We start from the raw sequence: 72,089 nt of genomic DNA, 5'->3' as shown, positions 1-72,089 counted from the left end.
TCTAAGGTAAGCCATGATAGCAAATGAAACAGTGAATAGTAACTGGAGCTGACTCAGCTAGCTAGGACTACTTCAGACCATTGAATGATGATTGCCTGCGAAGCAAACCTCCTTTTATAGCAAAACTCAAGTGGAGGGGAAAGCTTGTGGGTGGAGGGGAGAAGCTTGTGGTTGGAGGGGAAATGTTGTGTCCGTTGGTGTTAACTTAAAAGAACTGTTCTCGGTTCCCAATAATGTACTATAAGGAAGCTTTCTAAGTCCTGTAAGTAGGTCAAGGTCATTTAAAAATATTGCCAAAAGGAGAGATGGAGCAAAAATTGGCTCCATCTCTCCTTTTGTTGTAATAGGGGAACTTAGTGTTTGTTATGTATTTTAAGGGAAGCTTTCTAAGTCCTGTAAGTAGGTCAAGGTCATTTCAAAATAATGCCAAAAGGAGAGATGGAGCAAAAATAAGCTCCATCTCTCCTTTTGTTGTAGTGGGGGAACTTAGTGTTTGTTTTATTTTCGTGTTTGTGTGTAAGTCTGAATTGGCTAAAGACCAATGTATCAGTCTTTTTGATCAGAGGCAGCGCAGCCAAAGGACTGTCCTCATGTTATTGATCAAAGACTCATTAGCAATAGCCGGAGCAGCGCAGTCAACGAACTGTCCCCATAAAAATGTGTGAATGTCATCTATCTCATTTTGTTGTAGTGGGGGAACTTAGTGTTTGTTTTATTTTCATGTTTGTGTGTAAGTCTGAATTGGCTAAAGACCAATGTATCAGTCTTTTTGATCAGAGGCAGCGCAGCCAAAGGACTGTCCTCATGGTATTGATCAAAGACTCATTAGCAATAGCCGGAGCAGCGCAGTCAACGAACTGTCCCCATAAAAATGTGTGTATGTCAAAGAGAACTCTATGTCATGAATTTACTATTGGTTTCATGTTTTTGTTTTGTGTGAACGTTTTCAACTTACTAATGTCACTTAGAACTTTGTAACATACAATGATCAACTCAAATTGAAAATAAAATTACTAATAGGGACTTTATTATTTTGATACCTGAAATAGAACATCACATAATTAAGAAATACAACACCCTTACCAAAGATACAAATACGCAAAACACCCTCTAACTACAAGCCAACAAATACTACAATCAACATGCTTCTAATATAACTACTAAGTGACAAGAACCTTAGGTTAGAGTGGTACCAACTCTAAACTAAGGGTCTCATCTTTAGCCAGTTTGCCCATCCGGTCAGCTTCACCGGTTGTGCAAGACTGACAATCATCCGTCTGCTCGCAGCCCTTTTATACGCTCGGGTTGAGTGGTGGGGGTAGAACAACGCTGCACCTGCTTATGTAAATTAACTAGCGATAGTAGGTCCCTAGCTAGAATATATGCCCGGTCGGATTCAAACATATACAAGATCCATTACTACCGTTTTTATATTTTTTCCAAAATATTTTCAAAGTCCTGTAAGTAGGTCAAGGTCATTTAAAATAATACCAAAAGAAGAGATGGAGCAAACATGCTCTATCTCTCCTTCTGTTGTAGTGAGGAAAGAGTCTGTGTTTAGGTATAACAACAAAAGCTTAAAAGTGTTCATTGTTAGCTGACATAAGTAAACTACCAATGACAACGAAAAGTTTAAAATTTAATTTAACCAAATGCAGAATAGTATGCAGGCCGTTGGACCTCTCAACTAATTACAAAGTGGTCAACTTAAATTTTAAATATAGAATATTTACTGTCACAAGAAAGTTTTCATTGTTAGCTGACATAAGTAAACTACCAATGACAACGAAAAGTTTAAAATTTAATTTAACCAAATGCAGAATAGTATGCAGGCCGTTGGACCTCTCAACTAATTACAAAATGGTCAACTTAAATTTTAAAATATAGAATATTTACAGTCACAAGAAAGTGTTCATTGTTAGCTGACATAAGTAAACTACCAATGACAACAAAGGTTTAAAATTTAATTTAACCAAATGCAGAATAGTATGCAGGCCGTTGGACCTCTCAACTAATTACAAAATGGTCAACTTAAATTTTAAAATATAGAATATTTACAGTCACAAGAAAGTGTTCATTGTTAGCTGACATAAGTAAACTACCAATGACAACGAAAAGTTTAAAATTTAATTTAACCAAATGCAGAATAGTATGCAGGCCGTTGGACCTCTCAACTAATTACAAAATGGTCAACTTAAATTTTAAAATATAGAATATTTACAGTCACAAGAAAGTGTTCATTGTTAGCTGACATAAGTAAACTACCAATGACAACGAAAAGTTTAAAATTTAATTTAACCAAATGCAGAATAGTATGCAGGCCGTTGGACCTCTCAACTAATTACAAAATGGTCAACTTAAATTTTAAAATATAGAATATTTACAGTCACAAGAAAGTGTTCATTGTTAGCTGACATAAGTAAACTACCAATGACAACGAAAAGTTTAAAATTTAATTTAACCAAATGCAGAATAGTATGCAGGCCGTTGGACCTCTCAACTAATTACAAAATGGTCAACTTAAATTTTAAAATATAGAATATTTACAGTCACAAGAAAGTGTTCATTGTTAGCTGACATAAGTAAACTACCAATGACAACAAAGGTTTAAAATTTAATTTAACCAAATGCAGAATAGTATGCAGGCCGTTGGACCTCTCAACTAATTACAAAATGGTCAACTTAAATTTTAAAATATAGAATATTTACAGTCACAAGAAAGTGTTCATTGTTAGCTGACATAAGTAAACTACCAATGACAACGAAAAGTTTAAAATTTAATTTAACCAAATGCAGAATAGTATGCAGGCCGTTGGACCTCTCAACTAATTACAAAATGGTCAACTTAAATTTTAAATATAGAATATTTACAGTCACAAAAGATTGTTCATTTTAATGGGGGACTTCTTTATCCTTTGTTAGCTGAAATATCACATGATTAGAAAAATACAACACTCTGCGCAATTCAAGTACTAAAGACACGATGCACTCCATAAAGTAAAACCATCTAAGATACAAGCTAAAAAAACAACATGCAGCACATGCTATTGACTAAAACATTAAGTTAGATTGGCCAAATCTAACGAAAGGTTTTAATCAAAAGTCAGTCAGTCTACACTCAACCAGTCAGCTGTGCCAGTTGGGTGAGACTGACTACAGTCCGTTCGCTGGCGCTACTTTTATCCGCGAGCCAGTTGGGAGGGGGTCGGTTGGGAGGTTTACCCTGCTTCGCGGGTAAATTTCCCTACTGTCGGGTAATTCTACCTACCAAGTAAGGAAGTCTCCAAACCTCCAACATCACATCATTCAGTGTCGAACCTTCAACGAAGACTGTTCACATATGCTAGCTCTGTTCTGATGTTAACTATGGATAAGCCAAGTACAATCACACAAGATAAACTAAAGAGAATAAAAGAAGATTTAAAGAAATCTACTACTACTAAAACTAGCAATTTTCGCAAGTCAATGTCACTACGTCTAAAGTTTCAGAAGCAAATTAAATTACCACTACATTGGAATGCATCAGGATCAAATTATTCTAATCAATTATCACCCGAAGCCATATGTCAAGAAATGAAGCTTCCTCAACTAGTAAGTCCAATAGAAACAGAAAAAGTAACATTTAAATATGTGTTACAAAACAAACATTATCAATTAGTAGAACAAAGACAAAACGAAAATGGTAAAACGTTTATTTTCTTTTATGACAACAAGTTTTTAGAGGTTTGCTTTCCGACACGATTAAATGTGCCAAAGCCTCCTGACGTTGAAGATGGCAAACTAATTTATTTGATTCGCACAAGTCAGGACACATGGAATTGGGTATAATTCACTTAAAAAAAAAACAGTCTTTCTAAAGACTCCATTATATAAACATATTTTGACCACAAAGTCTGATCTGTCAAACTGTTTAACAAAATATAAACGATATTTAATTTTACTTAATTTTTTACGTCACGGTCTCCAGTACCCGTAATACACCACTACTTAAGGTTTTTTTTAAGACCAACAAATATTTACTAACATGGGGAAAATATATCTACTTTTTGGAACGTATTTCTGTATAAACATCTTTTAACCACAAACAGCTAACCTGCGACTATCTAACATAAGATATAAATTAAAATTGGTTTTTACAATACCTTGTGTTGTTGAGTCAATCGAGGTGTAGTATTACGATGGCATCAACGATGCAAACGATAGACCCAGGACCGTACAACACTCCGCCGCTATGTCCGAAAGCAAACTGTAGAACTGTGGATACAAATCCACATGGAGGTTGAGTAGGGGCATTTGACCTTGTTCCACTGCCCACTCACTTTCCCTTCGCGGCCTCAGCCTAATTCACGGCGGCCGGTGACACAACGACACAACCTTGCACCACGCCGCCGCGGGCACTAGTACAATACTGTAGGCTACTGTTAAATGTTACCGTCGACAATATGATTTTAACTCAATTTATTGTCTACATGTAAGCTGTGTTTTGGTTTAAAACCTTGGTGTAGCTGTTGGTTGATATTCCCAATACATTTAAGACAATTGCAAACGAACAAGTATTAGCTATTTAAACACACTACTGTACAGACAGCTGTTTCATCCCCTATCCATTACCACCAGCTCCTACCACCTGTATCCTGTTACCATTACACATCACCTATGACGTCACAAAGTGACGTAGCACCGGAAGCAACCATTTCCGCCTGATGGGCTTTAAACTCAATTAATTCACCCCACCTGCCCTGACAGGTGGTGCGATAGGAGTGACCTTAGGCTACTACTACTGCACTCCGATTACAAAATGACCCCGCTTTACCATATGTCGGTGGTCGTATATCGATAGCCACAATGCACAATGGGTTTTGTCTACCTTTTTTTGTTTGCGCCATTCTCGTTAGTGTATGCTATTGACACTTTTGCATTGTTTCTTAGCTGAATGGATTGGGTCTTTTATCTCCAGTCTTTACCGGGTCGTCATTACGGCGGTATCGCACGATTTTGCTTTGTGGTTTGCATTGAGGCTTTGTAACGGCGGATCAAAAGTAACATAAAGGATTTGAGCTGTTGATTCTTTTTGTAAAAGTTTGAATGCACCAGACTGCATTACAGTATAAAGTTTCACTTTTACCCATGCTCTTTTTTAATATAAAAATCAATATTTTTCTTACTACTGGTATTGTTTGCCCTCTATTTGAAGTGGCGAAACCATTGTCTTGCTACTATCTTGGGTTTGTTAAATAAAACTTTTGATAAATAGTGAGTGAACTAGTTTCAAAACTTTAATTTACTCAATCAGTTCTATTGGGCTAACCAACCGCTGAAATATCACAATAACTCAGATTGGATACCGCAATAATAACATACTAAGACCAAATCCTTACGTCGTTTCTTTACACGAACGATTATTCTTCGTTACTCCACACGCTTTTTTACTATTTCTCCTTAGCGAGCAGTACAAAACCTGACCCTTCCTAAAGCTTTTAAAATTAAAACCCAGAAACAAAGCCTTCAAGGTTGGATTGTCCCTGCAGTTGTCCCTGTTCCCAGAAGTAACCCTTCCCTGATTGACAGCTCCAGCCCCCCCCCCCCCCCGGGGCAATCGCCCCCACCAAAGTGCTAGAGGGTGCCACGTGCTCAACGATGGTCCATTGGACAGGAATTGTCACCCTATAGATCGCTGGGTGAAATTGCCAGCTGTTTAGTTGAGGCCGATCGATAAACTGCTTTTTCATTGACGTCGATTTTGGGAAATGAGATTATTAAATGAGTGGGTACTGAGATACTTCGAACAGTAGCTATAGCTGGGTAGCATCTTAAATACAGTGTTTCTGAACAAAATATGAACTGTGTAAAATTCCAGTTTATAATTACAGAAATGCAAACCTCTCCATCGATATTTTGCAAAGAATGTACAAACTAGGCCTACAAAGGTTAATAGCTTTGAGTAGATCGATTAATAGTGCAGCATTAAGCGTATTTAACTGAGTCTGATTGGATTTTTCACTATTTATATGAAACATGTGAAAAATACAATCATCATAGCCTCCTTGACCGTAAAAAAACACAACCTATCGATGACTTAAACAAAATACAGCCTACAATTAACTTAACAAGGTTTCCACTACCTTATCCGCCAACTTAAGACAGTTGCAAGTCGTACCTCCTCAACATATTGAAATCCCAATTAAGCGGATCTTATACTTATATCTCCATGCTAATGAGAAGCAGAATTGTTGTAAGGGCTAAACTACCCTTCACTACAACACTATCCTCAGAAACGGTGACTTTGAACTTCATCTTGAGTTTCTCCCTCTTTTGTTTTCCCTTCATTATTGAATCACTTTAGCAGTTCCGCCTTGCCCGCTTTCATGTTCTCTCTTTACCACTGTTTCCATCTTATAATTGGAGGGCGAAGAGAAGAAGGGTGCAAAGGGCTCATTCTTTGTCCCCGCCTCTTTAAACCCTTTTGACGGTGTTTCTTTTCTTGAGGTGTTTCAAATCTTTACATTTTCTTTACACATGTGGAGGCTTCGCTGTTTTCGATCTCTTGTGAGTTTTCTGAATCTTTGACACCTTTAATGTTTTATGTTTGTTTTTATATGATATGTAGTTTTCTACAAACCTGTTCTGTGCAATGCTTCTTTTTGGAATTCTAATCTATTATATCCCTCGGTTCATTTCGGTACGATTTCTTCTGTCTATAATATGATCTCATATTCCACGATTTGCAACCATAATACTTCAACAGCCAACAGAAGCTATATGATTTCCTTAATGATACAACTGGTACATAATCAATTGTTGTTTGATTATCTGTGAGAAAATGTCTCCTGTTTGAACATCTGTGTCATGTAGGAGGATCTTGTACAGTTAAAATAAAATCCTATCATAAATCATAAACAGCTAGTTGTCCATTACTCCAACCCTTAAAACACACTAAATCACTCCCTCGGTTTTGAATTTGAACCGTGATGACGCAGTAACATGAACTCCCGTCTGTCAGCCTAATGGTGCTATCACGCCCTGACTGATTGTTCTATAGATGGACAAGGGGGCATAGTTTTCGGGGGTGAGTTTAAATACTCAGGAGGGTTGTCGACTGATCTCGCTCGCAGCCTCACTATGTCACTGTAGGGGTGGGGGTGGCTGTTCTCATGGCGGGAGGGGAAGAATCGCCTTTGATGCGTGCTGATTTTATTCGGAATCATTCAGGCTGTTTGCACTTGTAAAGCCCTTGATGATCTTTTCGTCGGTTCCCATGAAGATTTTAGCTTGAAAGGTAACGTTTGAAATATGTCTGTTCACATAGGAATGAAAAGCTGATAAACTAATCAATAACATTTCTCAAAACATCACTCTTTATTTTGATTACGTACTTGAAATATATTCGTTCTATTTCCATAGTGGGTCTTTGATCATCCAATGCTAGAATAAACTCATAATTGTATGAATCTGTACTATTTTGATTATATCTTCATGCTGAGAACATATTACCACTTTTCCTAGTGCCGACTGCCAGTGAAATTTTGAATTACACTTCGCCAATGGTTGATTTAGAGCAATCAATTAATCTTCAGCGTCGGCCACGAAAGGGGAGTTCCCCCACTTCACACTTAGTTACCTCTCTAGCGCCTTTATGGGGCTTCTTTCCGTCACCTGTACTGGATACCCCATAGCCCCATCCCACATATTCCTTACTCCACTCCGGTGGATCTACCACAGTCGTCGCGTTATGTTCAAAAGAACGGACGTTTTTACTGATCAGTTACCCAATAGTCCTGCTACCACCAACACAATTCTGAGCCATGAGCTTCAATGGTGTGGTATTAATTTCGTATTTGGTACTGAGAGATTTGTAGGGCGATATACTCTATTTAAGAATAAATATGGGCCTTAATTTTATTGACTTTAAAAAACTGTTTTGTATAAACTATAGAAGCAAGTACAGTCAAAAATCTAGTATCTTTTTAAGGTTTGGTAGACCTTACAACCTAACAAATCTTAGTAGAAATTGAGTTATGAAATAAAATGTTGTGAGAAATTACTGAGGGGAACTATTATCTAAAAGAATATGCATTATAATCAGGGGAATAAAAACACGAAACTACTAAAATAATGAAAACTAATCTCTGTGTTCCCAAAAAAAATAAAAAAAAATGGAGAAATACAATAAATGTTTACCTACTTCTTTAATTATTCATCCAAGACACTCGCCGCTGTCCAGCTTCTTTGAAGCTTTAAGAAACAAGGTCTTAAAGAAAACTAGGCTTTTAGTATCCTCCTCAAGGATTCCCTTTGGGTTTAATATTTAAAACGAAACTTGCAAGTGGAAGCTTACAGAGGGCTGGGCCAAGTAGCAATTTGTAGCTCAAAGAACGTCGTATTGTGAGCTTTTGGGGGACTACTCATTCCAGCGTGTTATTGGCCGTGGTCACGCTTTGTACCGGATTTGCCGCCTGATGGTCAAAACATGTGATTCTCATATAAGTATTGAAGCAATTTATTATGTCCTAAATATATTTTTTTAACAACAATGCATCTGAAGACTTAATTTTCTTTAACTAAATAGATAAGTATATCTGTTTAGGCTATTTATTCTACATGCTGTATAACATCTACTCTTGTTTATATATTTTGTCACTACTCAAATAAATTCAGAAAAATAATTGAATTCAGACCAAAATTTCACTTTCAATGCCCAACTGTGTGTTTACATATGGACTGTCCCATGGGAGGATCTTTCTGGAAATCGGAGGTCAGAAAAAACAAAAACCCCGCCGTCCTGTCGGGCTGGATTTGTTTAGTGTCAAACTGGGGCGGTTTTCGGAGCAATTAGTTTGGGTGGAAGGGACGTAGGCCACCTGGCTTTACTCGGCACCCTCCATTAGTTAGAGATCGATGCATTACTTGGTCTCCATGGCAACCTACACATTGTTGCCATCGGATTTCCATTGTTGGCATTTCATTGAATATCGATGCACTTGTTTTTCATTGCTACCAACGATCACATATAAATGTGATCGTCGATTGCTACCACCCTTCCATATATTTTCCATATTCTTCGACCCATTGCTTGTACATCATTAGAGCTCGGTGCATTTCTTGGTTTCCATGACAACTGTTGTCATCTTTTAATTTTTACATCTCTTATCTACATTCTTTAACCTCACTATCAAACTCTAACGGACAGTTATTTTTTTAATTGTTTGTAACGTTCCACCCTTACCCAATTGTTGTTATACTTAACGTATTCATTGTCTGTTACTATGCACTATAAATTAATCTACTACTCTATTGTTAAAACCTATTCCGTAAAGATCGATGTATTTCCTCGTCGTCATGGAAACCAAAGTAGCATTGTTGCCTCCCCTCTTTCCCTCTACCCCCTCGCACCCAATTGTTGTAATTACATTCACTAAAATACCTCTATTGTCTTCTTCTACCTGCAAAATAATTACGCCATTGTCCTGCTGTCTTTCCGTAGCCGACTGACCATATGCGGCGGGTAATTTGAAAGAAGAATACCCGGGATTGTTTTCACAATTAGGCTCAGATTCAAATGAGAGAATAAATTAGTGCTAAGCGCAGTAATCTTCTTACCGAAAAGCTTTTCTTGAATATGCGCATCACAATTTAAAATGTCGGCTCGCTTTTGCTCTCTGATAGTGTTTTGTATTTTAAAAGCAGTACAAATCCTGTAACGTATCCGGATATAAGTGATGCATTAAAAAAATGTTTATTTATCATGATGGAAATATTTAAAAATTTAAAAAATTCTTTTTTGTTATAGTTATACGCCAAATTTAACGATTATAATGATAGTGTTCTGTAACTATTTGGTGTTTTTGACTTTTATTTTAACGGATTGTTCGGGAATCTGAGTTAAAAATACGTAATTAGTGATCGATCCCTAACTTATTCCCTCTCTACGATAACATACGTATGGTTTCAATTTTCACTTCCAGACATCGTTACAAATTCCTCACCACTCCCTGGTAATAAAATTACGTGCTAAAGCACTGCAGCTCGATACAAAACAAATGTCCTCAGACTGTCACGGCCTGTAATCCAACCCAGCCTCACGACGCGATAAAACTCTGGACCTTGACATTACGACGGTACGTTACGGGAACATTAAAATGTCCGGGATATATCTGGAGTAACCCGATCCTTCCAGACGTTGTCGTTGCTTACCCAGCCGTTGTTTACCTTGTTTACCGATAATGGCCCGTTTATTTCAGGTTGTTTATTGGTTTAGGAAACAATAACATCCGAGCTGTTGGATTAGGGCGGACATGTGTTTCTGTGTCGTACAGATTCCCAGTTTATTGTCCATCGTTTTTGTTAAGGCATGTCAGGGATTTGTTATGTGAACATAAGTGTAGAAATTTTCATATTTTTATATTCGTCTTTGTTTTTATAAATGTTAAATTAGTTAACCAGTCTTTTGGAATCTACCATATTTTCTGACGCCAATGTTTTCTTACAACATGCATTTAAAATAGTATAAAATGAGTGAAAGAGTGCTGTTAAAATTACTTGCTTGGTTTCTGTTGACTAAAACGTCTAGGTCAATACACTCACAAAATATAAAGAACCAGAAAGAAAACAAGCCCTAAAAGACAACCCTGGGGAACTCCCACTCAACTTATTATGTTCCTGTCCTAGTTAAGTTGGTTTGTGTCTAGTCATAATGTTAGTGCCATATAAGTTGTCTGGTATACGAAGAACTTGTTATTGCCTCTGTTTCTGTTATTTTGCACTCACTTCTGTGTTTGTATTAGGTAGGTTAAGTAGCAAATATTCCATAGAAGTCTCCCACTTACAGATCTACAAATATACAGTACTTCTTCCATAGTATCTATATAGGTAATTCAGTATTTAGATTTATGTGATATTTTTCTTGGACCAGATTCAGGCATTCCTTTGTGTTAATCTGTTACTTACTGTCGTCTATACTATGTTTGTGTTTGCGCCAAATGTTTGTGAATTTCATATTGTTTGACTATTTGGTATGTTTAAAATACCTTCCGCAGATGTACTCTTTTTAATCGTATACGTCAAATATGTTGATCATTTAAGTGAAACATTAATTTTGTAACCAGTTATATTTTGATATTCATGGTGTTTACATTTTATTAGAACCAACAACCAAATTTGACATTTACGAGTTAAATATTATACATATGTACAAGACTTGTTGCATTGTATACTTTTAGTATACAATGTAATAACCTTTTTTGTAGGTCAAGATTAACACATATTGTTCTTTTTCCAATTTCCACCGAGTCTGGAAAAATTCATTGTTTATATTTAAATAGCCTAAGACAAAACCAGTTAATGCATTTAATCATACATGTTAGAAGATTGTTCACAACACTATTTTTAAGTATGATATACAAACTTTTATACATCTAAAACATTCTGCGTTTGTTTATATATTTATTTCTATTCAACCATGTTACATTATTTTACAATTACTTAATGTATTGTTGTTCCTCTGTTCTAAAATATCACAATACATCTATGAACGAGATTTATTGAGAATTTTCTATATTAATTTACTTTTTTGGCTTATTAAATAAAACATATCACTACTTGCAATCCTTTGTTATTCCATGAAGCAGGGTAAATTATTTATAGCTGATTTATATTTCGTGATAAGTCAATGTTGTGTTTCTCCCTTTATATTATATACGTTTCGTTGTACATATACTGCTAACTGTATAAATAATAATATAATATTGGATTTATTAAAATATACACTTTTTAATAATACCTTTTGTATATTTTCCCCAAAATCTTGTTATATTAGTGACTTATCATTACTGTAGCTTAAAGTAAGAGTGGAGGTAAGAAGTGTGATCACAGTAATATAATTTCTACGCGTCGTTTAAGTGATAGGTAAATTGACATATTTATCCTACAACATCCTTTGAGTTATTATTTCACATGAAATTTAATGCAACTATTTGATTTTACATAATCTGCCATGATTTTGTAGTTTTAGAAGCTGCATTAGTCAAGTACAAAATTGTGTCCAATACCTTTAAAAAGGTTTATAGAAATAACCAAGTTGACTTGTAAAATGCTAGAGAAATCTGGAAATGTTAGTTTAGTTTGAAGATTACTAACTTCGAACCGAACGTTTGATAAGTTTGAGGTAAAAACAAATCAAGACATCAAGGTAAGCAGTTCCACTGATAATTACAGTTTTTATCCAGTTTAAGTGAAAACGTTATAATCAGTCTTGGGGTGTTTTTCGATTGGAAAAGTTAGACCCATCAATCTTGGCCGAGACTTAGAATATCAATCAAGTTGGATCAAAGTTTACTTGACAACTTGGCACTGACCGATGAGGATAACTTATCTGACTTCTAGCAACAGCGGACTACACCTCATTCAATAGCCTAATCTATACTTACAAAAGTCATATCACTGACTCACTGATCTCTGTATCTTAAAATCTATTAGGCATAAAAACTCAAGAATTGGCATGGAGGTTCCAATCAACCTCTAGGTGTGCAATAAGAAGTATTTTCAAGAAATTCAATCAGGGTTCTGACCCAGTGGATTTTCAAGTTCACATGTTATCCTTATGGAGAAAAGATTTGTTTACATTAGAACACATGAATACGTTTGAATCTGTTCTATTAATTAAGGGAACAGCTTGTTGTATTTTATTAGGTGAATGTAATAGGTATTTACATTATTTTTTGGGCTTGAAAAAGTGTTTTACTGCATACAGGTAACAAATTGTTTAAATGAATGAGATAATCAAGATATCTTTTTGTCACTACTCTATTTGTTTTGTTGGGAATTTTAAGATCTGCGTGTTCTCTATAATTTATTCCATGTGTTCAGAATGTCAATCAATGTCAAAGGAAAAATTATTGGCTAACGAGTTTAACCTTTTATATTTGAAGGGGTGGTCCCTGCCTTCTCCTATCACTTAATAACTATTATTATTTTGTTTGCCTATCAGATTAAACATTTAAATTTTTAATTGAAATTTTTGTTAGTGAAGCCCCGACGGGTTTGCTAGCAGGCTAAAAAATTATAATATTGACGAGTTTGATTTTTAAACATGAAATGGTGCATTATACTTTTTCACACCTTAGTTCCTTAGTAGAACAGTCAAATGAATAAATATACCCCCGTTGCAGCAAACATGCAGTCTACACGAATTTGCCTTAACTGTCAGAATTATTCCCTATTAAAATAACACCAGGGAAATGAGTACTTGGGTTGTTGCTACAGGGAAGTGCGTTTTTATATACGCTATCCTACATTTGAATGAGTGGTGTTTTTGGCCTCCTAGGACATCAAAAAGGAAAAACAGGTGAGTCTCTTGTCCAGGTCTTGATATAAGCATTGACTATGAATCATAGTCAATGATATAAGACTTACGGTAATAGCTTATTCCATATACGGGAGAATTTGCCAAAAGGATGGTAAGTACGTCAAAGTTGCAGTAATTGAAGACAGCGATTTCTATTTTCTAATTTTCGTTTTGTATTTTCTGATAATTCTATTTTCTACCTTCATTGATATAATTCGCATCTTATTAAAAAATTATCGACCAATAAAAAATGTTTTAGTGCTTCACGGAAAAAAAATTGCTTAAATGTATCCTAGCTGATTTCTTAAAACATTTACAATAATTGTATAGATAGTTATAGTTAATCCCGCTTAAGGATTTCACATGGACCATTGATATATAACTTGCTCATGAACAATCAAATGCATGTTGCTTTGGTTGTTAATGGGAATTTGTGTTCACTTTAATTTTCTCACATTTCAGTAAAAGAGCATAAAGTTAGTTGTCCTGTATTGCTCATATAAATTTAAAAGCTAAACACAAATAATTCTATTGAATTTTTCACAGGAAAATGTTGTGGCACAAATGTTACTATAAACGTTAGAATTCGCCCACTAATCCACCCATTTGAACAATGTTTAATTTGCTACCTTTTGCAGCTCTGATAAAACTTGGTAACTGAAACAAAATACGTACAATACATAGCCGACTTGTTGTGAAGTCAAAATTATAAATTGCAACTAATAATATTTTCATTGTGAATCATTGATCCACATTTAAAAACCTAATAAGTAAGTAGCGCATAACTATAGCTTTGTCGTGTTGTATTTTTTACTGTATGTGACAATGTGACATAACTAGTACAAAATAAATATATCTTGTGTAGTTTATACAACACTAACGAAAATGGTATTAAAAGTTATGTTCTATACATTCATTAAGTTTGGTTTTTGGTATTTACAAAGCTTAGTTATTGGAAGCAATAGTTCTTCCTACACTCGATCACAGAAAACATACTGTTTTCTGTGACTCGATTTATTCTTTGGTCGCTGCAAAATCAATTCAACACCAAGCTTTTACCTATACAGTAGTAAAATTAAAATTCGTAAACTAAAATTCGTCAAGTATTGAATATTGAACGGTGCTTGCTCAATGTTAGAAGAATTCCTCTATAGAGCCAGGGTTCTACACAAAAGACAGGACCACATAATACGACCACGCAAGTCACGATGTGGCGGCGAGAATAAACAAATACAATAAATACTGAGTGATGATGACCGTTCGGATTTGAATAGGCGTGTTTATAAAAGAACATAATACACGGGAACGAGGCACGTTTTACAACGCGCTGCTGCCTAGCGGCCAACGCGATAACTAGAACTAATTAATTGCAACTCCTCCCACCAGAGTGTGTCCGCGTCGAATTTAATCAGCTGTTGTTTATTTGCATCAGCTGTTGTTTATTATTTGCTGCACGTGTGAATGCAATTACAGATTTGAGGTTATGTTCGGTTCGTTTGCGATAAATTGAGGAATTATGTTCATTTGAGCACGAACTTGGTGTCGAGTGCTGTGAAATAGTGTATAGGGTATAATTTCAGGTAGTAGTGGTGGGTGAATATGAAGTGTAAATTTCAGTTAATTGTAGGGTGATGATATTTGAAAGTTATTAGTTGCCTTTCTTGTAAAAAATACGGAAATTATTGCGATTATGGGGACCAAGAGTACCATAGTATTTTATATATCATTAGAAACTAGATTTTTACCTGAAAATAATGGTGTAAAAACTTCTGCTGTCTCAAAAACTGAATAAACTACGATTGTTTGAATTTTATTACTGTAATGCCTCTTGTCTGCTGGTCTTTGTCGCCATTACTGTGAATTGACTAACACAAACACGAACGATTGAAAGGATCGTCTAGGGAAGAAGAAGAGCCTAAGAAGATGACAAACATTAAGTTTATACAAAGAGGTAGAGGCATTTGTAAATTCAACTGAACGTTGATTATGAACTACCTAATCAGTTCTTATTTATTTAGACATGTGATGTAGGTAAGTTAGGTGTTATGCGGATTCATGACTGTATTAAGTGTTTTGAAGTTAGGTTAGATTAGGAAGGTAAAGTTTAGGTTATAATGAATCGAGTTGTTGATTTATGTTATATCCAGACTGTTTTTGCACTGTAAAAAGTGCCATTGTTTTCAGGTAAAAATCTAGTTTCTAATGATATATGAATTGCTACTGTATGTTACTCTTGGTCACTATAATCGCAATAAATTACCAAAAATAAAATACAATATATCACGCCCCAACAATCAAAATAGTACGTACTCACCAGTACCTATTTTGAATGTTCCTGATCATGCTTTATGCGTTCGGTGTTCGGTTATAAATATCTGTTTTTTTGTACATGATTTAAGAATATGTTTATGTACACTGGATTGAAATGGATATACATTGTTCTATTGATTTGTTGTTTGTTCACTATAGGTTAGTAGGTTGAAAGTATTTCATACGTATAATAATGACCAATGTTCTTACTGAAACTGAAACCACAGACATCACGTATTCGTATTCTGTATAGTTTATATAAACATTGTTTTCTCAGTATAATAATGCTTGGTTTGAATCCGTAAGTTTATAAGTCAATTATTTACAACCCAAAAAGGCAATAATCAAATTTTAACGTTGTATTATTATATTTTTTTGAAAAGCTACATTATTCTTTGCAATTAATTTTATATTCAGAAGTTATTTTGCTTTTGCTTTTTCACATTCATAGCTTTTTACTAAATACACTATATTATGTGTCTTATTCAAATATTAATATAGGATTACGTAATGCAATTTTTTCAACTTGTTTTTGACATTAAAGCGTAGTTAAACTACGATGTTTAGCAAATTTATTCATGAAACAGACCATTGTATTTGAGTTGGAAAATGATCTGTCGCGATTGTTCTCACTTATTATATCGTCGTAGATGCCCGTAATCATCCAGTTCGCTATCGTTTGAACATTTATATAGTTTACAGCATGCAAAGTAGTAGCTTAACTTTAACCATCAAAGTAAGTAATTTCCTAGTTTTACGGTAAATATTCTCATACAACAGTAGGCAATACGAAGTCTCTGTTGTTCTGTAAATCACGAACGCTCTGAGAGACGTCTTGGCACATCTTAATAAAGAGACTCACCCTCTAAGTCAACAACCGCCCCTATCTACTGGGGCTGCCACTGGGAAATTGACGCAGAACTGTCGCTGAAATGACTTTCTCACCCTGCAAAACATCCCGTTTCTGCGACAAAATTGGAAATCTGGCAGAAATCAGTTTGTGCGAATTTACATCGTACTGTGCAACTCTAGGTTTATAACTTCCTTCATAAATTGAACAATTAATCATCATACATTAGGCTGCTTTGTAAACTTCTGCAAATAGCGAGCACAGAATATAGCTTACATTGGTAAGGAAATATAAGTTTAACACATAATACCTTGTATTCAACATATGCAAAGGAAAATAAAATATAATACACTGTACGTAGTGACCTAGAATTAAACCACTAACACTGCTATTTTATCGCGAAACTAATAAGTTATTATATTGCCAAAGCCAAAGCTGTATCTATCTCAACTTAAAGACAGAAGATTAGCATGTATGTGACTCGCATCACAGAAAACATACTACTATTACATATAGGTTTAGTAATATAAACTTTAGAGTAATATATATAGTAATATATAAGCCTAACTATAAACATGGTAGGTTTAGTAGTATGTTTTCTGTGCTCGCATTCAGATCTAGTCAAGAATCGCAAAATCTATTTGGAAAGCGTATATTCAAGTGATATATATTCATATACAATGAATATTCATGACAAATATTCATATACAACACAAAAATATTTAAAAGTAGTATTATGAGTAACACGCTATAAAATGTAATATTATTTCTATCTTTCATAGACAATATGGAATTTTCCTTCTTTTCGTAGAGATAACCACATTTTCTGAGCAGTTCGGAGGGAATAGAGGAAGTGAGAGGGGAGGGGAGGTAATGTACTTGTCCACCATCCCCAAACGGCAATCATCTGAAAAATCAGATCATACAGAAACTCTTGCTCCGAGCTATTGCCAATTTTCAACCCGAAGTGGAATGAAAGTGGGCCAAATTGGATTCCCTATCGGCCTCTTGATGGTACAAAATGGCAGCAAAACTTAGATGTTGGTTGAAAACAGCGCGAGTTTATTAATTAGATTGTCATCGATTATCATAGATCGATGCTTAACTTGATAGCGAGAACATAAGTTTAAAAGGCTGGCTTTTCAGAGGAAGGAGATTTTATTTGTAATTGATTCCCGTGATACAACAATGTCCATCTTTGAACGAATCAGTGATACATACAGTATTTAATATAAAAGTAGGTAACTTATACTGGTTGAGGAAATATAGACACAATATCGCAACGGTTTTGGTAAATCCGAGTCATTGTTACCCTCGATTTGCACCGAAATTGTAGTACGAAACTGTAAATTGGGATACAAATAACAATTAGCTACATTATTAAAAGAATAAAGTTCCTTGCATACATTTGTCGGCTATATGATACACTGCGTAACAGCGATATGGGACGCGGTAAGATTTGTTTGTCCTTTGTATCAGATTTTCCTATAGAAGACCCGTGTAATTTGGCTGGTTGATAAATTATTTTATACACTTATGCATGGGTATTAAAACTACTATATATAACCTCTTGACCAGCATCGTACGTTTTATTAAATTACCTGAAAGCACAAAAATACGTCAAATAGCACTTGTAATAATACGCTTTGATTTTGAAAAAAATGTTAAATTTCCCTGTTTTTTAGTAGTGATTTCTATATACTGTACTATTTCTGTATTTACACTTATGCTGTTTACTCACAATATGGTAAATACATATAAAAGATTGTAAGTGGTGATCGATTTCGATTGGACACTCCAATCATCATCAGTTCCTATAGGCGAATCTTATAGGTACGTAACAATATAAATGACTATTCAACCTTCTTGTGAAGCAAAAAAATAATAAACCCTCTTATAATAATGACTTCCTATATTAAAGTACCCACAAACCGGACGTTGGCTCTTGGCTGTGATGTCGTTTCCACGTATTCTATTTATCTGGCGTCCCATATCGATACTGGGACTGAAGGTTCTGTGTTCTCAATCATCTCGAGGTTATCGTAATGGTCTTTACTGCAGACCAAGTCATAACTCTGATCAACACTGGTGCTTTCAGAGATTCCCAGAATGTCAACGAACTGAAATCAAGAGCGTCTGTTAGAGTGTTGTAATTATTTCAAAGTCTTAAAAAATACACACGTAACGAGGAAAATTAGAGATGCTATGTCTGAGCGAGGAAATATTTGAATCTGAATTATGTTGATGTATAATGCACTTTGAATCTTTTCGGGAAACAAATTTTGAATAGTATAATGCTTCTTTACACTTTTCACTTAAATTCTGTCACAAACTGAATATAACATTAAATACATTTAATTTGTTGGGTAAACTAATGCTAATGTAGTATTTAAGATTAATGCTAACATTTAAGAGAAATGTTGTACTGTATTGTCCTTTTAGCAATTAATATATTAAATTAAATTTAGTTATAACAAACGAGCACTAATTTACTTCAAATTGCTATTGACATTTCATCCCCTTAGCATTTTCCTTATTCACCAAACCACTCTTAAAACAATGCAGATGATCTTACTCTATACATTTATGGGCTTATGAGAGCGAGTAATAGGCCTACTCTAGTATTTACTTGCCATGCCATTCCTACACCAAGCAATGGAATTCTAAGTTGCTAATGCAAATAGAATCCGGGAAGCTTCCCTTCGCGATGCTTAAAAACTCGCTGATATGTTGATGTTCGTTAATTCCATTGAGTCTTTTCGATTCCCCTGAAAGTGTCAGAAAAGGATAATGACTGACTATATATGCGATTCATAATTTTTAGCCCAGTGCGAAAGCGATTGAGCAAACCCCGTTTCTTCGGAGAAAGGCTCGTTCCTTCTACTCCTGACGTTCCATCTACACAGAATTTTTGGAGCCAGGAAATATCGTTAGGACTAAGTTGTAGGAAAAGTCAGTCTCAAAAGCAGATGAGGCGTGGTGGTGGTTTGCGGGACTACAAAACTGCAAACGAAATCTGAGGAGCGGATAGGATGTTACCAGAGAGCACCAAATATTAATATTTACTCTCTGGATATTACATACTCCTTCAGTAAGATAACTACAGCTGAGGGAGGAGTGAGGACTACAGGCATTCTAAATACGCCAACGCAGCGTCGCAATCGCAGCTACTTGAGCGGATATTTACCTTTGTGGCACAAATTGGCGTGACGGTACGTGCGTAGTACCGCAGCAACGCAAGCAGCAGCACGTTCGTCGGTTATTGCTTCTATTCGCGGACTGTAAAATGGAATTGACATCAATAAACTGGCGACACAACAATCGTGAGTCATTTGGTCTCCAGACTCTGGACGAAGGTCAAGGAGGGTCAGGCAGGAAGTGGGGAAGTTATTGGAGTTGCCTAAGGGTGTGGTCTGGGGCTGATTTTGTTTCGAAATCGAATATTGCAAAATTTATAGAAAATCGACAAAAATTGTTGAAAACTGGTGGCCATTTACGCGCTGTACTTTTTACATATTTGTTTATCACTGGGGTATTTAAAGGGGGGTTTTATAACGCTTTTAAAGAAAACGGTGATCTAAGTTATTAAGTAGTTTTCATAACATATGCTTTACTGTATCTAAAGTACTAAATATTTTTATGAGATCACTATTTATACGCACAACTCCTCATGCAAGATATTCCTAGCTAGCTCCTAGCTCACAACAACATGTTCTCCCATTAATCGTAGGATAACTTATTGTTTGAATGATGAATTTCGTACCAACATTTGTGCATTCACACAATAATTGTGCATTGCCCTACTAATGTAACTATAACAAGTCTCAAGTGAAGAGTTTTGGAGGGCCGTTGATCGTTTGATCACTGAGTGCTAAGGAGGTTTCTATAAAACTGTACTAAGGCTAATACATCACTTTATTTTGTGATATGAAAGGGTTTATATTGTGATTATTTCTGGTGTAGTTATTTGGAAGCAGAATATTGTGCTCCAGTAGAAACAGTGATCAGTGTATACAGGGTGTTCACCCATGTAGCACAGATGGTTGGGCCAACGTTGGTAAATTGTGGAGCCACACAGTTGGCCAACGGTAGAAATGTCACCTCTTTAAACTGTTTTCCAGCCAACCTTTGTCCAACAATGGCCCAACCAAAATTATTTCACACAAAATAATAAAGATTTAGTACGAAAAGCATAATTATTAGTTGAGTAAATTGATTAAATAGTTCATAAAAACAAATTTTGAAAAAAAGCTGGAACAAAATTTTTTGGCCCAGACGGGTCTCGAACCCGGGTCCTTCGACTTATGAGCCTCTTACCTTACCACTGAGCTATCTGTGATTGTTGTTACAGAGAGTTTTCAAGTGGTGAAAGAGTAGCCGACAGTTGCAATGGTCGCAATACTTCAAACATTTTTGATACTACACAGTATAATATGATTCTGTTAATCTGTTAAGGCATCATAAGTAGTTTTTTTTTTTGAGTTAGAGAGGATACTGGTATTTGAATATAGATTAATTAATTACCGTTGGATTATTAATGCTATTATAATTGACTGTTATATGATTAATTACTCTTTCCCCTTAAATTGTTGCAAATAAGTTAAAGAATATTAATTTAAAAAATATTTGCATTATTATAATTATTAAAATTCATTGTTGTAGCCCCGGAACTGTAATATATAAAATATCTGGTTTTACAATACCTTTATCAGTTCCAAAAACTTTTGGAAACTTTTGGAACTGATAAAGGTATTGTAAAACCAGATATTTTATTATAATTATGTTGTGAAAGCTAGACCCAGAGAATGAAAGTCGTGTAAACTCAACTATGGACCATTGTTGGTCCAACAAAAGTATCTTTTGTTGGTCCAACGGAGTGAAAAACGGTTGGACAACGGTTGGCTTGATGTATGATACCCAACAATGCATATTAATGTATTTCATTAACAATGAACCGATGTTGGTCCACAGTTGTAAATATTGGTTGGCCCAACTACGAGATATACAGTTGGACAACGGTTGGTTGGTTGTGGAAGCTCCAACCAACCATCGACCAACTGTCCCACAGTTGGCCAACGTTGGCCCAACCATCTGTGCTACATGGGCACAAAAGGTAGGGACATAATTTACTTAGTGATTTATTGGGACAGAATAAAGAGAAGAACAAGAATAAAACTGGTAAAAATCACTTCGTAAATCAGATATCCACCACTTTGTATTTTTACATGCAGTACACATTTTTATCTTTGGACTGTTACAACCGACCTTTATGAAACTTGGTAAAATGTTGTGGTAAAAGTGGGTAGAAATTTTTTTTTCTAATTTAAAACTTAATTAAAATCTAAATTAAAATTTTGTATGGAGGTTGTTTAAAAAAGGTATCAGCCAATTTTCGTAATTTGAAATTTTGATTTGGATCAAGATATTTTTTACCACATGGGTCGCTTCTGCCTAAAAATACATTCCAATTTTCATAAATATTGGTTGGAACAATTCAAAGATAAATGTTTTATGGAAAAATACAAAATAGCGGAGTCCAGACTTTCCGCCAGCTTGTAAACTCATTACAATATATTTATTTTCACTATACTGCTATGAGTTAAGCTGTTTTCGTTATGTGTTTACAACCTGCGAAACGTCATATTTTCAACAGCAGCTATCTATTGTTTGCTACCAAAAGTAACATTGTTTACAACTAAAAATTTTCCACTGTCAACAACTTCAAATACCTATTTATTATTGTTTTATGAACTGTTTCAATTTTTAACAACTAAAATAAATATTAACTTTAAATTGAATGCATAACCTAAAAAATTCTATGAGTTTTGTAATGAAAAAAATAATTATTCTTTGTGGTGTAACGAAAAGTAACGTTCAAAACACGAGTGAAAGTAGGTTTATACATATTCTCTACCATTTAAAGTGCTCGATACATCTCGCTCTCGACTTCAAACATGGTCTCAAATTAATGACTCTCTATACTCTTATTATAAAATATAATAATGTATTGTTATTCTTATGTACCTTGAAAATGCCTATTCCTTCTGTAGGCATACATGGTCAATGGCAATAAAATATTCTTATTCTTATTATTACCTATGCAATATTAACAATCCACTTGAAACACAATAACAACGTTAGTACTATTTTGTGTTCATTGGTATTACTGAAAATAAGAACATGTTCAAAAGCATGTTTATACATTGAAATAAATACGATAATCTATATTACAGTAATAGGCAAGCTTGTTTCTTAAAAAACACCTTTTTTCTCAGCTCGTGTGCATCGCAGGGAAAATATACGCATACTGTTAGAGACATATTTTCTTGTAGGCCTATATGTGCAGAATCCCTTTTTTTAAATTAAAATGGGCTCAAAATAAGCACAGAAATGAATTCAACCTTAAAATAACTAACATTTTGCCTTATGGGGTGACGAAATAACAACGATATTTAAACGTAAAATAAAAAAAACTGTAAGACTGCTACACGATTATCACACACATGTTTTATTTACAGCGACGGGTAAAAATACATACAAGTCCGTGCATTACCATAGATAAAACATTCGGCTACCTAGTCTATGACATTACATTATTTTTGGTCGAGTACAGGTAATTTCTACCACTGGACGACCTAATAGTTTTCATCAAACCAAATTAGGGCTTTCGTTTCTTATACATTCACTAAGAAAAGGGGTGTGCATCTACTAACTTAATCCAATTCACTTTATCTCTCTACAAAGAAGCTAAAGAGTAAGCATTACTCTTATTTCATAAAATGCTCTACTACATCATCAGCTTCTTGCTTGCTTTTCAGCAGGCTTGGCTAAACAAATTTCATATAACCTACCACTTTCCCAAAACAATTCATAGGTATTTGACTCTAATTATTTTACTTTATTCGTGAAAGAATAATTCAGTATCCAGAAGTCAATGCTGGAGTTATATTTGCGGCTCTGTTTCCAGTAATGTAGACAGGCGTACAGCACACAATTTTAGATGTAAAAATTTACTGACTGAAATAAATAGTAGGAGATTTAAAATGGTTTACAATACCTGCATATAGTAATCCTTTGTTGCTGATTTAGGCAACTAGTTTCGGTTCTGGTTTTGAACCATCTTCAGGCCTCAAGGTGTCAAGTGATCACTTCATTCGAAGGTCGTTAACAGAGTTCAATAAATAAAACATATACAAAACACGATACACGGAACGGACACACATTACAAAAAACACGAAAAACACGAAGGGACATTGACAAACGATCGTGACCGGGCTGAGGATTACTATATGCAGGTATTGTAAACCATTTTAAGTATAATACAGTAGTCCGGAGGCTAAACAACTATTTTTAAAATGAAGTAGGAGATTGATGACCAAAGTGCCTTTAGTGCCTATTTAGACTAGAGCACTGAGAATCTAAAAGCAAAATTGTATTTATCTGCAGTGCATGCACGACCAAGGAAGTCACCACGTCTGCCTCGTGGTCTCAATTTGAATGTTTCAACTGTCAATTACAGTAGTTCCTTCAACATGGACACATAATCAAAGATCAAATACAATTTATTATTCCTGTCTATGAAGAAGAGCGGATTAAAAAAATTGTTTTGACAGCGCAACACAAAAATAAAAATAATAGGACCAGTCTTTTCCTATTATTAAACATTTTTGAATGGAGGTGTAAAGTTCATTTACGCTCGCCCTTCGGTCCTTGGGGGTAGTGTGTGGGACTCGCACTAACCATCCAGCCAGACGACCCACTAAAAGCACATTCCTCTCCACTTATAGTAACGGCAAGACGATCACAGTGTTTGGACAGAAATCCTCCGCATCTGCTGGAATGATATTTGTACTGTGACAATCAATTTAAGAACATAGCGGCTGATTTTCCAGTCTCAGTTCTGGGTTAGTACCTTGTTAAGGATAGGATGTTGGACTAAGGCCTGATCATTCAGTTCGGTACCCAGGTCGTTACTAGACTTGACCTCACCTCACGTAGGCTAAGAAGCTCAGTTGGATCAAGCATCTCATAATCCTCATTACTCAGTATAAATGACGCAAAGTCAAGTAGTCAGTCAGTCGGTCAGAAACCCAACTGCACAGCGTGTATCGTATATCCAAATCGACCAAATACAACTCTGCATACAGCTCCCTTTTTAGCTATAATATGTCACTGTAAGCTCTTTACTTTTGTGTAATACAAACCAGGGGACAAACAGTCGTTTACAAGCAGATTTTATGTTTTAAACCATGTATTTAGGTGAAATATTGTAAAAAAGAATATTAAACACCATTAAACTACACTTACAGGACAGAAAAGTTCCTTAAAATTAATTTTTAAACTGATCATTAAGGCAATATAAGCAATATATAAGAGAATATATATTCAATCGCTCTTAGGTGTGAACACTCTCTCTATGAAAAGTAATGAGGCAATGTTGATCTTAGGTGAAAAACAAACTCTTACATAACATTATATGATTAAAATCACTTCTTACTTATACTACTTACTTACTTACTTTCTTATATATGCAGTAAAGCTTCATGGAGAGACCTCTTGGCACGGCCATTAAAGTTGTTGAAAAAAAAGGATAGCGCTGGGTTCACAACGATATGGTAGGCATACGGTTAAGTATCGATCGTCGTAGTATGAAAACAGCTACTATCGAATATCGTAAATCGATTGGCTTCCATAGCGCCAACCAACCAACCAAAACGTAAACAAACCAGTTTAGCTGCTAACTCGGCATGTTTTCCAATTTTTATTTTATTAATAAAAATGTCATCATATTTAATTATTAATTGTTTAATGTAAAACAGATTGTAAATAAACTTTGTTAAAAAAAAACCAAACCAACCAACACCGACACTCGACAGACAGAAGAGAGAAGACAAGAGATTACAAAAACTACTAGCACTAGCCTAAAAGGAGAGGAAAATATTTGATTAAATTTATTCCAACATTGTTCCTTTTGATCAGTTTCATGGTGCATAGTGCATTATTATGGAGGAAATATGCAAAGGTCATCTAAACGCTTTTAAAAGTAAGGGGGTGGTAATTTATCTGGCGTTAATTGCGCAAGTTACTGGAATATTAATTTTAAAATTCCTCCGTAATTTAAGTTCTTATATATTTATCATGCTGGTTATCAGCCTTACTGTAATTGGATAATAAACATTTTCATTGGCAAATTTTATGCCAGGTTCAGATATTATGTTGTACTTATTTATTTGCATTCACTCTCACTGTAATATTGTGAATAAAATTATGGCCTTCCGTCGTCAAGGCCACATTATGACGTTTGACGACAGACATAGGAGCTATAGGAGCAGCTGCAGCAGAAGGCACCAAGGCAATAGTTTACTATTACCAAAGATTACATATGCTAACGCAAAGTTATTTTGCGTTAGCATATGTAATCTTTGCTATTACTATTCCACCATGAGTATGAGACAGCCGGTGCGGTGAGCCAGAGAGCCGATGCCGATACTAAAAGTCGATGTCTGTCATCCGGTAGAAAACAAGCTCGATATTTAACCGAATGCCTACCATATCGTTGTGAACCCAGCGCTATCCGAAAAAAAATAGTACATTGTTTCTTTTTGTTCTTCTCTAATCTGTCTGTCCAGTGTCACTGTCAGTACTCAGTAGTGTCAGTTGCGTTGCAGGTTCTCATTGTCAATGATGTCATGTCAAAAACAAAACCATCATGAGATTTTGATATAGATATAAGTTAAACTATTCAAAATCGTTACGAAACAAAGTGTTATTGTTTTTGACATCAAATAAAAAAATCTAGAACACAACGAATTTTTGTGAATTCTTGAGGTCTTCTCTTCTACTTCATTTTTATTTTTGTTGGCTGTTAGTAGTATACGTTTCTAAAGGGATAAGGGATTTTAGGTTAGGGTTAGAAGAGTAACTAAGTAACTTGCCCCATAAGTAAAGTAGGCTACATTTGCAGGCATCCTGCATGGCCTTGAAAGAAGTTCTTATTTTGTGCAAGACCAAGAAGGTATTTTTTTAATTATCAAGCAGTTTGTTGTTATTAGCAGCATATTATTAGAAGAAATTTGAAACTATGATTAACTGAATAGGTAACTTAGGCCTACTGTTAAGAAATCAGTTGATTAACGAAATAGGCTACCTTATCTAACTAACTTATCTTAAGTTCCTAGTTTGTGTTTTGTTAAGATTGGCCTAGGCTGATTCCTAACCTCAGTTGATGAATAGCCTATAAGGGTAAGTTACACTTTCTTAACTAGGCTATGCTAATATCGATTGAAACTATCGATTCAATTAGTGAACCTTACTTAGATTTTTTAGTTATCAGCAAGTTTGGTTAAATAGGTTAGGTTATTTCAGTTTCATTTTATAATTGATATAGTTAAGTTAAAAATTATTGATTATTAATCAATATTTTCAATTCTATTTTCAATCGATATTACTTAAGTAAGCATAGCCCAGTTAAGAAACTGTACCCGAACATTATGTTTATGCTAGGCTACGCCGTCAGCTGAAAAATCTGATAATTGTGCCCCCATTACATGTATGGTCACGGACCTTTTTGTTTAGGCATCTGGGCCTTAACATAAATGCAAGCCAACTCGACATTCTTCCCATTAAATTTTGCAAATCACTACTAATAGCTCTCTAATCGGCTTTCCTTCTATCCCCCAACCCGTTATATGGTCACAGACTTTTTTATTTAGTAATTTTGTCTGGGCCTTAACATAAAATGTGTAATTAAAGCTGGTAACAATCATCTACACAATTTGTGGGTTAAATTTAAGTACCTAGAGGGTAAGTTGGTGTTTTCAGTGTAAAGAGTGTTAAGATTTTATCTAATGCCAATAATTAGGCTAGGCCTATTCCTCTTTGTTTTAGGATACATTATGAGTTTTGTAATATCTTTGTGCCACTTCTGCGACCAACATGGACCCAGTGTCCTTCAGACTTGTTATTCCTCAAGTCAAGACGAGGAACTTGTAAATTCAAATGAATCATCGTGTCAGGTAAGTTAATACTTCTTTATAGTAAATTGACTTCTGCTTATCAGTTGCAAGTCCTATTTTGCTTGGAGCGATTGCAGCGATAGTAACTGGGCACTGTTCTAACGGAGTTTGCGTTGTCCTGTTTTGCTTAGAGCGACTGTCGCAAGAGTCGCTAGCTACAGTCGCGGACCACTGCTCTGGGTACCAGTCTTGCGATAATCGCGCCACGACTGATTCGCAGCGACACATGCGCAGAACCTCAAAACAGTCCAGTTCACTCAGTAGGCACATTAATATGGATTAAAATAGCCATAATTTACTTTTTTGTTCACTTTAATTTTTCTATTCTTGTGCTGTTACGATTGTACTGTTTTGGTTATACCTTCCTTACACATTCATTTAATTTTTTACATTAAATTGTAGGAGAAACAGGCGACTCTTTATTTCCAGCAAACTTTGCATTGTCATTGCTCAAATGGTTGTGTTTACATGTAGGCTAATCCTCGTCTATTCGAATTGAAATATAAAATGCTTGCCTGTTCCAAGTTAACTATACGTGTTTTTTAGTTGTGGGTGTTAAACTGTTAAGTTCTTACTGTATCAGTTTTTGTATGAATAAATATTTTTTATTTAGACTCCAGGTTTTATTTTCCGACATTCATGTAGTCTTATTGATATCACTAACTATTTTTTTTTCATTGATAGGCTATAAATATATATATTTTTAATTGATATCACTACAGTTTTCTATTTATATCCTATCTAGTGACGTCTAGTGATACATATCCGTCCCAAATCCTATGTATCACTATGTATTTTCTATCGATCGTCCACTGATACTTCCACTAGGGTCAAGTAAAGCCTCGTCTTCTAACTCCTCACTGAGGAGATACTTTAAAAAATTACAACACGCACTCATGACTTAACCATTGTGAGTGCTGGTATTCAACTAACTATGAAAAATCGCGCGGCGACCGAAAATCAATCACTCTAAGCAAAACGGCCGCCGTAACAGCGATAGTTGTATAGAGCAATAATCGCCGTGCGACTATCGCTACAGTCGCTCCAAGCAAAATATGCCTTAAACCCAGAACTCACTGAGTCAAAAAAGAAACGTTACATTTGAATCTAAGTTAAGTTACTTACTAAGTTAGTGTCTATACCAGAAACTAAGGGCATGCTAGTTGTCCACGGCTTTTGGACTAGGCTAGTCGTTGAGTAGAGGTGGGCGTTATTTAACTTAATGGGGTAAATAATAATATTACAGAAGAATGATATATTACAGCTTGTGACATCTCAGCTGGCACATAGCCTAGCGTGAGCAGTGTAGATGGGAGGAGGGTGGAGGTAGGGAGATGTCATTTTCGCCGAGTGTAGTCCGGTTAAAATGTGTCGGGATAAGAGGGAGACTTCTAACTGTAGTTTGAAACTTAAAATCATATTATTTTTGTAACGGTGTCTGAACTGTTAGCACGAGCGAGTAAAGTAACGCTGACCCTGTAATCCTTTTAATTAATAGTGATCCATATATATTTGATAATAGTAAACCCTTAATACTGATATATTTACAGTACCTACCATACCTGTAGCCAAATGTTAGACTAAGCTAGACTTAAAAGTTAGTGGCAGAAATATAAAATGTTTTGAGTGCCCAAAGATATGGAAACATCAGTTTCTAGAGTAGGTCTAATACCTTTACCAATATTTGCCTGCTTCACATTCTGTGCACTCTATTAATTATTTATCTGTTGTAAGTGTGTTCAGTAATATTTATTATATTAGCTTAACTTTCAGAAAAAAGAAAGTAACTTAGCCTAAATAGTTAATGCCTTATCTTAAGTTAACCTAATTTATCTATTTAGGCATGCTGCATGGGTGAGAGGTACATCAGTACAGACAGAATGACTGGCACTCGATATGTCAGTTGTAGACTACCAGCTCAGCGTCAATCTCTGGTGTCGTGGCTCAGTCATGTGTGTGTCCGGAGCCTCAGCTGTGAGGTGAGCTCTGCTATAGCCTCTGTTGGTAGAAACATTGTTATTCTATGGAGTAGGGCCTACAAACTTGAAGGTTGTAGGCCTAGGCCCAGGACTAGTTGAGGAGACGTGCTGTTTAAATTGCTGGGAAATATAGCCTACTTTGAAAGGGTGTAATCAGTAGTAGGCAAGGCCAATATTTATAACCATTCCTTAATTAATCATTCCAGCACTTTCAGCTACTAAATCTGACTGAAATAAATCCCCATAGACCTAAATAGGTTGATGTTTCACTAAGAAGTAATGAGTCCAAATTTCTATTTCTACAGTAGTTTAATTTCTTACTGTTATGGAGCTATTTAAGCTATATGAGCTATATTTAAGCTATTTGTTGGATTTTCTCGGTTTTGTGTTGAGAACAAATCCAACCATACCTACTGGTACCCAAAAATTATGCATTTGCATTTAAGGGATATAGAAGTAAGTATTAAGGTTGACAGTTAATCCGAGAGTAGTGTTAGAGAGTAAGGACAGTCAAGCTGATACAACTCTTTTATGGGAATCCAGTATTTTGAAACCATTTCATCAACTATTTCTTTTAACAAGAAGACATTATTTTCAATAAGTTGTAGAGTATTTGCAGGAAGAACAACGATCTTTGTTGATGCAGCATGATTAAAAAATAACCAAACAATGGTACATTCTCCAAAGAAACAGAATTAGACTGAAATCTGATTAAGCAATAACATCCATACACTTAATAATCTAGCTGAACATGGTTTATCAGTTTGATCCTAAGAAAGGTTTGACGGTGCAATTTTGTCCTCGTACAAAATTGTAGTCTACTGTTGGCCTCGGATAGCTAATCTAATTGAGTAAGTCCAGGGTTTGTAGTAATACTAATAGTATTTAGTTTAAATGGCTCAGATATGGTCCTTAAGCATCAGCTTTCAGTAAATTGACACATTCATCACTGCCCAAGTTAAGCTTTAATAAAAAAAAAAAAAAAAAATAGTAAATTTAGAATAGGTAATTGGTGTAAATTCCGTGAGTGAAATACTGGTCGTAACTAAATGAAATTGTTAACTTCGAAAATAAAACAAATCTTTACTTAATGGATACCGTGTTTCACTTTTAGAATTAAAACCAATGACGCTTAAAAAAAAAACCGAATCGATTAAATCGTGGGTCCACGGCCTATTTGCCCTGGCCTAACACCTAGTATTCGACGATGCCAGAGTTATTTCACCACTGGTTCATTCACCGGGCTATTCCACCCTCGACCTATGGTTTCGCGATGTATACGGATCCAAGAGCTATTCCGCCCTTGGCCTAACACCTAGTGTTCAACGCTACCAGAGTTATTCCACCACTGGTTCAATTACCGGGCTATTCCGCCCTTGCCCTATTGTTTCGCGATGCACTCCACTCCCCTTACCAGGGAGAGATGTAGCTAGCTATTCGCCCAGCGTTCGACTGACTGTCCCATGTCCTGCGTGGCTTTTATAGGGGTCGTGACGCTAGCTCAGTGCGTGGCCGCTTGGAGAACTAATGACCCCGCGCGGGACATTTGAAATTGTATGAACGCTAGTTTTCTGATCTCGTTATATTTGTACCATTACAAAGGTTAGTAGCTTTTTGATGGTTCCAAACTGTCCTTGATCATTGGGCTTTTAATAAATGTTTAGGCTAATGAAAAAGTTAGGTCTTAAAGCTCAGTAAAGCTACACAAGTTGTCTCATGTCATTCTACACTCATCCTTAAATCCTATTTAGGTTACAATTTGCAACTATGTTAGGTTAGGTTAGGTGTGGTTATAATAATAAAAAGAATCAAAATGAAAAGCCACAGATACAATGCTTTATTAATTTTCATTGAAATGCCGACCATTCAAAGTAGGTATTTTAAGCGAAGTATGAATGGAGATCAGTTTAGAATGAGTGGCACGATCTTGTAGTCTTGTTAGTGAATAAGGCTGACATATTCTTAGACACAGCTGTTAATTAATCATACAGTTAATGGCAACTAAGGGACCTACAGTTTATAGTTGAATCCAAACCAGATTTTTGCCTTGGTATTAACAAATTGGTCTAATTATAACCTTATAATATATAAGTATAGTACTACGGATAGTCGTAGTACTCTCACTAGTGCGGACGTTAATCTACACCAGGGAGTATTGCATCCACAGTGCATGCCTATAAATATCCACAATTCGTGACATCCTAGTAGCTGGATTACAGGACAACGCCATCGTCCCAGTCAATGTGTTTTAACACCAGTAAATCATAGAAAATGATGGTTAGCAGTTTAAACATGCAAACTAAAACTAGTTATGGGTGAAAATGTTAGCTATTGGGTGAATGTAGTAAGTTAGGTCTACCATGGCTCATAAAAAAGGGCACGAGGTACTTGATTGTGTGGACTACTTAAGTATGATGTCATCTGTCATCAATCATCAACAGCATAATCAATCATCTACCCCCTCAAGGTTTATGGTTTATGAGGTTTACCAGAATATGATTTTTGCAGGTAAACCCTTGTGTATTCTGTGAACCGCCCAACTGTGCCCTGTCAATCTCATTCAGCGTACGTGACGCCCAGGCCCGAGGCTTCTATCACTGGCTCAGCATTGTGATAAGCTCGCGTGACCTTACCTTCCTCGCCAGCTGTTGGCCCTTCCTCAGCAAGCAGGTGCAGCACATCGTCACTTGGCTGCAGGACAGAGCAGTGCAGGTAAATGCTAGTAGAAACTAAGTTGAAGATTTATTTATTTCAACCGCAACCACCACTTTGCAAAAAAGATATATAAGAAACTACATACATGCAACAAGAAGCAGAATAAATCATAATATGGATGTGTGCAGCTGACATGATGATGGAATTACAATGATAGTGAGAGAGAGATAGAGATTTGCATATGTTGTGAATGACATAAGGTATAAAATGATAACAATATAAATAACGACAGTACATACCTATTAATATAAATTAACAATAGTGCAGAAAACAGCAATACAAATTGACAACAATAAAATTTGGTAATAAGGTTAAAACCACTAATTGTCCAAAGTTTTTCCAGGTGGATTGTGTACATTTCGGTGCAAGCGCCATTGTTGGTTTCGTATAATTAATAACTAAACTTTCTTGAAGAGGTGCGTAGAAAGTTCACAACACAAAAATACATGAACACTGGTCAACCATTATTTAACATTGTTTTTACTTTTTGCTTCACGTGCACGGGCAGGATATGGAGGCACGCCAGACGTGTGTTGAGACTCGACTGAAGATGGGAGTTAGTTGGTCGTGATCTGACCTTTGTCTCGGTAACATGGCTAGTGCAGCATTGTTTCTTCTATTGTTTAGTTATATTATGGTTTCGAAAAGAATGATGGAATGCAGGGTGTTTTTGTCAATTAACACGTTCAATTGATATAGTCGCGTCACTCCCACCACATTAGTTCAGTATGAGCTCAGCTATTGCCGGGGAACGTTATAATCGTTGCCAGCCTGAAACTTAGAATGTGAGCTTTATTCTGGTGTAGATTGGTCCTAAAATTTCCCGTAAAATCCCGTCTGGCAATGCTTTTGTTCCGGTTTTGGGGGTTTTCTCTCTTCGAGCCACATTACAAAGACCCTACAGATCCAGGCAGTGCTGCTACCTTTGAGTGTTTCAGTGAACTATGTCCACTCTCGGAGTAATGCAGCACAATCACCCTTATTGCAAAAGAAATAATAGTGCTGCACCCTGTTGGTAATCCTTGTAACTTTAATGCTATTGAACATCATAGAACAGAACCAACTTGTTTAATTGAAACAGCTGTTAAGATTCATTAATTCCATTTCTCATAAGGTTAACATGGGAAACTCCAGAGCCACTGGGGCGGAGCCGATTGGACGGATCACGAAATTGATGGTGTATAAACCTATTCCATGAAATTCTATACGTATGTACCAAGTTTCGTGGCAATCAGTTCAGCGGTGTCTGAGTTTATCACTGCCATATATATATATACAAACATCCTCTTTTATACTTATAGAAGATATATTTAATCCTTACCGTCCTCGCAATCAGCAGTGATACTCCACTACGGCCGTTTTCACACAATTTGTCACACCCACGAATCATTTATTAATGTCTATCAATCAACTTACCTAATCAAATTAGCTTAATTCCATCATCCGAACATAACTTGGTAAATGATTGTGAAATAAAAACTTTTCTAACCTGCTAATGATTCATTGTGATTTACAGGTGTACAATGTTGAACGGCCATTCAGAGACAGCAAGCCGTCCCAGTCTCGGCCCCTGCCTCAGCTAGTCAAATACAAGGCTGTCTATGCTAGGTATGTGTTACTAAGAGTTAAATAGCCTATTATTCAAATAAAAACTGGTGTTCATAATTTAAGAGTGAAAACTGTTAAAACTAGTATAATGTAATGATGTTTATAGGCTTTTAAATTAAAATCAAACTTTTCCGAGTATTCTATACCCCCCAAGGAGACCAAAGGGATGCCAAATAACATAAACTCTGAGTGCTAACACAAATACTTTGAGCTCAACTGTGTCAAAGTATGTTTCAAAAGCCGTTTAGTCTCCGTGACAGTAAAAAAAAAAAAAAATAATGTAAAAAAAAAATACTGTAAACCAATGTAGTTTTTGATTTTTGTCTAAAATACAGTTATTATAGCATAACCTTGACTCTTTGGGTGACTTGGAATGGCTAATGGCTATCGTTATAATACAGTTGTTGTGTTTTAATAAAAGAATAGATAATTTAAGTAACTCATTTTATTAAAGGTGTAAACAGAAAACTAAACTGTAAAATCAAAACATAAACAATCATAATAAAATAATGATCAGCTGGTATAGCAATCCTCCCCCTTTATTTTTCTTCATATATTTACAATCTTCTTATTTGGTCCACATGTCTTTTCCACACAATTCCGTCTTCCATTCTAACAAGATAAATAACATTTCCTATTGGTTTCTCAATTTTTCCAACTGTCCATTTGTCATTTGAATTAAGGGAGTAGTTCCTCACCAGCACCCCCTCTCCTATATTAAAGTGTCGCTTTGTTACTTGCATCTCTGTCTCTTTCAAATTAGGCTTCTCTACTAATAGATCCAGTTCTGTTCTTATATTCCTCCCAAACATGAGGCTATAGGGAGACTTCCCAGTCGTGGAATGCTGTGTTTTTCTCAACTGTTTTAGTATAGTGTTAATCTTGCTCTCGACACATCCATTTGCAATTATAAGGCTCTTCACAGTTTGGACCACCCTTTCAGCTTGTCCATTTGATTTGGGACAAAAGGGAGCGATGGTTTTTTGTAGTATTCCATACCTCATGAGAAAATCTTTGAAGGGTTTTGAAGTTAGCTGAGTTCTATTGTCTGATACCAGAACATGAGGAAGCCCGAAGGTTGTAAATAACCTATCTAATTGTTTAACACACCAAGCTGTAGTTGTAGACTTTGTAGGTATAATTTCTACCCACTTACTGTAGGCGTCAACGACGATTAAGTACCACCAACCCCGCAGTGGACCAGCAAAATCAATATGTATGCGTTCCCAAGGTCCGTTTGGGAGCTCCCATGGGTGAGTTGTCTCCTTAGGTGGATTTTTCAATTTTTGTTGACATGAATGACAATGTTTCACCATAGCTTCAATTTCTTGATCCATATTTCTCCAATAACAGTAGCTTCTTGCTAGCAATTTCATTTTTGTCATGCCCATATAACCAGCATGTAATTCTTCCAAGACTTGTTTGTGTAAAGTGGAAGTACACAAATTCTATGACCTCTGAATATACAACCATCTTGTAAGCAAAACTCATTATCGTTCAAACCAATTTCTTTTAAGCTTTTACCTGATATAAGATGTTCGTATACCTTTTTGAGTTCCTCATCCTTTTGGGTTTCTTCTTCAATTAGTCTTCTTGATACAGGCATCATCTCTACTTGATTCATTAGATACTGCTCATGATCGTCACATACATTTGATACTTCTGTAACAGGAAATCTTGATAAATAATCCACATTAGCATGTTGTGTCGTACTTCGGTATTCAATCGTATAGTCAAAACCCAATAAGAAATGAGCATAGTTAAAAATCCTCGATGCAGTCATAGATGGTAAGGTCTTTGTTGGGTTAAAGATGGATACAAGGGGTTTGTGGTCTGTTATTAAGACAAACTTCCTTCCATAACAGTATGCAAAGAATTTCTTTAAGCCCCAGTAAATTCCTACAGCTTCTTTATCTATCTGACTGTACTTGCGTTCTGTTCTTGTAAGCGATCATGATGCAAACGCAATGGGCCTCTCAGATCCATCTTTGTACCTATGTGATAAGCAAGCTCCTAGCCCTGTGGGACTTGCATCTGTTGCTAAGATTAATGTTTCATTTGGGTCATAGTGAGCTAGGGTTTGATCACTCGTTATTTCTGCTTTTACTTTCAAAAATGCATCTTCACAATCTTGAGTCCAAATGAATTTCTTTCCTTGCCGTAACAAACCATTCAGTGGTTCCAGTAAACTGGACATGTTTGGTACAAAACGTGTGTAATGGTTGGCTAGACCTAAAAATACTCTTAGCTGATGTACATCATCTGGTCGTTTGGCTTTAGTTATAGCTTCGACATTATCAGCAGATTTGTGTAAGCCATTTTCGTCTATGACGTGTCCTAAATACTTTACACTCTTCTGGAAAAATTTACATTTGTCACGATTCAAGCGCAAATTAAACTGTTTGATTCTTCCAAAAACTTTCTGTAGGCGATCTAATGTCTCTGAAATAGTGCTCCCCTGTATCAAAATATCTTAAAAAAAACAAACTGTAGGCCTACCTTCCATACCGTGGAGAACCTTATCCATAAACCGTTGCCAAATACTTGGTGCAACTTTTATGCCAAACATCATTCGATTTACTCTATAAAGTCCCAGATGTGTACTTATGGTCTGTATTTCTCTAGACTCTTCGTCCATCGGAAGGTGTAGATAAGCATTACTTATGTCTAATGTGCAGAAATGTCGACCTTTATTCATGTTAGAAAAAATATCTTCAATTCGCGGGATTGGGTATTTGTCGTCACATATAAGTTTGTTTGCGGCCACTTTGTAGTCAGCACAAATCCTTACGGTTCCATTTGCCTTTCTTACTGGAACTATAGGAGTTCCCCATTTTGAATTTTCAACTTTTGATAGTATTCCATTACTCTCCAGTCTATTTAGTTCTTCTTCAACTGATTTCTTCAATGCGCAAGGAACTTGTCGAGGTTTGATAAAAATAGGTCTAGCTCCTTCTTTTAACTCTATGTGACCTTGTTCTGATGTAATTTTCCCGATTCCAGGTGTGAAAATTTCTTGAAACTCTGTCAGTAGTTTGTCCAATTTTTCTGAACAATCACTTTCAACCACTTTGATATCTGCCATCTGCCCAATCCATGTTTACTTCTCTCAGCCACTCTCTTCCAAATATTGGCTCAACCTTTTGTCTCAGGACATACAACTTTCCGTAGAAATTAAAATCTCTGTATTTACAATCGACAAAACAAACTCCAAGAGGCTTGATGATTTCACCAGTATATGTTTTCATTTCAACAGCGGTTTTGAAAAGACGTTTATTTACATGTAGTGATTGAAAATCGCTGTAAGATATTGAGTTTAACGCTGCTCCTGTATCAAGTTCCATTTTCAGCTTCTTCCCCTCAATGTCCACATCTATTAAAAACTTATCACTTCCAGATGAAGTTGATCCCATTGTATAAACCTCGTGGATCGACGAATGGTCGTTCTCAATATCAATTAAGTTCGATTTTAATTCCTTGCTCTTCCCAGCTTTTACATCAGTTCCACTTCTAGATAAGCAAACCCTAGAAATATGTCCAATCTTATTACATTTCCTACAGAATTCGTTCTTAAATCTGCATAAATTAGCCTTGTGCTGTTCACTGCCACACCTGTAACACTTGCCTTTCAAATCTTCAAATGAAACGATAGTTTTGTTTCCCTTAAATTGACTTAGTTTGGCTTTGTATCCAGATTGTAGGTGGTTAATGTTTGCAGTTTCTTTTAGAATTGAATTTCCATTTTTTAAGTTGATTTCATAACTTTCCGATTTAGATTGTTCTATGGAAATCGCAGTTTGTACCACTTTGTTGTAACAAATTTTACCATCTTTTTCTTGAAGAAGTCTAATTCTAATTTCATTGTCTTTTAACCCCCGTATGAACTGCATTTTTAAGAACATATCACTTACCGTACTTTCACAGTTATAACAATAAAAATCACAGTCCGTTGCTAAACGTTTAAGTTCTCTAGCATATACTGCTATGTTTTCTCCAGGTTCTTGAACCTTGCACACAAATTTATGTTGATTAGCTAGTATGCTAGGTGAAGGCTCAAGACAATTTTTCAAAGATTCTGTCAGTTCATTGAAGTTTTTGTCACCTGGTAACTCAGGAGCTATTGTATCACACAATGTTTGGTGCATCTCTGGAGAAAGTGTACTGACAAACAAACATGTCTTGGTCTTTTCATCTGTAATTTTCTTTAACTGAAAATAGTTTTCAAGTCTCATCAAGAAGTTTTTAAATGTTTCGTTCTCTGTGTAAGGTGTAAAGTTAATGTTAGGTACATGACTATCGTGTTCAACTGATATAGAAGTTGTGTGTTCATCTGTAGATTTGTTCGGTATAAAGAATGGCTGTAACAATGCTCTTATCTCTAAATATACCTCTTCTACATCAGCCCTGTAATCTTCTTCTTGTTCAAAATCATCTTCATCTTCTATTTGTAAAATATCTTCGTGTAGTGAGATGAATTTATGCCATGCTTCCTCTGCTACAGTTAATCTGCCAGGAGCATCATAGAGTGATGAACCCTTACTTTTTAATAGGTGTAAAGTTCTTGTAATCTGGCATTTTAGTGCTCCTCTTTCATGTTTCAGTCTTCTGATATCATTTCTTTCATCACTCGTCGCCATTTGTAGTGTTTTAATAAAAGAATAGATAATTTAAGTAACTCATTTTATTAAAGGTGTAAACAGAAAACTAAACTGTAAAATCAAAACATAAACAATCATAATAAAATAATGATCAGCTGGTATAGCAACAGTGGAACCTCGATTAACCAGGTAATCAGGGGGGAGAGGGGGGCACGGATAACTGAAAACCACGGTTAATCCAAATGAGAAAGAGAATACAAAACGATTTGCACAAAAACCCCCTTATTTATTTATTTACATAGTTACAAATTTAGAGTTATTTAATTTTTTGCCAAAGCCCAGAAAAACATATTAGATGGTCTAACTAAGTATTGTAATTCAGACTGGAGAAAAGAAGTCCAACATTGCGTCTTGCTTAGGCGTTCTTTCTGAGCAAAATTGGAGTGTAACTTCCGCAATACTAGTTTGTCAGATATCATGCTGCTGCCTTGTCCCTCCAAATATTCCATTAAACAATTGGGATGATTGTGTGTGGCGCGGGAAAAGTCTACGGTTCCTCTTTCTCCCTCTCCTCCTTCGACATCGTCTTCCTCTCCTCTCGCACAATTTACAATCTCTTGGTGTATCGCAATTTCAAATGCTGGCAACTCACTATCACATCAAAATCATTCCTGAATATTTTCTTCATCGATATTTTCACCTCCTGGGACATTTTCATTTTGGCCATCTGTGCGGCTGACAGAATCCAGTCGTTGTCAGTAAATCAAATCAAATCAAATCAAATCATCTTTATTCCATAGACACAAATTGTGAAAAGTACAATAGTGTATAGGCTGCGTCAACAATATAATACAACTTAAAACTAATCTAAGGTTGAGGCAAAATAATCTTCTATTTTATAAAAACAGTTTTTTAGAAGAATTCTCTTGATGGCTACTTTAAAAACATTTAATGGTAACTTTTTAACTTTAACTGGTAACTTGTTGTACAATTTGGTAGCGGTATATTTGAAGCTAGCTTGAGTGGTGGCATAAAGGCACTGATCTATTCTTAAATTATTACAATTCCTTGTGGCATACTTGTGCACATCCTTATTACAAAGTAAAATATCACAGTTGTTTTTAACATATAACAGACATTGAAAAATATAAATACAGGTTAAGGGCATCACAGACAATTTCTTAAATATAGGCTTACAATGACTACGTGGGGGAGCATTACTTAACAGTCTAATGGCTCTTTTTTGTAAAACAAACAAGATGTTGGCATGGCTACAATTAGCCCAGAGAATGGCACTATATACTAAATGACAATGAACATAACTAAAATACACAGTTAACAATACATCTGGAGAAACAATTGATTTTAAATTTCTTAAAATAAAAATTCCTTTGGAGAGTTTTGGAGCGATAAAATCTATATGGGAAAACCATTTTAGGTTGCTCTGTATCATCACACCTAAGAATTTGACTGGAGTTTGAGAATTCTTAGAGTTACCATAGGTCATTTCCAGATTTTGAGTTTTGTTTACGTTAAGAGACAGCTTATTGGCCTTACACCAGTCGGACATTGTTTTAACAGACTCAGAAATTACACTGTCCTGCATACACTTAGTAGACTTGATATTCAAACACACGTCGTCTGCATACATAAAACATGAAACATCATTACTTTGGACATTAAAAGGTAAGTCATTAACATAAATAATGAAGAGTAGGGGGCCTAAAATGGACCCTTGTGGCACTCCGTGGGGAGTGTGTTTAAGCTCTGACAGTGAATCCTGGAAATAAACAGCCTGGAATCTGTTGCTCAGATATGACTCAATCAAAGACACGGCATTATCACAAAAACCAAATGACTTTAGTTTGCCTAGTAAAACACTGTGAGACACAGTGTCGAAGGCCCTTGAGAGATCAAAAAATTTTGAGCAAACACCTTGTTTTCTTTCCATGGCCTCTAGAGTGTCCTGAATGTAATTTAAGACCGCCTCCGTAGTGGATCGGTGCTTGCGGAAACCAAATTGCGCACACGAAAGCAAACCGTTTGAATCCATAAAGTTAACTATTTGCCATGAAAGCACCCTCTCAATGACCTTCGACAGAGTGGGCACCAAGGCCACAGGCCTATAATTGCTAACATCCAATCTATTACCTTTTTTAAATATTGGCACTATCTTAGAAATTTTAAGTTTGTCTGGGAAAGTTTTTCCCGTAATACAGGAGTTAATGATGTGTGCAATGACTTCACATAAATAATCACTACCAAACTTTAGAATCTGAGAACTTAAACCAAAAATATCAAGACTGCTGCTGCTGCTTAAAGACAAAATAGCTTTATGTACACATTCTACTGATACCTCACAAAATTCAAATTTAACATTACACAAAGGAACACTAGACATATACTCATCGGCACTGGTTAAACTAACAGGAATGTTATCAACAATATCATCAATACTACTTACAAAAAAAGAGTTAAAATTTTCTGAGTTTAAAGGTGAATCAACATCTGGTAATATAACAACTGGGCGCTCATTTGTTGAGATATTTTTTCTAATGATATTCCACATTACCCTGGGCTTGTTGCAGGCATTAGAAATACATGAGTTATTGAACAATAACTTAGCTTCCTTTACTTTCTTATTATAGATCTTAGTTAATAACTTGTACCTAACCTTAAAAGCTTCACAACCAGTATCTTTACTTAGATAAAAATAATTCAAACATTCTTCTTTTAACTTCCTAAGTTCACCAGTATACCAATTACCAATGTGTTTGCGTGGTTTAGCAGATCTTGGCCTAACGTAAGGAAAACAACAATTTACAAAAATAATGACTAGATTAAGAAATAACAATATCTTAGTATTTACATCATCTACGCTGTAGATTTCATTCCAGTTTGTATCCTTGATATGATTACAAAAAACACCAGCGTTATTGTCTGACACCCTGCGCCTGGACTGTGACGCACCCATGGACCTCGGAGGATGTGACTGTGTGGAAGCAGGAGCCAAGTCCAAACACATAGATGAACTTACGATGTAGTGATCAGACGCCGTAGTCGGAATAACAGTAGCCTTCCACCTCGAGGGATGCAAATTGGTTACATAATTGTCAATGCACGAACCATCAAGCATATTTAAAAGGCTGGGTCGAGTTACTTCGTCTCTTAGCATAATGTTGAGCCCAAAACTTGTAATTAAGTTACAAAAATCTTGACAGACGTGAGACACGTTATCTTTAACATCGATGTTGAAGTCACCAGCTATAAGAACATCACATTCCAAGGATGCTGTTACAGTTAAAAGTTCTTCGAATTTGAGCAAGAATAACTCAGTATTGTCTTTGTCTGGAATTCGATAAATGCACACCAATAAAATCTTCGGATTGTCTAGGAAGAGAGCACTAATTTCAAAGACATTTACCAAGGCTAAACTGGTAATAATAGGCGCAGGAGACCAATTAATAGCTTTGTTGTCCCTAATAAATATTGCTGAACCTCCTCTTTCTAACCGAGGCCTACTAAAGCTTGAACATAGTGTAAAGTTTTCTAGATGTAATGATTTTATGTCAGAATCCAAAAGCCAATGTTCAGTAATAAAAACAACATCACTGTTTTCGTCATTAGCAAATATTTCAACGAAGTTGACCTTGTCACAAAGATTACGGCAGTTCCATAGCAAGGTATTGAAGTTAAAATTGTTTAGGCCTAGGCCTACGTCAATTATATGTGCACAAGGGTTGGCTACGTCAGTGCTTACCTGGTTTTCAAAGTCAGTCACATTGGAGGTACAACTCGTTTGTCCTGTAAGTTTAAAGATTTCTTGACAACAAACCTGTTCACAAACACTCCCTTCGGCCAGAAGTCAGGTTTATACACTACTTCGTCAATCCTGGAAGGAATGGTGACTTTAAATGAACAGTATTCCTCCGGGTACTTAGAATTTAGTGATTCTACTTTAAACGATTCATTGCTAAATTTTTCTAATAGGAAAGATTCCAAATCCTTAGAGTCAGTGTCCGGTGATAGCCTAGATACAAACAGGAACGACTTCTTTTCGGCAGTTTTAAGCCTATCGCCATCAGCTGCACTTGAACTTCCAGTAATAAATTTAGGTTTGTTATTGTTTTGATTTTGTCTGTAACTGACATTCCCAACGCCACGGCCTCCATTATTCTGACTCTTCTGTTGATGTTGTTGAAAGTCACGACGCATATTTCGCTTCCGATAGGAGACTGTCTGGAACGAATCGGATTCAGCTGCCATCTCACTCCTATTTGACTCCGCTGCTGCAGATTCAGACTTGGATGTAGCCGGTCGGCCTTCTGGGTTTCGAAGCAACGAGCTCGTCATAGTCGACTCTTTTACTCTATGACCACTAACAACAGATTTGTCACTAGCTGTCTGTTCAACGTTGTTGTTGTTGTTGTTGTTGACATTTTCATTACTGTCAAGCATACTAGGGTTAGGTTTAAGAATATCCTTATCGATAAGATTACAATTTAAGGAAGTTAGATTTTGAATACTACCTTCACCTCTCTTTAAATTCTGTGATTTTAGTTTGCTAGCATACGTGTTATTAGTAGACTTGTCAAAAACGATATCACCAATGATTTCAGACTGGTGTTTCAGTCCGTTCTTCAGCTTGTCATTTTCACTGAGTAAAAACATAATTTGCTCACTCATCTTATTTTGCGTGATAATTAAATTGCACACTTTATCCGAGAGAGATTGAAATGAGTCATCAGAATATGGTACATCACATTCATCGTCATTTTTCACAGAACTTGCTGAGCAGGGAGCAGACGACGGCGGCGGCATCGTTGCGGATGACGACCGGCACGTTTCACACTTGAAAAAAGCCTTATCTCCTAACTCCTTAAAAATATTTAACTCTTCGTTTGATATATTCGGTTGTAAAACTGTGGAAGCCTTCATCTTCACTGATGACTGGAAATATTTTTCCCCACGACCTGATAAGATTTTTTACTATTTCCCACTCCAAACAAGACTCATAAACAGCCTCAAGTAGAGTCAATGTCAAAAATGTCCTCAGATTGTCTTCTTCCTCCCCAAACCTTTTGAGCTCTGCGGCTCTTTACAGCCTTTTGAGGCTCGCAATTATCCCCTGGTCCATTGGCTGTATCAAAGCGGCTAAAATTTGGTGGTAAATACTTAACCAAGGTGTTGCCATCATCAGCCTTGAGTGTTAGTTTGGGGGGGGGGGGGGGTTCAGTGAGCCCTTTTGACTTGTCCTGCACTTGTGGTACCATCTTTTTGTTGAACCATTCTTTGAACATGGCCTGGTTCATTCAGCCTTTTACTGGATTAAATTAATTAACTGGCAAGTTTTTTTGCTTCCGTTCCTTTAAACTATTGCGGGTTTTTAGATTTTCCGATGACGACGGGTTGCACCATCTTTATCTCCACCTAAAGCCTCGCCTTGAATTTCCAACTCCCGGATGCCATGTCTCTGCTTGAAACGATAGAGCCAACCACCAGATAATGCCCAAAACTCTCCTTTGATACCCATAGCTTCAAAAAAGAATTTTACCTTTTCAGTACAAACTACAACGTTTATGGGCTACCCTAAAGCACTTAGCTGTGGAAACAAATCGAGCATGGCTTTGTCTAAGTCATCGTAAGTCGATTTCTTAGTTTTTCAATTTTTTCCAAGCAGAAGCTGAGTCTGCTGAACTTGCAAATTTCAACAGTTCTGCCCTCTTTTTTTATGATGTCCCGAACAACGTTTTTGTACCCCAACGTTGTACTCATCAGAAAATGATTTCACTGTCTTACCCTTTTCAAATTTTTCAATCTTTCCCAGTTTTTGTTGAATTGATAGCACTGCACGTTTACTCTACTTGCCCGACATTTCACTGTCACTGTACACATCCTTGGTCCTTACAGTTACAACGGAGCTGACAGACAAACGGTTAAATTTAAATTGCAACTCAAAATCATCACAATGACGGTATACTAGGAGCGTAACTGTACTAAGGTGAGAAAATGAAAGCTGTGGTGTGCACGGGTTAAAAAGCTACGTGACAAAAGAGATCTACCAAAATGGAGGTAAAGAAATAGGAATAGAATCATAAGAAGGATAGACAATTAATTATTTGTGCCAAGATTATAGAAGAAAGGGATTAAAGAGTGTGCTGTTTAATTAATAAGACAAAACTAAGGAAATGTGTGGAAAAAAGCATACAAAATGAACAATTTGTTTTTTAAATACCAATAATTAATTATTTATTTCTTAATTCCAGTACAAGTTAGGCCTAGACTAAAATATTTTGTAATTCACACAGCAGACAGCTTGGCGTCTGTGATGACTCGTCGATTTAGTTTTCTCGTCATTCAAGGTTGCAAAGTCATTCTCTCTTCCCATTTTTTGCTTTTTCCCTGCCTACATGTGGGGCAGTGGCGAGTGCGCACTATCCGTGCCATGGCAACCGTGTGACGTCATAGGAACGGGCGAATCAAGCATTGCGTTGTCACAGATATTTGGCGCTTGCCTATATCGCCCTTTCGTTGAATTATTTATTGGGTCTTGACCAAGTTAAGGTTAGTGATTATCAACTGTCTAATGTCACAAAACTGGAAATATATTATCTACAACACGTATTGAAATAATGTCTTGATGGTTTAAAAATTGATTTACGTTATTATAATGCACTTAAATATCTTTTATTCATTTATTTAAGTAATAGTTTTACTCTGAATTCAAAATTAAAAAGCATGTTTCAAAATATTTATTTTTTGCCAGTTTTGAACCGGTTTTAGGCCAATAGTAAAATTTGTTAACATGTTAATAACATTTATAAAATCAGGAATCAAAATAGTTGCTGAGTAGTTGTGAGTTATCTTCTTACTGTAGTGTTTGATCTGTGCAGGCTGCATTGTTGGTTTGCCTGGATGATTCATGCCTGCAACTCTCGCTTATCAGAAGCAATTCCTCGCTCTCCATACTATCGGTTACAAGCTCAACATGTCTTTGGTGAGTTACTCTAATGGTTTTGAACACTTTCACGTTTCCAATGATAAAATATTATTAACACGTTCGCTACTGCAATAGTACGAATTTTTTCATTCACATGGACCAGCGACGCACATATGCGACGGCCGGTTTTCACCCATAGACTGCCGTCGCATATATGCGACGTCTGGTCACATTAAAACAGACTGCCAACGCATGTTTGCGTCGGGGTTCTAATGTTATTAAAATGCTTATATCTTTGTAGTAGTCTATTTGAAGGCACTGAATTCCCAGCAGTGGTCTACAGAGATGTCTGACGCACAACTGCGTCGCTTGGTCTGTGGATGTGATGATTGGTGACGTCATATAATAGTTGGAAAAACTGGTATTTACTTCTCTGCATCACTGTATGTATTTATGCAGTATGTATGCTGCATTATCCTATGTAGCTTTTATATTTGTTCAGTTATAAACTGTTCTTGAATAATCTGTTTATTTTTTTACTCACTTTCACTTTAAAACACAAAAAATAAACTGTCTCACATATGCAATGTTTAGTCTATTTCAATAAAACTATGATAATTTTCACTATTGTCTTCGCTGTAGACTGGGCGTCGCAAATATGCGACATTACAAAAGATTATAAAAAATACAAAAAAAAAGAATAATTTATTTACAAACACAATTGTAGCGTATTACAATGTAAATGACCACTGTTTTACAGGTTTTTGCCCGTGGTCTGTGTGTACTGTTATCCAAGTGACAGCCGGTCTGTGTGTAAGATTCAAACGTATACCTTGGTCTGTGGCAATGACCATGCGACGCTCAGTAGCGAACGTGTTAAGATATCAAACAAGACGCAAATAGATGAAGGTATATCACCTTACCTTGCACTCTAAGAATATGAAGTTTTTGGTCGAGATTGCTTTAGACCAGTGTTTTCAAGGATTTTGTAATGGATAGGTTTAACATCAGGCTTACCTTAATGACAAAAACAGAGGGTATTTTCACAATGTTAAATTATTGTTGTTTGGGTGTTTTTGCTTTATCATGATAACTGATGTCCAATAATTGTGTCGTGTTGTAGAGGAAGGCAGTCTCAAATCCCTGAGAGTGTTCCTGGGAGCTCAGGTGTTTGACTTGGCAGCTCTCCATATCATAGAAGGTCGTCAGGTTATTGTGCGGGGTGATATACCCGACCTTGTCAAAGCCACAGTTACTACATTCAAGGTAATAACAACATAGTATTTTGCCTGTTTTTGTTCTAGGCTTAGCTAATGATAGTCAATATTTGTTTTATAAGCTTTCTAGATGTTTGAATTAGTTTGACCATAGCCTTCTCTAGTACACAAGGCCGCAGTGAGCGGAAACTGGCAACGTCGCATCTGAGTCTTGGTGCACGATCGTTTTACCATTACAGTGAATGGAGGAGTCGTGTACTTATTCGCACTTCTACTACCTTTAATCATTAGTAATGATATTGAACTTGTTACTACAGCATGCCAGATATATGTGTTGTGCCTGGGTGCAAGAGTAATTACAAAAGCTCAATTAAAACTTAAGGATACAAACAATGTTTTAATATTCCACATTAGCAACAATAGCTTTCTGCTATTCCTCGGTCAGATTGGATACCGTCAAACAATTCTGTTGTTAGCGTGAAGCATTTCCACGAAGATGACCTTATTTTTGTAGGAAAAGTATAAGAATAAAAGACAGTGATTGGTGTAAATATAGACTAGAGAAGCGCGACTAAAGGCTGCTGTTAATTGAACAAAATAACTTACTTAACTAGGTTTTCTAATAAATAAACCAGTGTTTCTGTTAAGTAGTCCTACTAGTAAAAAATATGTACTACACCATCTTACAATGCAATCATCAGAGTCCACTCCAGTCTGAATGTTGATTTGATACAACAACTCAATAAATATTGTGGAAAGACTGGAAAGCCATATGAATGCCTAGCTTCTGAAATTGTTTACAAAATGGCAAATATTTTGCTTAATAATTATTTAAAGAAAATAATCATTCAGTCAGTATGCCTTCAAACATGAAAATAAAACTTCAAATTTTGTTGTATAGCTAGCTACAACAAAATTTGCTACTTCCTCAGGTAGGCTAAAACATAATACTCCTATCTTATATATTAAAAAAATTTGGTTTTTCTTTTCCGAGTTCGTTAGGCTCTTCTACCCGACCGATTTTCATGATTGAGGTCTCGAATTGAAGGTATGCACGCACAGATTTGCCATCAAGCATTGGCTAAATGTATCTATAATCCCTCTTGGCATATACGTAAACGAAATTTGCTTCCCATGTATTTCTTATGGGAGTTAAATTTGGTTTTTCTTTGCCGAGTTCGTTTGGCTCTTCTATCAGACCGATTTTCATGATTGAGGTCTCGAATTGAAGGTATGCACGTACAGATATAATACTCCTATTACAAATTAAAAATAGTTTTATTTGAAAAATTGTTGTCTCTAAAATCCATTTACAGAGATTTTATTCAAAATTATCAAATTAACAAAGAAAATATGCAAAGTTTCCAGTTTCCACATTTCCACATTCATTGTACTTACAATACAATAAATACAACCAAATAAAAACATTATGTTTGTATTTTAAAACGTTTTTAGTTTTAGACATATTGTTCTATGTTGTATTTCTTCACCAAATAAATAAGCTACCTTGATTCTAATTGTAGACAATTACTAAAATTTTACCATACCCTAAAATTCATTAATTTATGTACCTAATTTACATACTTTCATTCATTCATTCAGCAGCGAAAACAGCAATACTCTCATTGATGTTAAATAGCCTAGCGTGTGTGCCGGACCCAGGTGGGGGGTGATTGCAACGTTGCCAGTTTGAAAGTTGGGCCTTGTGTATTAGAGTGGCTATGGTTTGACACACATTTCAACATTTGCGCTACCATGGTCAAACTATGCTTTGGTCAAACTGTTTGACTATAACCTTGCACTGCAATTTTTGAACCTGATAGGAGCTACTGTCAAGTGATTGGTGCAGAACATTGCCTGACTGTGATAAGTACCTAGAGCCAGGGGAGTGTGGCTTGCTAGGTGTCAGCACTCAAGTAGCTGTCTTATGTTTGAACTTTGCAGGAACTACTGCCAAGTGATTGGTGCAGAACATTGCCTGACTGTGATAAGTACCTAGAGCCAGGGGAGTGTGGCTTGCTAGGTGTCAGCACTCAAGTAGCTGTCTTATATTTGAACTTTGCAGGAGCTACTGCCAAGTGATTGGTGCAGAACATTGCCTGACTGTGATAAGTACCTAGAGCCAGGAGAGTGTGGCTTGCTAGGTGTCAGCACTCAAGTAGCTGTCTTATGTTTGAACTTTGCAGGAGCTACTGCCAAGTGATTGGTGCAGAACATTGCCTGACTGTGATGAGTACCTAGAGCCAGGGGAGTGTGGCTTGCTAGGTGTCAGCACTCAAGTAGCTGTCTTATATTTGAACGTTGCAGGAGCTACTGCCAAGTGATTGGTGCAGAACATTGCCTGACTGTGATGAGTACCTAGAGCCAGGGGAGTGTGGCTTGCTAGGTGTCAGCACTCAAGTAGCAGTACCTTGTCCTTGCCACAACATTGTGAGGGTAGACATGGTGCAGGGATGTGTGTCTGCCAAGACTACTGCCATCATGCCAGCCAAATGTAAGTATATCACATGTGAATAATACTTGTTATAACATTATATAATTTGTACGCTTTGTGTTTCACTGAGTAGTATTTGTTTGGTAAATAAGTTAAAGTTTATTTTGAAATTACTTATTTTTGAAAATACAGGGTGGGGCAGGGAAATATCCCTACTTTTAAGATGGCACTGTGAGTAGTGGGGGTGTGCAGGAGGAATGGGGTTAGGCTCAAATGAAGCTTTTGTTTTGGGAATTTCTAAGAATATCACTTTCAGTAGTAGACATGGCTTGTTCGAGTGAGCAAAGTGCTTTTGCACTCGAGATGTATTTTTTTCAAAAATCTTTCTATTGTTGCTGTGCAGCTACCGTTGGCTGCAAACTTATTATCGGGTGGCCTGTCGCAAAGCTGTTACAATTTGGTTTGGGTGAATTACTTTAGTGTATTTGGTGGTGTATTGCGAAGGATATTTAGAGCTCAAAGAACCGTCCGGGGTCCTGAAAACATTGACCTTGTCAGAAGATCGATTTAGCAGTCTCCTTAAAGTTCTGCTTGTAAGCATGCATCCCTGCTGGCGTTTTCTAGTCATACTGTGCCTCGTATTCTCCATGAGGACCTACACATCCATCTATACATGAGGGTAGTTGCTCATGAACTCACACAACGGGACTGGCAACAAACGAATGCAGGCATGTGAAATCTTAATTGCGGGACTACCTCATGCTGCTCGGGTTTTGTTTAGTGACGAGGCACACTTCCATATTTCTGGAGCGGTAAATAAGCATAATGTGCTCTATTGGAGTGATGCTAAGCCTAGGGTAGTTCAAGGGAAGACCCTAGATGCCTTAAAGGATGCAATTCACCTTGAATTTTGCCGCATTCCACAACAAATGCTTCACAAAGTTATTATGAGCTCCAGAACCAGAATACAGCAATGCATTTAAGATTAGGGACAACACTTGCAGGATATGCTGTTTAAAACCAAGTTAAGTTATATTAAAATAAACTCCCAGACGTGACCTTTTAATCTCAATAAAAAGTTTGGTCCCTACATTTTTGGTTGTCTTTAAATGCACCTTCAAAATTAGGGATACTTCCCTGCCCCACCCTGTATCACCACAGGTCTTGCAAACAAGCTCAACCCTTTTGCTTTAGAATATCGTTTCCTCTCTAAGCACATTTCTATAAATTTTGTTTCAAAATTCTTTTCCTACAGTTACCTTACAAAGCGGGCGTTCTTGTACTGATTATAACATGCAAAGTAGCTAATTGCTGTATTTACTTACCTTTGCCACATTCATTTTACTTTTGCCGCACTCCAGTATTCCAAAAAAAAACACAAAACAGGATGCTTTTTATTAGGCATGTAATACGTAATACGCTAATATGTAATACGCTTGACAATAATTTGACAACACTTAAATATACTATGACTACGATCTTTTGGTACAGCGTATCCCTCTTCGTTTAACACTTGTGTTTAACCTATCCTAAAAAATTGTTGTATAGTGTTTGAAAGACTAATTATTTATTTGTGATTTATATACTGTAGGAAAAATATAATGTATAACGTGAGTGCAAAGTGCTTTTGCTTCACTTGAGAAACTTTCCACACTAACCTGCGGCTCGTGCATATACGATTCTCTCATGTGCAGCAAAGTGCTACTTCCCAGACTAGTTACACAAATGACTATTTAATTTTCATCTTATTTTTCTTTGATCTGAATATTCTAAATTTTTACAGATCCAACTTTACTAAGCAAGATTTTGAAAGCCTTGGCTTGTGAACTGTTAAGAGGAAAAGCTTTGACTTATCACCTGCAAAGCTACAGACAAGAGTGGATGCAGTACGTACAATAATATATCCCATAATACACCTAAGATTGACTAGAGGCAGCTATCAAACATTGAAATATATTCAATACTAACCATAAGATTGATTTTTATCGTGATATTTTGGAAACATTAAAACTCCCATTTATTATGAATGGGCACCACAGAAGATTTTCAAGCTTTAAAATATACGTTGGTGTATTGCAGGTTAAATTTTGTGTTAAAGAGAGTCTCATGAGTCTCATTAGAGGCAGTAACCAAGCTAGAGAACATTTGCATGCAGATCAAAATCTGACCGAATTAGAAATTGCTGAACTGATTGGGGATGTAAAAGGACAATGGTAAATCCTAGTGATCATAAACTCTCCGATCGGCAAGTCAAGTTTCCTTAACTTGAACCAATGTTCCGATGGATAATGATCACCCCTTGCTGGCCTTGTTGTGCAAATTTGTACAGCCTTCTGCTAAATTCTGAGACATTTATGCTCATTTAATGCATCTTAAAACTTTCTGCTACTCATCTGTAACGGATTTCAATAGAGGCTGATGCCTTAGACCACAGAAATCTAATCAAAGAACGTGACTCGTACTTGGCAGGAGCATCAATTTTTTGATAAAGTTTTTGGCTAATATTACAAGACTTATCGTCACATTAAAACCAGCTGGAATAGTAGTGGATAAAGTGATGAACATGGCGTTGGATTCAATTTTGATCTAGCTTCTCCTCAAAGGCAGCTCAATGGAGATCTTTATATGGACATCATTTGAACGTGAACAAATAACAATGCTTAATATAAAAAAGGTTAAAAAGATTTAATGTCTAGAGTTCATGTATATCAGAATAAACTTGTGCCATCTCTTCCAGTTTAGTTCTGAAATTTACATTCTTAATCATTTTATCACTGGTTCACATTGATTTTTTTCCAGCATTGCCAAGCTGGTACACCTGACACGGATGGAAAATGCTGCTTCGCTGTTGGTAGCTCTGGGAGTAAAACCACAAGATCATCAGCTGGTGTCCTACTGGTCCAATAATCTGTGTAAATCCTGACCTTCAGGATAAACCTTTGACGTGTTGTATTGAAACAGCCGAGAAGAGTCTGAATATAACTATAATGTAAAGAAGACAGACTTACCACGAGGAGAATGGTTTATCTGTTGATGTTTACTTGCCCAGGTGGCGTTGGTAAAGCGCTGATGTAATTCTACAACTTTTACACAATTGTGATTCAAATGGAATGTTACTATCAAGATCGAGGTCACCCTGTACCTGGACTGCTTGCAGGTTTTGGAGGGCAGGGCATACGCATAAATGCATTATGTGTGTAATATACTAGTGTAGTGTGTGTATGAAAGTGTTTTTGTCGGTTGCTATCTGGTTGGACTGGATATAGCTAAGACTCATCCCTTTGAGTGATCACATAATATGTCTTAATATGTTATAATATGTCATCCAAATCTGGCTCACTCTGGGCTTTAGCGGTGTCAAACTAATGAAAGTGGTAGATTGTTGAATGTCTTCTAAAAAGTTATTGCAAAAGTAGCGGAAGTACTGATTAATACAGCTTGAAATATCTTTTAGTTACCAGACTTAATAAGTTTACTGGACAAGCCATTATTCTGTGTTTCATAATGATTTCTCTTATTTAATTTTTGACATAAATGGTAAAAGTAAAACTTTCAACTAGAAAACAGGCTTACATTACAGTTCCCTTAACTTATTTCTACCTATTTGTCACATTTTTCATTGGAACACTTACGTTTTACAGTGTAAACAGATGAATCAGACCACCTGTGCACAATGGTTTGGACCAACAAGCGTAAAAAAAACAACCTTTTTGATTGAAATCCGCCATTTAAAAATTTTCTAGTGGGCTACAAATTTAAAATGTTACTTTAGCACTTTTCTTCCAATTTTGGGATCATTAAAAGTACAAATAGAAGGCCAAAAAGTAATTTAAAAAATTAAAAACTCACTTCAAAAATCCAAGACATTTTACAAATTTTAGTAGTAGGGCGTTTTTTGAAGGTAAAGGAGTGTCTTGTAAAAAATTTTTTATTTGCCATCAAAAAACGCAAAATTTAATTCCTGACCATTTACATTTTTTCAAATCTTTGCTAGCTCTTACCGTTTAAACTTGTTTTTCTCAAAAAAGAGGGATTTAAGGGATTTATTTTTGGGTTTTGGACCGAGACGGACCTCCACAAAAAATTTCAGATCCATAGCTATTCTAGAAGAGGGCAAAACAAGAATTTTTCTTCATGATCAGTGAGTCAGTGAGTTACACAAGCGGCTGTATATCCCGTTAAAGTATGTGCACAGGTGGTCCGATTCTGACAGTAATCTTTGCTCAATGTCAGTAGCTTTGTTGTTCAAACAAGTGCCTTTTAATAATATAAGTTATTGTGGTACTAAGCATCTAAAGAGAATCACAACAATGAAGAACGTAATTCATACAGATTCTACTCTTTGATGAGATAAAGATCATATTTTGGAAATGAAAACAAAACACATCATTCACTTAATTTTTTGTATACTCTATCTTTTTCTGTATACTTTGAATGTTATGTTTTTCATTTAATTGATAAGAACATACTTGTAACATTCATAAAGTTTTCCCTGCCTGTCATCATCAAGTTTACAATAAAATTGTGCTTTTTTGAGGATATTTTCTATTTTTTGTTACACAAAATATGCCTGTATCATTTTGAGTTTCTTACTGTTTGGTTTTAGTTTAATATATTTGAATTTTCAACTAGTACCAGGATTTCCAAAGATAGCTTATCTTATCTGACCTACTTTTCCAGTCTGCACTGTCCACTCTTGCCTTAGTTAACCCAGAGTCAACATGTACTCCTTGCTCATTCTCTTGTATATAGTAGATTAGATTTTGACTGTTTTAAAGTGAACTAATAACGTTTAACATGTAATTATTAAAGTATGTGTTTTATAATATCTCCCCCTTCTAAATGTCAGAGAGTGCCATTTAATTTGTAAAAATACCAAAGTGTTGTGACGGGAAGACCTCTAAATGATTTTGTGACCTTCTACCTTCTACGGATTCTACGGCTACGCGGAATCCCCTCATCTACCCGCTCCTGGAGAAGATTCACCCATTCAAAGACTGTCCGCCCCTGGTGATCTTCGCTCCCCGCTTCAGTCTACCGTCAGGCATCTCTACCAAACCCAAGGACTCAAATCTCAAGTAACTGTTTACATACTCATTTAATTAATTGGTATTACTCTGACATGTTCCCATATGTAAAATATATTTTGTAAATTAAAGTTTGAATTTCTCTTTCACTACTCAGTAAAAATTTTCTCATTCTCTCCTTTGAACCCGCCCCCAACAAAATGGTCCTTCGAGCCGGATTCTGAATTTCTAGTAATTTATAAAGTTAGACCAAAGGAGAGAAGTAAAAGTAAAGTTTTACAGTATTTAGGTTTTTTTTGTAGCATTCCTATCTTAAACCTTAGCCCTTATATTTCCTTCACCAGCTAAAATGGCAGCTTTAAAGAAAGCCGAAATCGACTCTCTAGTCAAAAAGAGAGAAAAGTATTATGCAAGGTTACAAGCTCTCTATGACGTTGGTAAAAAATGTATCCAGCTTGCTCAGCAAAAACAATCCTTTAATACAGAGTTTGATTCTTTTGTATCACGTTATCAAAGATTAGAGGATGATTATTCTGTGTTTGAACAAACAAGTGACAGTATTAGTTTGTTAAACTCTCAAGTAGATGAAGGAGATAGAGTAGAGGTTCATAGTGCATCAATGTCCTATGATGATTTGTATTTTAATGTTAAAACCATTGGGCGAAAGTTGAATGTAGATAAGCATTTGCAGCAAACAAAGACTGACTTATCTGCTGATAAGCAATCTCCTGTCCATAGTCCCCAGGTAGCTCGCCTTCCTAAATTGGAAATTGAACCATTTGATGGAACCTTATCAGCTTGGCCTAATTTTTATGCTTTATTCACTTCTTTGATTCATAAAAATCAATCCTTATCTAAAAGTGAAAAACTCACTTATCTACGCAGTCTATTGAAATCACATGCGCTTTCACTCATTGAAACCTTGGTAATATGTGATGAGAATTATGATATTGCAATGAGAACTCTCACTGATCGTTATCAGAATAAACGTCTCTTGGCATCAAACTATCTCGATAAGATTTTATCCTTCCGCCCTCTCACTGAAGATTCTACTGTTACCTTATCAAACTTTTTGGAAATTTTTAGCGCAAATCTGTGCGCCCTAAAGGCTCTTGGATTGTCAAATTTATTTGATTTTACAATGTTACACATTGGTTTACATTCACTAACATCGTCATCCCGCAAAGAATTTGAAAATGAATATTCTGATAAAGATGTACCAGAATTTGAGGATCTAATTTCGTTTGTACAGCAACAACTCAAAATCCTAGAAATTACTACATCCAAGGGAAAGCTAAAGCAAAATAGACTTAATACATCTCCTAAGCCAAGTAGTTCTAAAAGTTTCATGCTGTCAACTGTTGATGAAAAAGGTTTAACTGGAACTGCAAAGCGCCACGTATGTCCCTGTTGCCAAGAACCCAACCATAAGATCTATGTGTGTTCTAAGTTTAAGAAACTAAGTTTATCTGACAGAAATGATTTTGTTAAAAAGCATTTCTTGTGCTTTTCTTGTCTTGGTTTTCACACAATATCCGAGTGTAAATCAACCTCCAAATGTTTTAAATGCAATGGCAAGCATCACACCCTTTTGCATCGTCCAGCTACTAATGCAACTGCAGGCCCCTATCTCTCAAGAGAAAAGAGCTTAGAAACCAAACCCAATGACATGAAAGAAATACATAATCCTTCCTCATCCAAAACTTGTAATTTTGCTGATGCAAATTCCACCTCAAACATGATGTTAAGCACAGCCATTATCGGCATAAGGGATAAAAATAACAAACTGACACCAGTCCGAGCCATTATTGATGGTGGTTCCCAAACTAGCTTAATTACTCAAGAATGTGTTCTCAAGTTAGGTCTCACCAAACATCAAAATAAAATAACCATCAAAGGTATTGCAGACACCCAGGTCCCAGTGAACAAAGGTTCAGTAACATGTAACATAAGCCCTCTTAAGAACTCTCATATATCTTTGAGTACTGAAGCAGTTGTAGTCCCAAAGATATCATCCGATCAGCCAAACATTGATATTGACCCTACAATCATCTCAAGATTTGATAATCTACAGCTCGCTGACCCCACGTTCTATGAAAGCTCGCCTGTTGAATTTCTAATAGGAGCAGATTTGTATTTCGATATAATAAAAGAGTCGCATAATATCATAAAAGGTGAACCCTCTGCAATGAACACTATTTTTGGATGGATAGTTGGTGGTAGAGTGGCCACTTCCTCCTGTCAAAGTGAATGTTCTTATTTTTTAAACTGTTGTGAATCAGTTGATAAGACTCTCAAAAGGTTCTGGGAGGTAGAAGCTGTTCAAAATGTGAAGTATCCTAGTCCAGATGATATTGCAGTTGAATCACATTTCACAGAAACACATATCAGAGATAAAACAGGCCGCTATGTCGTATCGTTACCAATGAAACCTGATGCACCCAACCTACCGAACACAAGAGATAAGGCAGAGAAACGACTTATCAGCCTAGAGAACAGATTAAAAAGCAAACCAGAAACCTATCTGGAGTATAGAGAGTTTATGGATGATTACCTAGCTCAAGGTCATATGAGTATCACCAGCAACCCCTCACCTTATATCATTCCCCACCATTGTGTAAAAAATGAGAACAGTAGTACAACAAAGTTGAGAACAGTGTTTAATGCGTCTTTTAAGCCCTATGCAAATTCCTCTTCCCTCAATGATATCCTGTATAGTGGACCAAAGCTGCAAAGAGACATAGGAGAGATAATAACTAATTTTCGCCTACATGAAATTGTTGTGTGTGCCGATATAAAACAAATGTATAGGCAAATCGTTGTGAATCCCACAGACCGAGCATTTCAGCACATATTCTACCGCACAAATCCCAATGGAGATATAGATGAGTACGAGCTGAACGTATTGACATATGGTGTAACATCTAGTGCTTATTTGGCACAAAGAGTATTACTGCAACTGGTTGAAGATGAAGGCAAAAGATACCCACTCGCCTCTCAAGCTATCACTCATCAAACGTTTGTGGATGATATTTGTACCAGTGTTGATTCTCCTCAAGAAGCACTTCAGTAACAGCAAGAACTAATTACACTTCTGGGATTGGGAGGATTCACCCTAAGAAAATGGGCCAGTAATTGCCACCAAATATTAGACAGCGTCCCGCTTGATTGTAGAGAAAATCCCCTCGCCCTACGCTCCGAAGACGACTCTGCTGTTAAAGTACTTGGATTACAGTTTGATCCCGCTGAAGATGTATTTTTCTATGTAATTAAACTTAACCCTGTAGTTTGTACCAAGCGCTCAATGCTTTCTGAGATTGCTAAAATTTATGATATTTTAGGATGGATAACACCCACTACGTTTTATGCCAAACATATCATGCAGAGCACATGGTTATGTGGACTAGAGTGGGATGACCCCCTACCAGATGAACTTCGCAGTAAATGGACAACATTTATTTCAACCCTTTCAAGTCTTTCAACCCTAAAGATACCTAGATTCATCCCTACAACTCCTCACAGCACAAATCAGATAATAGGATTCTGTGACGCATCTGAAAAGGGCTACGCAGCAAATATCTATATACGAACTGAAACCTCGGAAAACATATCAGTACATCTTATCAAAGCGAAAAGTAAAGTTGCCCCACTCAAAACAATGAGCATTCCTAGATTAGAACTTTCTGCTGCTCAACTACTAACAGAAGTTGTATTATCTAGTACGCATCTAACCCAGACTGTTGACCCCCAGAATATCATATTGTTTTCTGACTCAGCCGTTGTTCTTATGTGGTTAAAAACTCCTCCTTACAAGTTAAAAACATTTGTTGCAAACAGGGTTGTAAATATACTTGAGTCAACTAATCCAAAACAGTGGCACCATGTATCATCTAAAGAAAATCCTTGCGATTGCGCATCCCGCGGCTTGACACCTGAAGAGCTTGTAAATTTTGACTTGTGGTGGAAAGGACCTCAATTTCTGTACACTCCCTTTGATTTGTGGTCATTACACCGTTCATCTGAAGAAGAAGTAGAGAAGTTGCCAGAGATTAGAAAAGAATGTTTATCTACAACAGTTGATAACCAAAACAGCATTGTATTAGAAATGCTTGAAAAATATTCTAGCCTGAGTAAAGCTAAATTTTTAATTTCTTATGTATTAAGGTTCATCAATAACGTCAAAAGTAACGCCAAAGGTATAGCTAAGAAACAAGGACCAATATCACCTCAGGAATTGGAACACACATTATCTCTCTGTGTAAAGACTACACAACAACGCTATCTCTCAAAAGATATTTCTGATATGAAAAATAATAAACCATGTTCTAAGAAATATCGCTCTTTAGCTTTATTCATTGATGAAAATGATTTCGTCAGGGTGGGCGGTCGTTTGAAAAACGCTAACTTAACTTACTCCAGGAAACACCCCTTTCTGATACCCCGTTCATCACGCCTTGCGACACTCATTTGTGATTATTATCACTCATTAGCTTTACACTCAGGACCCCGCTTGACACAGTCTCTCATTCAAGAAAAGTTTTGGATTGTAGGAGTACGGCAGTTATTGAGGGAGCGTATATTTAAATGCCAAAGATGCTATATGTTCCAAGCAAAACCTTTAATGCCTAAAATGGCGGATCTACCATCACTCAGATTTGAAAGCACACGTGCGTTTCTAAATGTTGGACTAGACTACGCCGGACCGTTTGAATTTAAGGAAAGTAATAGAAGAAAATCCCCCCGCCAAAAGGGATATATTGTAATTTTTGTTTGTTTTTCGACAAAAGCTGTACACATTGAGTTTGCAACGAGTTTATCAACACCTTCATTCCTTGCTGCATTGGATCGTTTTGTTGCCAGAAGAGGTCTCTGCCAATCAATAACAAGTGACTGCGGAACCAATTTCCAAGGAGCCGCGAACTATTTTTCTCACATTCAGAAATTTCTAAAAGACAATAATCAAGACATAGCACATCACCTAGCTTCAAAAGAAATTAAATGGAATTTTATCCCCCCGGCAGCACCCCATTTTGGAGGCCTTTGGGAGGCTGCAGTCAAATCAGCAAAACGTCACCTCATCCGAGCTATCGGTACCCTGATATTAACATATGAAGAAATGTACACCTTACTGACAAGAATTGAAGCCATTCTAAATAGTCGCCCAATAGGAGCAATGACCACTGACCCAAATGATGGAGACTACCTAAGCCCTGGACACTTCATTGTAGGAACGCCGTTGTTATCACCACCTGAAGAGGACTTCACGGAAACTAAGATGAATCGTTTGGAAAGATATCAACTCCTACAACAAGCTGCACAATCGTTTTGGAAGCAATGGTCTCAAGACTACCTACAAACATTGATACCCAGGAATAAATGGACTACATCACAGCCAAATCTTCAAGTCGGAGATGTTATATACCTTCAAAACAAGGACAGCAGCCCTCTGGAATGGCCTATTGGAAGAGTGATTGAGACATACCCTGGACCAGATGCTACAGTTAGAGCCGCAAAGGTTAAGACACCTCACGGAATATATGTGAGACCTGTCCATAAGCTGGTACCCTTACCTCCTTCCGATACCCATTCCTAGCTTAACGTTTGAATAATTAGGTTTTTACGATCAATTTTTATTGTGTGATTTGCCTCTTAGTGTACGATTTTGTAAATATGCATTTAGGTGGGCGGTATGTTTGGTTTTAGTTTAATATATTTGAATTTTCAACTAGTACCAGGATTTCCAAAGATAGCTTATCTTATCTGACCTACTTTTCCAGTCTGCACTGTCCACTCTTGCCTTAGTTAACCCAGAGTCAACATGTACTCCTTGCTCATTCTCTTGTATATAGTAGATTAGATTTTGACTGTTTTAAAGTGAACTAATAACGTTTAACATGTAATTATTAAAGTATGTGTTTTATAATATCTCCCCCTTCTAAATGTCAGAGAGTGCCATTTAATTTGTAAAAATACCAAAGTGTTGTGACGGGAAGACCTCTAAATGATTTTGTGACCTTCTACCTTCTACGGATTCTACGGCTACGCGGAATCCCCTCATCTACCCGCTCCTGGAGAAGATTCACCCATTCAAAGACTGTCCGCCCCTGGTGATCTTCGCTCCCCGCTTCAGTCTACCGTCAGGCATCTCTACCAAACCCAAGGACTCAAATCTCAAGTAACTGTTTACATACTCATTTAATTAATTGGTATTACTCTGACATGTTCCCATATGTAAAATATATTTTGTAAATTAAAGTTTGAATTTCTCTTTCACTACTCAGTAAAAATTTTCTCATTCTCTCCTTTGAACCCGCCCCCAACACTTACCTTAACTTTTTTTAACAGTTAAAATCCTGTTAAACATAGAATTGGTTTTGTTGACTTACCTAGTTTCTGTATTTAAGACTTTTTGAAGCTTACTATGTCAGATGTAATTTTATTTTTTGGTTTACCATCAATACTATCTTATGATATTACTATACAAAAACTATCCTTTTATTTTCAAGAGTAATTAAATTGAAGATCACTATTTTTTTTAATACATATTTAAAGACCCTAGCCATGGAATGTTGGTAAAATATTGATATTTTAAAGGTAAACAATTTAAAAAGCGAAGCTAACTTATGCTTACTTAACGGTACCACATAGACTTTCAACTGTAAACAAGTCTATAAGGTTTTGCTTTAAAAAACAAGTGTAGTTTGGATATAAAAATCTAAGTAATTTAACTTCAAGTAAAATGACTCTGAGGAAATGAGATTCATGTAATCAGAAACCTTAGACATAAGACGTCTAAAAATAAAACTGAATGGGAACTAATCTCAGAGAGTGGTACATAAACTTGACATAAGTTGCTTAACTTGAATCATGTTTCCTACCTTCAAGGAAATCACATATTACATTTGCAAACAGTACTAAATCTTTCTTAACAATTTTAAATATTTTGTGTAGTTATGTTTTTTATTTCTTGATAAAATAAAAAAGAATGAAAAAATCAAATAAACCTTTATGTACGCTGTGTTCTTAATGCATCTATCTATCTATATATTAATACTGTACTTAATAGGCAAGCACGTTTCTTTAAAACCTGCTTTCTCAGCTTGTGTGCATCGCAGGGAAAATTACTCATACTGTTAGAAAGATATTTTCCTGTAGAAGTGCAGAATCCTTTTAAAAATTAAAATAGGCTCAAAAATAAGCACAAAAATGATTTTTAAATAAAAAAAATTTAACGTGGGCCTTATGGGTTGCCATGCTGGTGTTGAAACAACAATGAATCATAAACATAAAATCAAAACAAATGTAAGGAATTCCAATCACGTTTTATTTACAGTTTGGGGTGAAAAGTCTGTACAGTGCAATTGGATTTTTTTTAGCTAGAAGCGGTTAAGCTGTGGTGGAATATCTTTGAAGATGAACCTTTATAGTGCGATCATGTGTTCATATGTGTCAAGTTTTGAGGTTAAATTAAAACAAACAAACTGGCATAATACTCGACAATAGTTAAGTATACTTACTTTACTTTATGAAAATCACTTGGTCATTAGAGAATGTTTACTGTGAAATAAAAACGTGATCTCTAATTCCAGTTCAACTAATAAATAAATTGTTAGGCCTATTTAATTATTGAGATAATTTAGTCAGGCATCTTTACATGTAGCTCATTTCATAGTAACCAAAAATAAAGTAATAAAAACTGTTGTTACTTTTCGTTTATAAAACAAATATCTATTTTTATTAACAAAGATACAAAATCAATGTAAAATGTTTTGTAATATCTACCCATGTTGAACAAAACGATATTTGTGCCATAGGTTTGCATGTTCGGTTGGCATCAGATCATTCATGTTCTGTCAGATTTTGATGCATTATCCAGCATTACTGGTGGTGATGTATTAGAACAGAATGTCTTAACATACATTTTCCATATCTAATTCATCAGCACATTAGAAACATACTTAATATAAGTTTAAGGGTAAAACTAATAAACAGAATGTTATCCTCGAGATTCAAAATAGTTCATTACAAATAAATAAAGCAGATTTAAATATAGGCCTTAGCAGTATTTGTATTTTACCTTTTAGCCATGAAATAGTATTTTGCCATTTGTCAAGATTAGAATTTACAAATCCAGTAAAATATATAAAAAATAAACTAGCATTGAAATAAAAATGTTTTATTATGTTGAAACCAGTTACTGCTTATTGCTATAGTAATGACTAAACTAACTAACATAAAATACTGTTAAGGTTTTCATCCTTCAAAATTCAATCAAAAGATAACCTACACAATTACAACATTTTGATACAATATAAAAAACAAAAAATATATAAAATACAATTTTACCAGTTAAATGATTTAAAAAAATGACTATTAGTTTCATGTTTTATTTTGTTGATCACAAGTAAAAAATATGTATTTTTTCCAAAACTCGTATAAAGGTCCTACCGATAAACATTTAAGATTTGGAATCATAGTTGAAAATAGTTTACAAATTCAAGTAGGGTACTGTACTGTGTTGTCATAACCAAAGATAATCATTAATATATTTCCATTACGAATTACAGCTAGAAATTCACTGTTAAAGATCCTCTTCTTAATCTTAGCAATGTCAATATTATTAGTAAGTTATCTTTATGGATTGCTTTACCTTTTTATTGAAACAGTAATTGCATGGAAATGGATTAAAATAGTAAAAGCAAATATTACTGCACTTACAACTCTTTTGACAGATATAATTTTTCAAAGCCATCTCGAGCCATGAAAACAGAGGAGAAATAATTAAGAAAATTGACTAAGATTACTTCTGAATCGGGTTAACATACTGCACCGGGTATGAAAACCCCACCTTGATTTTTTTATGTTATATATTGATTTTTAATATAAGAATATGTTTAGTTATCATATCCTCCTAACTATTCAAACGTTAAAATGGAAAAAGTTCAAAAAGGACCTTTTATCATTATACTTATGTAACAAGAGATGATTCCAAGTAATAGGTTCTCCCTTAACTTGAAAACTCAATAGGCCCTCAGCTGAATTGGCCATTGTCTTGACAATATAGGTGCAAAATCATTCCTAACTTGCTGTAACTCCTACTTTGTAGGTTACACTGTATAGAAGATTAAATTAGGGGCAACAATTTAGCAATGTAAAGATTATTTTATATGATATTTATTATTGTAGTATTTTTTAAATCAAGTAATTCAACATTACGTCCACATTACTACAGTATATAGTATGCCTAAAAATGTAATTGTTTATTTTCGTCTGCTAGTGGTGTATCAACAAGGATAAACCGCATTAAAAATTGTAGCAAAAAAGGCATATACAGGGTGTCCCGTAACTCTCTGGACACATGTATATAGTGTTATTGCTTAGGTCAAGACAAACACATTTCACCATATGAACATGGGTCTGCGGTGCCTAGTTTACCAACTGTCGGTATTTATGTGTTTTTTACAAAAACATTAATAACTCCTAAACGGTTTGGAATACAGCGTTGAGATTTTTCAAAACTGTTTATCTGATTAAGACTTATCTTTGTTTAAAATTATACTATAAAATCATTAACCGTTTCAAAATGGCAGCACTTTAAAATATTTTATGCCATATTTCACAAAAACCGTTAACTTCACAAAAAAATTGCAAGTAACAAAAAATTTAGTAAATTTTATGTAGTTTTCAATGATACCTTATTTGTTAAGAAAATAATAACAGAGAAATGCCTCCTTTTCCATATGCATGACCACTTTTCTCCATTTAAACAATGCTAATACTCCTTTTACGTTGTTTAGCATTGTTTAAATGGAGAAAAGTGCTCATGCATATGGAAACGGAGACATTTATCTGTTATTATTTATCCATTCTTAACAAATAAGGTATCATTGAAAACTTCATAAAATTTACTAAATTTTTTGTCTCTTGCAATTTTTTCGTGAAGTCAACGGTTTTCGTGAAATTTGGCATCAAATATTTTAAGGTGCTGCCATTTTGAAACGGTTAATGATTTTTGAGCGGAGCGAGCGAAGCGAGCGAAGCTCTTATACGTCGACTCTTATGCATTTCGTAATACGCAAACTCCTCCTAGACGGCTGAATCAATCGTTTTCAAATTTTGCATAGTGATAAAGACCATATCGGTGAGTGCCAACATCTATATGGCGTTAAATAAGTCTCTCAGGAATCCGCCCCACTGGGTCACAAAGTTTCAATGTAATCCTTATGGAAGCAGTATTTGACACATAAACAAAAACACACGTATGATCAGCTGTTGACTTTTGAATGCAGTAGATAAAGAAATAGCTGATAGCATTAATTCATAGATATTAGAACAGAAACGGTATGGATCATAAATATAATCAAATGATGACACTAGCTTGAGGTCCGTGACGTAGGAAGTGGTGAAGGAAGTAGTGGTAAAGGTGAGCAGTCTGGAGTGTGGAAACTGTTTATGACGATTAGATTTAGGTATCAGCATTCATAAAATGATATGGGAAGGGAGGAAAACGGGTCCGCGACGTAGGAAGTGGTGAAGGAAGTAGTCAAGGCGAGCTGTCCGGAGTGTGGGTACTGTTTATGACGATTACATTAAGGTATCTGCAATCCTAAAATGCTATGGAAAGGGAGAGAAACAGGTCCGTGACGTAGGAAGTGGTGAAGGAAGTAGTAAAGGCGAGATGTCCGGAGTGTGGAAACTGTTTATGACAATTAGATTAAGGTATCTGCATTCATAAAATGATATGGGAAGGGAGGAAAACGGGTCCGCGACGTAGGAAGTGGTGAAGGAAGTAGTCAAGGCGAGCTGTCCGGAGTGTGGGTACTGTTTATGACGATTACATTAAGGTATCTGCAATCCTAAAATGCTATGGAAAGGGAGAGAAACAGGTCCGTGACGTAGGAAGTGGTGAAGGAAGTAGTAAAGGCGAGATGTCCGGAGTGTGGAAACTGTTTATGACGATTAGATTTAGGTATCCACATTCCTAAAATTCTAAGATAAGGGAGGAAAACGGGTCCGCGACGTAGGAAGTGGTGAAGGAAATAGTCAAGGCGAGCTGTCCGGAGTGTGGGAACTGTTTTGACAATTAGATTAAGGTATCTGCAATCCTAAAATGCTATGGAAAGGGAGAGAAACAGGTCCGTGACGTAGGAAGTGGTGAAGGAAGTAGTAAAGGCGAGATGTCCGGACTATGAGAACTGTTTATGACGATTAGATTAAGGTATCTGCAATCCTAAAATGCTATGGAAAGGGAGGGAAACAGGTCCGTGACGTAGGAAGTGGTGAAGGAAGTAGTAAAGGCGAGTTGTTCGGAGTGTGAGATCTGTTTATGACCAATAGATTAAGGTATTTGCAATCCAATAATGCTAAGGGAAGGTAGGGAAACAGGTCCGAGACGTAGGAAGTCGTGAAGGAAGTAGTCAAGGCGAGCAGTCCAGAGTGTGGGAACTGTTTTTGACGATTAGATTAAGGTATCTACAATCTTAAAATTCTACGGGAAGAGAGGGAAAGAGGTCCGCGACGTAAGAAGAGGTGAAGGAAGTAGTCAGGTGAGCAGTGTGGAGTGTGGGAACTGGAAACCGTTTGTAGCAGTTAGATTAATGTATTTGCAATGCTGAAATGCTATGGGAAGGGATGGAAGCATGCCCACGACATAGAAAATGGTAAAAGAAGTAGTAAAGGCTAGCAGTGCGGAGTGTGGGCAATGTTTGTGGCAGTTAGATTAACGTATCTAAAATACTAAAATGCTATGGAAAGTGATGAAAACAGGTCCACGATGTAGGACGTGGCTCAGGAAGTAGTAAAGTATGAGCATAGTGTGAGAACCGTCTGTAGGAGTTATATTAATGTATCTTCAATCCTAAAATGCTACGAGAAGGGAGAAACAGGCCCCACGACGTAGGAAATGGTGAAGGAAGTAGTAAAGGCTGGCAGTGCAGAGTGGGGGAACCGTTTGGGCAGTTAGATAAATGTACCTAATACTTGAATGCTATGAGAAGGGAAGGAAACAGGTCTATGAGGTAGGAAATGGTGAAGGAAGTAGTAAGGCTTGCAGTGCAGAGTGTGGGAACTGTCTTTGGCAATTACATTAATGTATCTGCAATCCTAAAATGCTATGGGAAGAGAGGGAAACAGGTCCACGACGTAGGGGGTGGTGAAGGAAGTAGTAAAGGTGAGCAGTGTTGAGTGTGGGAATGGATTAATGTATCTGCAATGCTAAAATACTATAGGAAGAGACTGTAGACTGTAGGTTAAAATGATTACAAAGCACGAATCGATACATATTTCGATACATGCAACCGTTTACAATAGACATTTACAACTGAGTTGACAACAGCTGATTTTTACTCCATAGAGGCTAAAAACTATGTTTACTCTATAGACGTTAAAAACGATTTTTACTCCCTAAAGAGTAAAAATGCTACTTTAGACCCGCAACGCATGCATTAAAAACGACTGTTTTTACTGCAGTATGACAAAAACAATATAATATGAACCCTTGATGACTCCGCTCAATTTTGTGGATGCCTCTGCGAACGCCACCTAGCATAGTATAATTTTAAACAAAGATAAGTCTTAATAAGATAAACAGTTTTGCAAAATCTTAACGCTGTATTCCAAACCGTTTAGGAGTTATTAATGTTGTAAAAAACACATAAATACCGACAGTCGGTAAACTAGGCACCGCAGACCCATGTTCCTATGCTGAAATGTGTTTGTCTTGACCTAAGCAATAACGCTATACAGGGTGAATAAAAAGTCAAGACCCCCCCTTTAATATTTTTCCCATTAAATATACAGAGATATCCTTTTGGTGGTCGTGCAATCTTAGCAGGAAGTTTCATTTTATGATTTTGAAACTTTTGAGTGTCCCCCCAAAAGAGGGTAACTAAAATATTTTAAATGTAAACCCCCTTCAAGTGACACCTCATTTTGAAGTGTTTACAAATACTTAAAGAATGGTGAAAACTAGAGGTCGCTATCTCTTCTCTATCCAAAATGGTAGCCCGTCAAATGTTGTAGAAAATCAATGGTAAAATTGGTTCGTAATGGTAATATTGGCTACCATTTTGGTTAGAGAAGATATAGCGATCTCCAGTTTTCACCATTCTTTAAGTTTTTGTAAACACTTCAAAACAAAGTATCAAAAAATGGGGGTTTACTTTTAAAATATTTGAGTGTCCCCCCAAAAGGGGGGATTTGGGGGGCAACTAAAGATTTTTCACGTAAACCCCCATCAAGTGACACCTCATTTTGAAGTGTTTACAAAAACTTAAAGAATGATGAAAACCAGAGTTCGCTATCTCTTCTCTATCCAAAATGGTAGCCAATATTACCAACACAAACCAATTTTACCATTGATTTTCTACAACATTTGACGGGCTACCATTTTGGATAGAGAAGAGAAAGCGACCTCTAGTTTTCACCATTCTTTAAGTTTTTGTAAACACTTCAAAATTAGGTGTCACTTGAACAGGGTTTACATTTAAAATATTTGAGTTACCCCCTAAATCCCCCCTTTTGGGGGGACACTCAAAAGTTTCAAAATCATAAAATGAAATTTCTTGCTAAGATTGCACGACCACCAAAAGGATATCTCTGCATATTTAATGGGAAAAATATTGGGGGGGGGGGGTCCCGTATTTCATTTATTTGTATTTAATTTGTTGTTTGCTTTTATTAGGGCACACCTCTGAATGCCATTTTTAATTCTTATAAATAATTTCTATCATTTTCTACTGTTTATAGGGGAATATAACATAAACAATGTTAGTAATTCCAAAACAAATTAAAAATAAAACTACAATAAGAAATTGTACATGATTATGAGCGACTGCGCGAAAAGGAAAATACCCCCGTCGCAGCAAACCTGCATACTAAGCGAATTTCAATTTACCCTGCTTGATTTCTACTAAAATATTCCCTATAAATTTTCAGATTTATTTCCTATTTAAATAACATTAATTTTAGTGAGTAGTTAGGTTTGCTGCTATGGGGAAGATGTTGAGATGTGTTTTTTCTATTGAAATATTGATAGCTTAGTATGAAATAAACCAAATTGCCAAATTTGATTAAAATATATCCATAAACAAGCAAACTAGAACAGTTTATTTATTCTCCATAAGAATAACATGGGAATTTTAAATTTACAATTTTTTAAATTTTCTCCGTAGTCAATGTACATTCAAAAACACTTCAATATACTAAATTATTTGTTTTTTTAAGCTCTTCAAAATGGTCTCGAGAGAAATTTAGAAATTTTAAGTTTTTAGAGTCAAAAATTAGAAAAACCCATTTTTACCCCATAAAACCCCTCATAAACCCCTGATCCCATGGTCCGATTATGCTGGTTCGCGAACTCGTTCAAATAAATGTAGGTTTACACGTTTGTACCAAATTTCATCAAAATCGGATCAATTTTGCTTGAGTTATCGCGCTAACGGACACATATATAAATATATATATATATATATAAGTAGATAGTAATGTACCGATCCTAGACCAAAAAAGGAAGACTTTAATAATTTAATGAAATTTGTTGTTTTTCAATACTAATATGTTAAATTTTTGCCTCTTTTAGGCCAATTTCTAACATTTTCATATTTTTCTAGAAAAAGTATATAATTTTGATGAAATTTTCATGAATATGTCTATATTTTCCATAAAATTGAGTACAAAACAAAATGTTTTTAAAAACAAGTAAAATTTTAAAATTTAATGAGTAGTTTTTATACAAATTTAACTAAAACAGTTTCTTTATCTTTGAATGTTTTAATTTCAGTAATAATTAAGTTTAAATCTTTTTTATTTAATTCTTTAATTGTTTTTTCATCAAATATATAAATAAATCTATGAGGCAAATGAACTTTACATTTTTCTAATTCAACAATAACTGTTGGTCCATATTTATCGTTAACTTTTTCAAATTTTTCTATTTTATATTTCGTATTCAATTCTAAACTTTTTATTGGTTTATATTCTTTGAATTTACATTCTCCAATATTATTAATCTCTTCTAATAGATCCATTTATTACAAAAAATAATTATAGAAATTTTAAACAGTTAATAATTGAAATATATGAAAAGAATTTTAAATAATAAATTCCATAAATTTTATAATTTATTTAATAAATAAACCTTAAATAAACCTTTACAAACTTGTTTTTTCAATCAATTAATCTACTCTAAGATTTTTATGGTATAAAAAAACTTTAATAATTCTAATAAATTTCATGTTTTTTAATAGTTTATTTAATAATTAAACCTTTATAAACTCATTTTTAATCATTTATTAACGCGTCGCGATTTTTGCGACGCGTCAAATATTTAATAAATTCCATAAATTTAATAATTTATTTGATAATTAAACCTTAAATAAACCTTTACAAACTTGTTTTTTTAATCAATTAATCTACTTCAAGATTTTTATGATATAAAAAACTTTAATAATTCTAATAAATTTCATATTTTTTAATAGTTTATTTAATAATTAAACCTTTATAAACTCATTTTTAATCATTTATTAACGCGTCGCGATTTTTGCGACGCGTCAAATATTTAATAAATTCCATAAATTTAATAATTTATTTGATAATTAAACCTTAAATAAACCTTTACAAACTTGTTTTTTTAATCAATTAATCTACTTCAAGATTTTTATGATATAAAAAAACTTTAATAATTCTAATAAATTTCATGTTTTTTAATAGTTTATTTAATAATTAAACCTTTATAAACTCATTTTTAATCATTTATTAACGCGTCGCAAAAATCGCGACGCGTGAATAAATGATTAAAAATGAGTTTATAAAGGTTTAATTATTAAATAAACTATTAAAAAACATGAAATTTATTAGAATTATTAAAGTTTTTTTATATCATAAAAATCTTGAAGTAGATTAATTGATTAAAAAAACAAGTTTGTAAAGGTTGATTTAAGGTTTAATTATCAAATAAATTATTAAATTTATGGAATTTATTAAATATTTGACGCGTCGCAAAAATCGCGACGCGTTAATAAATGATTAAAAATGAGTTTATAAAGGTTTAATTATTAAATAAACTATTAAAAAATATGAAATTTATTAGAATTATTAAAGTTTTTTATATCATAAAAATCTTGAAGTAGATTAATTGATTAAAAAAACAAGTTTGTAAAGGTTTATTTAAGGTTTAATTATCAAATAAATTATTAAATTTATGGAATTTATTAAATATTTGACGCGTCGCAAAAATCGCGACGCGTTAATAAATGATTAAAAATGAGTTTATAAAGGTTTAATTATTAAATAAACTATTAAAAAACATGAAATTTATTAGAATTATTAAAGTTTTTTTATACCATAAAAATCTTAGAGTAGATTAATTGATTGAAAAAACAAGTTTGTAAAGGTTTATTTAAGGTTTAATTATCAAATAAATTATTAAATTTATGGAATTTATTAAATATTTGACGCGTCGCAAAAATCGCGACGCGTTAATAAATGATTAAAAATGAGTTTATAAAGGTTTAATTATTAAATAAACTATTAAAAAACATGAAATTTATTAGAATTATTAAAGTTTTTTTATACCATAAAAATCTTAGAGTAGATTAATTGATTGAAAAAACAAGTTTGTAAAGGTTTATTTAAGGTTTAATTATCAAAAATATCTTTTTATATATTTCAATTGTGAAATCATAAAAATGTTAACAAAATGATAATCTGAAGATAAAAAGATAAGTATTGATTTAAATTGAAAATAAATATCACCAATGAAAAGCTTGTTAAAAATTAATGCTATTTCATATATTATACATTTCTGTACGATTAAAGATAATGTAAAAATCAACAAAAACAAATTGCGTTGTAAATATAATGTTATTGAAGGAATATTAGTCTATGGCCTAATTTGTTTGGTTGATCTTTTGATGAAAATAAGTGATTGAATAATTAATAATAACTAATAGAATGTTAGTAAAATGCAGTGTGGATTTATATGATTGTTTTGATTTATTTTAACTAATTGAAAAATGTTTTATAATATATGCTTAAAATATATAATCAATGCTAAGTCTAAATAGAAATAGAATGAAACAAACAAATGGATTGAGCTACAAAGTGTCAAGTCTACTAAGTTAGATGGCAATATAAAAGATCAGATAAATGGTACTATGATCGTCGCATTACGCAAGGTTATCCCGCTAGGTTCGCTAGTGTCAAACGCAAGCAAGTTAGCCAACACCATAAAATGAGATTTCTCTATTATTTCTTTGAATTAAAATGTTGCTATGGTAAAAATATGGTATTAAAACTTATAAGTGTTATATTTCATGTGTTTTTCAACCAATTTTGATCAATTTTGGTATACAGATATATTGAATATTAAATAATTTTTTGACTTATGTTAAGGGTAGTTTCATCCCCTATTTTTTATTTTATTTATAAAAATTCTAAAAATGATTGAATAACTCTGAAACTAAAAGTTATGAAAAATTATCAATGTTTTTAGTAAAATTTTAAAATTTAGGGTGAACTACCCTTAAACTAAAAACTTTAATAACTTTTTTTGTTTTTTAAGATATTTACATGAAATTTGGTATGGTATATCTATATGATAAGTACAAATTTATTAAATAATGAAACCAAAAATATTCACATCCTGTGACCTTGAAAATCAAAAATTTTTATTTATTAATATTTTTTAATGAAACAAATTTTAAATTATTAATATTAGTCTGTTTATTCATAAAATATAATAATACTTTGAAAAAAAATTATTAGTAGTTGATAAATGACAATTCTATAATAATCTTATTTTATTTCAGTAATATCATTTTTAATCACATTATACTCTAATAATCTTTCAGATACAACAACTACATAGCAATTGGTTTTACTAGCAACAGTTATATCATAATCAAAATCCATATTTATTATTATATCATTTTTCGATCCTGAAATATTTACAGTAGTTTTTGTAGTATCAATCACATATAATGGTCTATTTTCAATGAATTCTGTTGGATCATAATACATTTCACTATTGTTATAATAAACCTTTTTATAATCTTGATA

General features: G+C 35.2%; 1 protein-coding gene across 1 annotated transcript; it reads left to right on the top strand.

Annotated features, from left to right (window-relative positions):
- Positions 1–26,201: 26,201 nt before the first annotated feature.
- LOC128997655 (folliculin-like) lies at positions 26,202–54,813 on the top strand. Its single transcript, XM_054423295.1, has 11 exons — positions 26,202–26,327; positions 27,387–27,514; positions 29,356–29,493; positions 32,002–32,205; positions 33,725–33,816; positions 45,308–45,411; positions 46,478–46,620; positions 48,637–48,729; positions 48,879–49,065; positions 50,789–50,891; positions 51,805–54,813. Exons 2-11 carry the CDS (start codon positions 27,395–27,397, stop codon positions 51,926–51,928), a joined length of 1,308 nt encoding a protein of 435 aa, XP_054279270.1. The 5' UTR covers positions 26,202–26,327; positions 27,387–27,394; the 3' UTR covers positions 51,929–54,813.
- Positions 54,814–72,089: the final 17,276 nt, after the last annotated feature.

The sequence above is a fragment of the Macrosteles quadrilineatus genome, unplaced genomic scaffold (genome assembly GCF_028750875.1).
Source record: "Macrosteles quadrilineatus isolate MER2022 unplaced genomic scaffold, UCM_ALF_1.0 Scaffold_1__1_contigs__length_201487025, whole genome shotgun sequence".
NCBI classification, from domain to species: domain Eukaryota; kingdom Metazoa; phylum Arthropoda; class Insecta; order Hemiptera; family Cicadellidae; genus Macrosteles; species Macrosteles quadrilineatus.
This window is presented reverse-complemented; position numbering and strand designations above follow the sequence as displayed.

What these genes read in the sequence shown, in the direction of transcription:
- LOC128997655 (XM_054423295.1), top strand. Translation starts at nt 27,395, where the DNA reads ATGAGTTTTGTAATATCTTTGTGCCACTTCTGCGACCAACATGGACCC. An exon ending in ACAAGCTCAACATGTCTTTG is followed by an intron (nt 45,412 to 46,477) that starts GTGAGTTACTCT and finishes GTCGTGTTGTAG; the next exon opens with AGGAAGGCAGTCTCAAATCC. An exon ending in TGCTAGGTGTCAGCACTCAA is followed by an intron (nt 48,730 to 48,878) that starts GTAGCTGTCTTA and finishes TGAACGTTGCAG; the next exon opens with GAGCTACTGCCAAGTGATTG.